Below are 72089 nucleotides of genomic sequence, written 5' to 3'. Positions count from 1 at the left end.
TGTTTGGTGTCAGTCACCACACCGGTGTGGATACTGCACTTCGAAATCAGAGATTCTTTGTCTTGGAAGTATGACCAAAATAAGAATTTTCACCAGAAAATGTCATCTGAACAAGTAACATGTCTGCCACTTTTGTTCTGACCAACTGAGGAAAAAAGCATTAGGCCTACAATAAAATGTGCTGCCAATGGTGAATAAATCTAATGATCACTTAGCTCGGAAACCATGCAAATTATTATTACTGTTATACTTTGTTCTCAAATTGTTAATGTTAACAGCATCAGCATTGTGTGACTATGTGCATTTAGTGTGTATTAGCGTTACCTGTAGATTTCAATTTCTGTAGCCACTCCACAGTCCGACGTCTTTTGCTTTTGACTATGGGTTAATCTCCAGTTGTCACTGATGATTGTCATTTGGATCTTTCTGGATAACAATACGCCATCAAATTGATAAGTTTAATTATTTCAGCTGCTGTGAGAAAAGGCTATAAATGATCTGCTACCAGCAGCATCCTCATGATATATAGCTACTAGCTAGGACTCCTTCCTTTCTGTTTATAGACGTGACGTAATGACGCAAAGACGAACTGCTGCATGCTCGAATTTCCTGCGGAAACCCACCAGTACCACTCTTATTATAAAACACTATTACAAGCTTACTGTTGTGAATCAAGCTAAGGTAAGGAGATACAGGTCCATCTCAATAAATTAGAATGTCGTGGAAAAGTTCATTTATTTCAGTAATTCAACTCAAATTGTGGAACTCGTGTATTAAATAAATTCAATGCACACAGACTGAAGTACCTTAAGTCTTTGGTTCTTTTAATTGTGATGATTTTGGCTCACATTTAACAAAAACCCACCAATTCACTATCTCAATAAATTAGAATACTTTATAAGATCAATAAAAAAAGGATATTTTAAACAGGGTTCTGAAAAGTATGTTCATTTCTATGCACTCAATACTTGGTTGGGCCTCCTTTTGCATGAATTACTGCATCAATGCGGCGTGGCATGGAGGCGATCAGTCTGTGGCACTGCTCAGGTGCAATGGAAGCCCAGGTTCCTTTGATAGCGGCCTTCAGGTCATCTGCATTGTTGGGTCTGGTGTCTCTCATCTTCCTCTTGACAATACCCCATAGATTCTCTATGGGGTTCAGGTCAGGCAAGTTTGCTGGCCAATCAAGCACAGTAACACCATGGTCATTGAACCAGCTTTGGTACCTTTGACAGTGTGGGCAGGTGCCAAACCCTGCTGGAAAATGAAATCAGCATCTCCATAAAGCTTGTCAGCAGAAGGAAGTATGAAGTGCTCTAAAATTTCCTGGTAGATGGCTGCGTTGACTGTGGACTTCAGAAAACACAGTGGACCAACATGGCAGCCCAAATCATCACTGACTGTGGAAACTTCACACTGGACTTCAAGCAACATGGTTTCTGTGCCTCTCCACTCTTCCTCCAGACTCTGGGACCTTGATTTCCAAATGAAATGCAAAATTTACTTTCATCTGAAAAGAGGACTTTGGACCACTGAGCAACAGTCCAGTTCTTTTTCTCCTTAACCCAGGTAAGACGCTTCTGACGTTGTCTTTGGTTCAGAAGTGGCTTGGTACGTGGAATGTGACAGTTGTAGGCCATTTCCTGAAGATGTCTGTGTACGGTGGCTCTTGATGCACTGACTCCAGCTTCAGTCCACTCATTTTGAAGCTCTCCTAAGTTCTTAAATCGGCTTCGCCTGACAATCTTCTCAAGCCTGCGGTCATTCCTTTCACTTGTACACCTTTTACCACACTTTTTCCTTCCAGTCAACTTTCCATGAATATGCTTTAGCACAGCACTCTGCGAACAGTCAGCTCTATCAGCAATGACCCTCTGTGGCTTACCCTCATTGTAGAGGGTCTTGATGATCGTCTTCTGGACAACTGTCAAGTCAAGCTGTAATCATCAAAATGAAAACAAAAAAGTCTGGAAATATTTTACTTTATGTCTAATAAATCTAGAATATATTCAAGTTTTACTTTTTGAATTAAATTTTTTCATTTAAACTTTCATCTAAACACTTTTTCATGATATCCTAATTTAATGAGATGCACCTGTATTTTTGAACAATGGCTGGTTATGTACATGCTCAAAAAAAGTTACTGACTGCAGCTTTAACTGGTTTTTGATAAATGAGGCAGGAAAAACCTTCTGCACAATGATAAACAATTCTTCTAACCTGCAGTTCTCATAATTCATGAAGACTTTGAGGCTCCTCATTATAGAAGAGCTCTTGTGACTATCATTTATCTTATTTCTGATTTATGCCTTGACAAACATTGAGTTTCTCTCAAAGCATATTTTAGGCATGTTTGGCCCTGGCCTTCTTTGTCTTGTTATATAATCTGGGTGTAGAGATATTAAAGACCAGATGTTCCAATCTCTCTTCCGATTTTTTTCTTTCTTTCATAATAAGCTGAATGGTTGTCAAAAGAATAAATTCTTAAGGTTAACTATTTGAAAAGAACTCTTCTTTTTGAAAAATTATTCATTTTAAATGACTTAATGAACCTTATTAAGAACATAAAGTGACTTTTTTCAGGCCCTTGGCTAAAAAGCTCTGAGATGGCATCAGATTAATAAATGAGTCACCAGTGAAAACTAGTTTTGTCAAGCTCATTCAAGCTCTCACACTTAGTAAGAGGTAAGATGCCACTCCCATGACAGACCTACTATCAACACAGCTGTTCTGCCTCACAGACAAACCAAAATGATCTGTGCAGTGATGGAATTTTCTCATAGTCCTCAAAGATCATTCAGTTCAGAATGGTAATCAGTCATTTTGTTTCTGTCTATAAATCATTTGCTTATGTAGTAGGTCATAGACAACAGAATAAATGGTATAAATACTGTATTATTTATATATATTCGAGCTCTCACACTTAGTAAGAGGTAAGGTGCCACACCCACCACTATAGTGGCCAAAAGTGATGTCCGGCCTAGAAAAATTGACATCTTCACCCTTTATTCAAATATTATTAAAACTGTAAAGACTTTGTATGCACATTACGTAGTTGTGCTTGGAGTCAATTGTTTTATTTGTGAAGATGCAATGAAACATGGAAACTTTTTGGCCACGCTGTCATACAAAGAAATTACGAACACATGCAAAAACAAGAGAGAACCAACGAAACATTAATAATTGATTATGTTGTACTCAATGTATGCTTTTTCCTGCATAGTAAAATAAGACCTGTATAGCTGTAGACTCAAATAATTTAGTCAGATAAATACCTTTTCTTTATTTAATCATGCTGAAAATTTCATTTTATTTAATTTAATAATTATCAACTTTTTTGTGCCCAGAAAACTGAAAACGTAAAAATTTTAATAAACTTGCTACAGATTATCTACTCTTTAATAATGCACCTGAACAGTTAATCCTCTCAACAACAGATTGAAGAATCCACCCATGATTCTAGCATGAATTGTGTTTGCTCTGCATGACAGGTCAAATCCTTGACAAAGCATGTTCAGATCATGAGAAATGAAAAAATCTGAGACCAATTATCACAGAAGGTTTATAATATCATGTCTTTATATTAAATTTGACATAAGATTATGTGGACACCCCCTTCTAATTGGTTAGGCTCTTAATTCAGGTGAGGACAAATCTTAATGCTAGTAGCTAAATACAATGTCATTCTGTGCTTCCAACTGTCAACGTTTTGTTTCACAAAGCAATATCCCTAAAGTCAAGAAGAACTTGTCAGGCCTGCATAAAGCCCACACCTGAACTCCACTGATCACCTTTGGGATGAAATGGAACACTGATTGCGAGCTGACACAAAAACCAATACCTGACCTCTTTTAGATCTAAATGGGAGCAAATCCCTACATCCATGTTCCAACATCTAGTGTTAAGCCTTCCCAGAAGAGAAAAAACTGTTAGGGAGGAGCAACTCCCTGCAATGCCCATGTTGTGAAATCAAATGTTCAGAAAGCAGATAAGGGTGTGGACCATGTGGTGATCAGGTATCCGCTTACTTCTCACTTACCCATTTAAGGGTAAAAATGTAATTGATGTTCAACAAATAAAAAACAGATGTAGCTAGAAAGGGATCTAATCCCTTTCTGTTTAAATCTAGACTAAAAACACATCTCTTTAACCTGGCATACACATAACACATTATTAATTTATATGTTCACATCTGTTCGGATTGTTAGGCTGCATAAATTAGGTCAACTGGAAAGGGAACACTTCCTATAACACCCTTGTTACATCAAGAAGAATGGCATCTATGCTAATATTAGTCTCTCTGTTTATCCAGAGGTTTACAGTAGTCAACCAGATCTGGGCCGTATCCAGATCAGATCGAGGACCTGCGCATAAACACGACCACAACACATTTCTAAAGTGTCAGCAGAGATTGGGTCAACTAGACCAGTGGTTTTCAAACTGGGGTACGCGTACCCCTGGGGGTACATGAGGTGACAAAAGGGGGTACATGAACAAAATGCTGAGTAGTTCATTTAACTCTACCATACCTTAAAATAATATTAAAACCGAGCATGTATTTCTAACTGGCAAAATGCCGTAAATCCATTACATTTAATAAAATTAACACATCTTTTGCAGTCAAAAATGACATCTTTTGCAGTCATCCACAGAAGCAGCATACATATGATAGATTGCGTGCAGTCTGCTGCTTTAAATTGCGCTAAATTACTGCCATTGTCGACAATGCCAAAAGTCGGGATTTAGCGCTTACTCGCATGAAGAACAAATATAGACACAGAAAGTTGATTGATATCGATTTAAGACTCAAACTTTCTTCTATACAAAAACATACCTTGTGTGAGTTCTTGTATTTAATGTTGATAACGAGCAAGAATGCAGTTGTTCCCAAATATCCACGACTGCAAACGTGACAATAACAGATCAAAAAACAAAACGTACATTTTAAACACAGTACTGTCAGTATTTACTCTATTTTGCAAAGAAAAAATATTTCTAACGAAAACCACACCAGAACTACAACACACGAATGCGGCTGATTCATTCACAGCCACTTGCTTCGTTACTGAATGAATGACTCGATGACTCACTCATAAAAACAGTGACTTGCTGCCACCTACTGGCAGTTTTAGTTTAATATTTAAAAGTATCACTTCGTTTCACCATCATTGCATATTTCTCAATTGAACATTTTTTATTTAAAACATTATTTATTTTATAAAGTTATTCATAAAGGTAAAAATACACACCGGAAAATCAATTTAGGGGGCGAATATTGTCCCTTAATGGAAAAGGTGTGACTGCAGTCTAAGTGGAAGAGAAGGATGGTAATCTCTTCAGGGGGTACTCCACTCTAAAACGTTTGAGAACCACTGAACTAGACCGTCCCCTGTGAAGGCCAGTGGCACAGATCCTCAACAAACCCATCTAGATACCAGCATGATGAATCCACTCTTCAACCAGATGGAACCGGATTAAATATTTTGAATATTCCAATCCCAATCTGACTTCTGACCTGAAATGCTGCCTAAATCATAAATTATGCACTCTTCGTTTGTTGGCCAGAGAAGAACTGGCCCCCCAACTGAGCCTGGTTTCTCCCAAGCCTTCCTTTTCTCCTGGATCTGCACACTGATTTGTCAGGTTCGTGGAGACATCCATACTCTGCTTATGTGGCTCAATCAACTTATTCAAATGTGGAGGGGTTGTATGAGCAGGAATATGGGAGGATGTCTCAGACAGAAGGAAAGCTATCTCTCCCCAGGGACATCCTCATTGCTGAAGGCTCCCTTTTTGCCCTTAAGCCTTGTCAAACAAAATCTAGTCTTGTGGGCAAAGCATATGTGGCTGGTCAGGTTGATCCCACAGTTGCCTCAGACACCAGGTTCCACGAAGACATGTCCCCAAAGTGTCAGCAACTGACGCCGAGTCTTGTTACCTTCTCAGGGAACAAGGGTTACATACAGTACATAACCCTAAGAAATTTTGTTTCCAGAACCTTTAAGTTCCTAGAGAAACTTGTTCCCTGAGAAAAATGTTCTCCCATCATATATTTTTTTTTCCATCACCATGTTTCCTTAGGTCCAAATATGATGACACCAATGTTCTTCAATCATTATATGTGTCTGAATTAGTAATGTCTTATATTTACAGATGAACAGTAACATTGTGATGCCCTCATGCACTGTGACAAAGTACTTTTACAGTATAAGATGATTATACTCTTCAAGCCATACCCAATAACCACCATTTATGTGTATGATTCAACCTTCAAGATCTCAATGCCTTTGAGCCAGATTTCGATTTGAAATGAATTTGCACAGATGTTTGCCAGTGCTGCAGAGAACGAGTATTGGCATGAACTTTGTTGGGTGAACAAAACAGGAAGTCTGAGTCTGCGGTGAGTCATGGATACATCCTGCAGGCGATGGGTGGATACCTCAACAAAAAGAATAGCTGTCATTCAAACCACAGAATCTTAGAAAGGTGTAATTCTAGGCACCAGTGCTTCATTCAGGGCAGGACAGAGAGAGTCATATTATTTGCTATACTCTTTAAAGAAATATTTGAACTGTTCAAAGACTTTTAAACCTGTTTTCTGACCTGAATCTAAGCTCAACTCAGAGTATTGCAAAGTATCTCCTCTTCTCTATTGCAAATTTGGAAAAATTCTTATTCTTGTTCTCATTCATTCAGTAGTAAACTTTTAAGTACACAACTAGTACACAGCTATGTTTCTCTTTTGTACTGCATCTGTACTACAAGTGAACATATATGTATACTAGTAGTTTACTATTTTAATACTAGTAGTACAGTTTTTAGTATCTGAAAGTACACTTTGAAGTATACTCTCAATAAACTACTAGTTTAGTGCAAGTATACTTGTAAGTTTTCTTTAAACAACATCACACTTATAGATTACTTTTTATATATTATTTTTGCACTTTAAGTGCAAAACTTCTATGTTCTTATTTAGGTATTATTTTTTATACTTGAAATACCTTTAACTGTATTTTAACTCTTTCCATTTTAAAAAACATTTTATTCTAGCTTCATGAATGCTTTTTTTATCAACACTTAAATGTGGGTAAGTTTCATTTTTTTAAAAAAAGGCAACGTTTTAAACAAAAAGCTGAAAAAATTGCAATTTTGTCAGAGACTATTTCCGGATGGGATTCAGAACGATGATCAAACACAGATGGAGTAGATCGAGTCCATAAACACCCCCAAAGCTTCATAGTCCTCATACAGTATAGCATTTGGCAGTTTTGATTTATATGCTGTTTAATGTTTGATGATTGCTTTATTTACATTTGTGTGAGTAATCTTCTATCGCTTGTTTCAGCTTCTTTTTTACCTGTGTTTTGATCCAGAGATTCTGTACTCTTTCAGAAGATGTGTAACAGCGCCCCTGTCGTATAGCCTGAAAATTCAGTCAATGGTGAGGAAAGAGTAAAGTACTAGCCTACATAAGAATTCAGATACTCAGAATTAGGAATATATTTGTTTTCTTTATAAATCAATATTTTCAAACAATGTACTTTTATGCTATTCTTTCATAAATATACTTTTAAGTACATCTTGATCAAAAGACTGAGTCCAAGTATAGGTCAAATATACTTAGACTTTTCTGTCAGTATAAGTCAAGTATACTTAAGTGCAATTTTAAGTATATTTCTCATAAGTACATAAAGTATATTTCTGAGAAGTGTATAAAAAGTAGACTAAAAGTACACTTTATTATTTTTAGTTTAAAAGAAGTATACTAATAGCACACTTGAATAAACTTATTTTTCGTAAGGGTTTTCACAAGTGTATAAACATCTAAATTACCTATGTGAAACAGGAAAATTAAACAAATTAATTATTTTTACAGTATTAGATTTGTCTATGGTAAACACAACTGTTTGCTATTTACACACAAGATCTGTGTAAGTGTTTGCAATTTTCAGCATATAGCAGGATAGACTTAAAAGACATGCCGACACGAGAGGTCAGAGGGGTGAGCATGTAAAAGGTGCATATTAAAATATATTGTTCTTTTATGGAGTCTCTGCACTCATTCTTCTTCTTTTTTTTTTTTTTTTACTATAAATTGATGAATACTACAAGACAAGAAAAACCAGTTTGATTGTCTAAAGTTTGAGTTTCAGTTGAATCCCTCTATGTGTAATGACAGTGTTTTCATTGTCTGCTTTGACTTATGTAAGTTTTAGCATCCCATACTGTACACTATATAAACCAAAGAGAATGTATTACTTTCCTCAATTTAGATACAAAACACCTGATGTAACATTGGTTTTGACTGACACTATGAAGTATTATTTTAGTTTCAATACTAAAACGCTGTTAAATTAGTCCAATACAGTCTATTTTGCGATTGCGATTACAGACTCGACATAAGAAAAATGGAAAAGAATATAAAGACTTATGTATATATATACTCATATATCTTATATAAAGATTTATGAGTGTGCCACACCCCGCAAAAAGAAACACACTGAGCTTCTGAAACACATTCAGTAAGCGGCAGAGATAACAGAAGAACACTGTTACAGGCCCTCTTTACACCTGGTATTAAGATTTTTGTATGGGTTTTTTCAGATCTTTCAATGTAATGGAAAAAATATGCTCACGCAATTTACATATGAATGCGCCCAGAGATGGCGGAAAAACACACAGAGCAGCAACTTTCATTTCTGCTCTCGACAGCCGTAAGACCTCACCGAATGTGGTGAGTGCGTATTAGAAATCAGGAATGGTGAGAGAACATTGTGCTTGGTACATTTTTCCTCTTCAAACCAAATTTGGGTCTTTAGCCAACAATGTTTATATCCCGTCTAGCTAGCGCGCTTCCCATAATGTTTAAGTGAGGTCATAGGTGGAGAGTAGGCGGTCTTTTGTGGCTGTTCGAACTGAAGGGTTGGATTCTGGAATTCACTGCCACTTCGATATATACCTTTTGAGTGATTTATAATCAAGTTATTAATCAAGAATTATCTTTCTAAATATTAAATTATTTGACTGACTTCTTCAACTTATGTTAAAGCATTTATTTTCCTTTTCATCTTCAAACACTAGAGAATGATAATGAATATTGTCTGTACCTCTCACTGAGAGAAAAGAACATGTTATTAGTGTGTTTTGAGAAACTTTCCTGTTTATAGTTGGAGCCTGGACCAATGTCAACCTTGAAGTGGCTGTGTATCTTGTGTATCTGTGTATGTGCCATAGTGTTCTGTGCAGGTCCTTTAGTGGTACTGATGGACAACTGGCATTCTACTAAAGACCTGTCAGCGCCTTTTCATGACTTAACAGATCACCCTGTGCCTAAATCCAGGCAGGGGCGTAGCCATCATTTCAGAGGGGGACAGAAATGTTGGGTGTAATACCAGTTTTTATCTGACCTTTGTCTAATTGATAAGATTTTTTTTTTTTTATCTCTTTTATGCTTTTAATTTGAAATCAATTTGCTTTTAATGAGAAATCAAATACACTGCTGAACAATAACCAATATCTAATATTTTTCCCTATATTTTATGACAATTTTATGATTAGTTTATGTACTACAAACACTTGTGCATTAAGTCCTTATGGATTTTATACAATGTAAAAAAAAAAAAAAAGATCACAGAATAAAGCAGAAAATACAGTTCCTATCAAAAGGAAACATTACAATTGTAACTGTGCAAGTTGAAATAGGCCTATGTCTCTTCTGCTCAACAAGGCTGGATTTATTTAAACAAAAATGCAGTAAAAACAGTAATATTGTGAAATATTATTACAATTTAAAATAACTGTTTTCTTTGTGAATATATAGTAATCTGTAATTTATTCCTGTGATCAAAGCTGAATTTTCAGCATCACTACTCCAGTCTTCAGTGTCACATGATCCTTCAGAAATCATTCTAATATTTGATGCTCAAGAAACATTTCTGATTATTAACAATGTTGAAAACAGTTGTGCTGCTTAATATTTTTTGTGGCAACCATGATACCATTCAAACATTTGTGGTACGATTAAAAAAAAGATATATTAATACTTTTATTCATTAAGGATGCATTAAATTTAGTGACAGTGATAATAAATTCACTGAACTTTCTATTCATCAAAGAATCAAGAAAAAAATAAAATAAAATGTATCATGGTTTCCACAAGCAAATCATCAAATCATGCTAAAAATTCAGCTTTGATCACAGGAATAAATTAAATTTGAAAGTATATTCACACAGAAAACAGCAATTTTAATTTGTAATAATATTTCATAATATTACTGTTTTTACTGTATTTTTTTTATTAATAGCCTAAATGCAGTCTTGGCGAGGATAAGAGACTTCTTTCAAAAACATTAAAAAAAGTTGTCAATTAGCACTGCATTATTCATATACTTTATTGTAAATAAATACGCTTCTGACTCTCAGTCCATGTGTGGAAAATTACTAATTATGTCTACTTTTCTTAGCCAGTCAGAATCAGTTAACCTGAAGTAATGACGTAGTTAGAAGACTCTGTTAGAGTAGCCTATAATTGCTGTGGAAATGTAAATGTACGCAGAGCGGCCTACAAACTCCTTGTGAGACTTGAAGCTGGCTTCTGCTGATGAAACTGCAAACTATTCATCAGTAAAATTTTCTTCAATTTATTTTTTTAAACTCTGAAACCGGGTCTTCATTCATCATATCTTGTCTTTTGGGTTTTTAACAGTAAAATTACCTTTCAGAACACGTTCGACCACATGAGTGTTGTGAAAGGAATCCGGTCGAATGTTTTCAACCACCTCTGGAAGTGGTAGAAAGTGGACAAGCTCAAAACGTTTTTAGACCCCTTTACCACCTGTATTTAGCTTCGTCCACTTGTGATCCGATTGACCAAAATTCATTTTAATACCAGGTGTAATCAGGGTCTAAAACGTTTTGAGCTTTTTGAGTCCACTTTCGACCACTTCCAGAGGTTGTTGAAAATGCATTAAAGCAGATTGCTTTTGCGGTGTAAACGCTCATGTGATCGAACGTGTTTGAACAGCCACAAAAGACCACCTACTCTTCGCCTACTGTCTTAATGCATTAACCATTATAGGAAGCGTGATACACAGACGGGATTTAAACTTTGTCGGCTGAAGACCCAAGTTTGATTTGAAGACGAAAAACGTACCAAGCTCACCGAGCCCACGTGGCCTTGCGGCTCCAAGTTAATTTTATTAAAGGGTTAGTTCACCCAAAAATGAAAATTATGTCATTAATTACTCACCCTCATGTCGTTCTACACCCGTAAGACCTTCGTTCATCTTCGGAAAACAAATTATGATATTTTTGATAAAATCCGATGGCTCAGTGAGGCCTGCATTGCCAATAAGACAATTAACACTTTCAGTGCCCAGAAAGCTACTAAAGACATATTTAAAACAGTTCATGTGACTACAGTGGTTCAACCTTAATGTTATGAAGCAATGAGAATACTTTTTGTGTGCCAAAAACACAAATAATGACTTTATTCAACAATATCTAGTGATGAGCGATTTCAAAACACTGCTTCATGAAGCTTGAAGCTTTACGAATCTTTTGTTTTGAATCAGTGGTTTGGAGAGTGTATCAAACTGCCATAGCCAGTAAACGAGGCTTCATTACGTCATAAGTGTTTCGAAATTTCAATGGTTCACCACTGGGGGACGTGACTTTAGCAGTTTTTTATTCAAGCTCCGAACCACTGATTCGAAACAAAAGATTCGTTAAGCTTCGAAGCTTCATGAAGCAGTGTTTTGAAATCGCTAGATATTGTTGAATAAAGTCATTATTTTGTTTTTTTGGTATTCTCATCACTTGATAACATTAAGGTTGAACCACTGTAGTCACATGAACTGTTTTAAATGCGTCTTTAGTAGCTTTCTGGGCATTGGAAGTGTCAATTGTCTTACTGGCAATGCAGGCCTCACTGAGCCATCGGATTTTATCAAAAATATCTTAATTTGTTTTCTGAAGATGAACGAAGGTCTTACGGGTGTGGAACGCCATGAGGGTGAGTAATTAATGACAGAATTTTCATTTTTGGGTGAACTAACCCTTTAAGTATACTTTAGCAAAGTTCAGTATATTTTTAAGTATACTTTATGTAGTGAGTATACTAATATCAATGTACTAGTAGTATACTTGTAAGTATACTAGTGCACTACAAGTACTACAAGTGCACTTATAGGTATACTGATAGTTTACTAGTTAAATACTTGTAGCACATTTTTTAATTTATGAAAGTACACTTTGAAGTATACTCTCAGTAAACTACTAGTTTAGTAGTTTTATACTGCAAATATACTTGTAAGATATCTTTAAGTGAACTTAACATCATACTTATAGTTTTTATGTTATTTTATATATTACTTATAGTTACTATATATATACTATTTTTGCACTTTAAGTATACTACTATAGGTATAAATTTTTATACTCGAAATATACCTTCAACTGTACTTTAAGTAGATTTGAAGTAAATTCCACACTCCCAGTGGACTACACAAAAATTCACATACTCACATAATCCTTTTCCTATTTTGCTTGATGTTTTGTAAAGAGATTTAAAATGTTACCTTCTGGTAATGGCTTAGAAGCCAGTATGAATCAAGTCTGTTACAAAATTGTTACACCTCGGAAGAACTGTCAATAAAAAAATGCAAAATTTTTATCTGTTTCTATGTAGGTTATTATCACTGTGTACAAAGAAGATCAGGTTCAGTCCCATACATTTTATTTTCTCTAAGCTATTTCACCCCAAAGCTGACTTGTTACTCTATAAACTTGAACATGTAGGTTTATAAGACAGTATGTAAAACTATGTGAAAAAAAGTATTTAATAGGTTACTCAATCAAAAGCGTAAACACAACTACAATCCAAATACTTAGAATACTTAATTATACTTTTAAGTATATCTTGATCAAAATACTGAGTACAAGTACAGGCCAAATATAGTTAGACTTTTCTGTCAGTATAAGTCAAATATACTTAAGTGTAATTTAAGTATATTTCTGAGAAGTATGTAAAAAGTACACTGAAATTATACTTTCTTATTTTTTAGTTTAAAAGAAGTTAAGTTTAAAAGTTACACACTTGAATAAACTTCTTTTTTGTAAGGGTTGCCGCTTTTATCAGTAGTAAATTCCCACAGTGAAAGTCAGGCTGACTGAGTCATTAAAAGACTAACTCCTGCTTGGCAAGATCACAAAAGCGTGCTCATAAATATGTCCTTTAAATAAAAAAGCTAGCAGTCTAGGTGATCGTTTAATCCGGGTAAGACATTTTTTTGAATTTGTGATTCAGAAAATAAGCTTGCCAGTAAGCAGGTAAGAGCTTGTTTGGAACCAGCAGATGGATCAGATTCATCTTGTCATTCAGTATCTCATGAAATTCACATCATTCTACACCTTATAACCGCAGGCGCATTAATCACTCAGTTAAAATCGATAAATCACTTCATCCATACACTAGATCCATTTTCAGTAATCCTAGCCCCATTGTTTTCAGTTGATTGTGTAATGACAACTACACAATAGGGGAGCAGTAGGGAAGCGCGGGGCACAAACTAACGTGGGATTGGTTGTAACACACATGGTTTAAATACTTTCACACACGCTAGCATGAAGAAACTTAGCGTATTTACTAGTTGCCATATCGACAATATATAGAGAAAAAATTGTGCCAAAATTCAAAATCTTTGAAGATTTTTATTTAAAATTAGACAGATCTGATATTATTTTAATTTTCAATCTGTTTAGCAGTTTGGTTAGTTCTTTAATGCTTCACTAGCTAGCAGAAGACACTAACCAGGTTTAAATTCCAGTTGTGCAGATAGGGTTCGTTGTAACACTGCGTTACAATGTGCCCCGCTATTAGAACTATGCAATTCTATAGTTACGATATAACTGGCATAATCAACTTTTATGAATTTCTGTTGATAAACTATGGGGAAAAAAAGTGAATAAAGACTGAGAGGAAGAACCTGAACATCCAAAAAATATTATTTCAAGAAATGTTCAGCAATTGTACTGGCTCGTCTATTTATCTCGTATTCTGTGAGAGCTGTGAGTGGAGGGAGAGTAGTGTTTTTGTTCAGCTCTGTGTTTTTCTGAATGTCTGAATATGTTTCTTCATCTGTTTGGGTATATTGTTTTGACCAGTGCTGTATAGCTGTGTTTTGCAGAGTGTTCATTGTCAAACTACAAAATTTGAATTTCTAAAAAAAATGCTATTATTTTATATAAAAAAAATAATTATTGTCTTTTATTGACAAAATATTTTAGTTTGTCATGTATATTTTTTTAATTAAATCAGATAACATTTTTAGCTGCCATATGGTCATGTTACAACGTGCCCCATCACATGTTACAATGTGCCCCACCTATGGGGCATGTTGTCACATTTCACTTCCCTTCTTTCGGGGTAAATAAAGAAAAAAGTATACACTGTATTAATGAAACAAAGCCACATATTTGTACCAGACATGTGTGAAATTAATGTGGAACAAAAGAAATTCCCTGAACCCTAAGTAGATTTACACAAATTGAGAAAGTCAAAAAGCTTTAGGTTGTGCCCCGCTCTCCCCTACTTTCTCATGTCACAGCCTTTTTGAACGATGCTTCATTAACTGCAGATAAAAAATGAATCAGTTGAATTGCGTGGTCATGCTATTCAAAGCAAAGGTTCAGCCCTCAATTGAAAGTTTCTTATAGCCATATGAGAATTTTCTGAGATAAAAGTACAGCCTTCTGGAGTGGTGTATCTGACTCACGGTTAAAGCTCTCTGAAAAAGACTGTTACGCAAGACTAGCGGCACCATGCTAGCACGTCTCCAGATGGCTCTTGTGCAATTTAAAAGTTCACTTTGGAAAATGTTTCTCTCTCGCTCTCTATTTTTTTTGTTCTTTTCATGTTTGAAAAGACAAAGGGAGGTCTGTTCTGGGGAAGCTGGCAGCATTCCACGTGCAAGAGACCATTTCACTGTGTGGTTTCAGCTTGCTGTTTATAAGTGTTTATCACATCCAGCACTCCGTTGTCCTGGAAACCCCGCTGGCAGGCGCAGGTCATCCTGTCAGCAAACATGTTATGAATCCTGTAACACAGACCGTATGGCAGTAACATGAGACTATTCAGACATGCATGGGAAAATCTCATCCCTCACATCAAAACAATCACGTCCTGTGAAAAAATGTTGTCAAGTTATATATGCATGCATATTTTGAGATAAGATGTGCATATGTCTTATCATCATTTACTCATAGCCCTGGGCTGTGGGCTCTCAGAGATCATTCCAACAGTTCATGTCATTTCACCTGCCAGATCCTCTGCCTTCAGGCATGTGCTGGGCGGAGAGTGAAGTTTTGAGTTCATATTCTCCCCTCACCCCCTCCTCCATCTGTACCTCCACCCACCCCTTACCTCATCCCACAAACATATAAAAATCAATCAGCCTCGTCTGTGCACCACATTCCCTCTCCTTCCAGCAAAAAGACTCTCTCCTCTGCACCCCAGCAATGACGTCCTTCAGCAGCCGTAGTTTTGTGTCTTCTGGAGGAGGCTTCGGTGGAAGCTCCCTGCGGGGTGCTTCTCTAGGAAGCATGTCTCGGTCTTCACTGATGGGCGTCGGAGGCGGTGGACGCGCCAGCGCCATGCATGGTGGGAGCGTGTATGGGGGTGCAGGAGGCCACGGAGTCCGTATCTCCACTGTGTCAAGTACCTTTGCAGCTGGTGGTGGTGGTGGTGGAGCAGGTTATGGCTTTGGAGGAGGCGCTGGTGGTGGAGCAGGCTTTGGATTTGGTAGTGGCGCTGGAGGAGGCAATATGGACCTCAACGTGTCTGTCAATGAGAAAGCAACGATGCAGAACCTGAACGACCGTCTGGCAACTTACCTGGAGAAGGTTCGCACTTTGGAGAAGGCCAATGCAGATCTCGAACTGAAGATCAGACAGTTTCTGGAGAGCAAAACCTCGCCTGCTGCAAGAGATTATTCTGCTTACCAGGCCACAATCAGCGACCTGCAGGATAAGGTACTGCTACTGAAAAACCTTACAACATCTCTTGCACAGGAAATGTATTGTTTTCATAGCTGCAGGATTATGGGTGTGGTCATGTCCTCATTGAGTTTTCTGCATGTCAAAATGAGACAAAGCTATTAGAGTACATTGTACAGTTGTGTATGTCATGGTTGCTTCACTAAAATTTAGCACAAAAGTGCACAATCACATGGATGTATCAGACAATATTTGCATTTCGTGTCTTAATAATGCATATTTGGAAGCTAAATGTGATGTGCATTTGCAAAAACATCATTGTTTGAATCCTCTCTTGTCTCTGACAGATCCAAGATGCCACCCGTGTCAATGGAGGAGTCTACCTGGCCATTGATAACGCAAAATTAGCCGCTGATGACTTCAAGACCAAGTAAATCCAAACCTACAGTGTATGAAACTTCTTTTGCTCTTACTTTGGTGAAAGTTGCTAATAAACTGCTCTGGTTTGAACCATTCAGGTATGAGAATGAGTTGGGCATGCGTCAATCTGTGGAAGCAGATATTGCTGGGCTGAAGAGACTCCTGGATGAGCTCACATTGGCAAGATCTGACCTGGAAATGCAGATTGAGGGCTTAAAGGAGGAACTTATCTTCCTCAAGAAGAACCATGAGGAGGTAAACCACTAAAAAACCTGTCCAAATCAATCATGAGAAGATATTACAGTTTGATTGACAAACAAGATCTTTTGATCTTGCCAAAACAGACAAGTTCCTCTGACCTTCCCATTAGATGAACTAACAAAACAGTCAAATGTGGGGCTGAAAAGCACTGTAAATCTGTGGAACGTGCCTCAGGGGCCATAAATCATCTCAAATTCTTCTTCTCTTTCTAGGAACTGGCAGCCATGCGCTCTCAAATGACTGGTTCAGTGAACGTGGAGGTGGATGCGGCTCCTCAGGAAGATCTGAGCCGTGTGATGGCTGAGATTCGTGAGCAGTATGAGGCCGTCGCTGCCAAAAACCAACGTGAACTAGAGGCCTGGTTCAAAACCAAGGTAGAAGAGGGCAAATAAACCTGTTTCATTAACTAGCCATAACTAGAACAATCAAGTTTTGTTCTTTACAGATGCTTGACTAAACTCTGAATGTTATTTATCTGCAGTCAGAGACACTGACTAAAGAGGTTGTGGCCAGTACAGAGACCATACAAATGTCCAAGTCTGAAATGACAGAGCTTCGACGCACCCTTCAGGGCCTAGAGATCGAGTTACAATCTGAACTCAGTAAAGTAAGTGTGTGTGACTGTGTTGGGATACTTCTATAGCAAGATGGTAATGGCTTCTGAAATAAACATTTTAAACCATTCTAAGCAGGTTTGCAGGTTAGCCCAATGGTTTAAGCTAGTCTGGCCAAGCTAGTGTTCTGTTTGTTTAGTAGGCAGCCAGGTCAACAAGTGCCCCAAAACCCCTTTGAAACCCGCAAATCAGATAATCCTAAGGGGAGAATGGCAATTCCATCTAAGGCTGGTTTAAACTGTTTTTTGGTTGAACGTCTACCATTTTTACCCAACAAATATACTTCTTATTCCACTCTGCACTAATAAATACTCAGCAACTCCACTCTGTTTTACAGAAAGGGTCTCTTGAGGCAACTCTTAGGGACACAGAAGCGCGGTACTCCATGCAGCTGTCTCAACTGCAGGCTCACGTAACAAGTCTGGAGGAGCAGATTATTCAGCTCCGAGCCGACATGGACAGGCAGTCTCAGGAGTACAAAATCCTGCTGGACATCAAGACCCGGCTGGAGATGGAAATCGCTGAGTACAGGAGACTGCTGGATGGAGAATCAAGCAGGTAGGAGGTGGTGGAAGATGGTTTTACCATTTCTGAGGAATACACATTAACATTTTCTCTCTTTGTCACCATTAAAAGTTTTAGTGTAGGAGGAGGAGGAGGAGTGAGCTCTACCAAAACCGTCAAGGTGAAGACCATTGTTGAAGACATTGTTGATGGAGAAGTGGTGTCAACTACTACAAAATAAACACCATCAAAGACCGCCCATCCATACCTATCACACAAGTCTTCAGGCCTTGTGCTGCACTATTGTTAAGAATAAAATCAGTGATGGCGCAGAAACACGACTGTGATTGATTTGTCTGTTTTAAGTCAATATGAAAGCATTGTTTCTTTATCCCTATTTTGTTTCTGAAAGAATGATGATACATTTTGAGATTTGTACATGCTTGCAGTACATCAGGTATACATGATTGTCATTCAACACTGGGAAACAGAGAGCTGAAAGAGTTTGCAAAGAAAAAAAAACTAAATTACATTCATTTAATCATGTTCATAATATAAGGTAAACTTCCAATTTTTCATTAACTGTTCAATTTTGCATTACAGAGATCTTGAACAGAAGGCATTAGTAAGAGATGTGAAGTCATCCGCTGAAGTGAAGTTTTTGAGCAGATTAGTCATTTTGCTCATTAACATCCACAGTTTCGCTGCTCTCCACAACCTTCCCATTCACAATGGTTTCCTCCACTGTGATTGTTTTGGTGACAACTTCTAAAAACAGACAATGAGAGATGGTTTTTAGTAGTTTTTAGAGTTACCAGTATACTACAAAGCTTTATCAGGATGTAATATATTTATACAAAACAAAAAAAACTATTGTAAAATAGTCACTTACTGTGGGAATGTCTGTAAAAACAAGAGGGAGAGAGCTGGTGTCAGTAAAGTCATTTTTTTCTAACTTCTAAATCAGCATCCACATGATCACAAGATATCAAAATTAAGAAATGAAATCACCAAGCATCACCTTTCATCTCCATCCAGTAGTCTCCTGTACTCGGCGATCTCACGCTCCAGTCTGGTCTTTACGTCCAGCAGAGTTTCGTAGTCTTGTTTGTTGTTGCTAATGTTAGCATGAAATTGACTAAGCTGGTCCTCCAGGCTTGTGACAGTGGCCTGAAGCCTAGCCAACTGGTCACTGTAACGGGCCTGTGTGCCGTCCAGTTCACCGTCAAGGGCTGACTTCTGTGAATAGACATAATATATTTCAACATAATTAAATACATAATATATTTTCATTATTTATTATAATCTACAATTTTATAAATAATTTAATTACAATTATTTTGCTGTTTACACACAGTGATTGTTAAATGTTATTGGGTGCATTAGGGCAGAATTACATATAAACATTACTAATGACCCACACTTTGGAGACACTTCTACTTAAACAGTCTATCTCTTGTTCTTCTAAATGTGTAAGCATAGGAAATTACAGCACATTTCCCCTCACTGCTCTTAAAGTCTTAAAGCTGGCAGAGAGCTGGTTGGTGAACTAGAGGGGGAGAGGCTGGAGCTCACAGACAGAAAAAAAAAAAAAAAAAAAGGAGCCTGGCACTCATGTTCTGCCTAGACATGTTGCTACAGACTTGGAAATTATGCTGCATTGCTTCTTCACTTTAAACTACAACTCTATTTTTTGCTATAAAAATAAATATGTTTGTAAGGGTGTGTAGGGGTACCATGCTCTGTTGGGTCTGACGTTCAATTTGTAGTCTTTGTAAGGTGCTTGTCAACTCCTTCAGCTCTGTTCTGCTGTTCTGAAGATCTTCATTATGTGTGACCACCTCCTGTTGCACTGTGGCAATCTGCAGTTAACACCAACAACAAAAAAAAAAAAACTATAACATCACATGCATCCTAGTGTCCCACTATAAAACAATATTTAATTCTGTTAATCACAGATGAGTGACTAAGCACCAAATCAGTTATTTTCAGACATTTAAGACCTTATACTGAAGTAAAATATTGGGTATTGTGTCAAAATTTCTAATAAGAAGTCATTTAAAGTCCTGGCAAATATGTACTATGTAAATATGTATGTTATTAAAAATTTATATTATTTCCTTGGAATTGTTTAAATAAAAGTTTAAGTATTCGTTTTCAGTAAGCACAGTAAAATTCCCCCAAAATAATAATTAATCATAATAGTTAAGTTACTCAAATACAAATGCATTTGTGGTTTTAACTTCACCTTGCTTTCATACCAGGACTCCAGCTCTTGACGGTTTTTCTCAGTCATGGTCTCATAGTGTTGTCTGATCTCGGTGATGGCCTGGTTCAGGTCCATAGAGGGCGCTGCATCCACACAAACGTTCACCTGACCTCCAACCTCAGCACTAACCAGGGCCATCTCCTGTGAAAACACACATCAGAAAGTTGTGTGATTTGGCACAGAGACAGAGATGGATTGATGATGCAGACATGGTATTCATTTTCTATCTGTAGATTTAATAGGAATAAAAAAGAAGTGGGAGTGGTGGGATGAGCCAATAGCCTTTTAATCCCAAACATGTCTGAACGATTTCAGGATTTAAAGAGAAAGTGTAGTTTTCCCTGGTTGATTTTTTTTTTAATTAAAAATGATTTTATCATTTGGGATTTTTTTTTTTAAGAGTTTTTAAGGTTTATGTGTGCACCTAGTTGTGTTTATACTACATGAATGATGACCCAAGAAGTCTAGTAATATTACTGTTTAGTTTAAAATGATGTAATGGGACGGAAAATCCCCAGCAGAGCTGGCAGCGGAAGAACAAGGGGATAAAGGAAAAATTGAAGGAAGGAAGTAAGGAAGGAACACTCTTAATGACCCTGTGTGTTTTTCTGGTGTGGAAACTGCTAACTTTGAAATGGCCGCTTTACAGTAACCTAACCTCTCATTTTCAGAATTGGTCTTTCAATTGTTTTTAAGCAGAAAATATGAAAAATAAAAGACTTTAAATAACTTTCTTTCTATCTAGATTAAGGTTAGGAAATGTACTTGATAGGTTGAAAAATTTGGGATCACTATGATTTTTTTTTTTAAGAAATTAAAGAAGTAAAGACATTTTTATAATGTTACAAAAATATTTCTATTTGAAATAAATGCTGTTCTTTAAATTTTATGTTCATCAAAAATCCTAATAAAATAAAATAAAATAAAATAAAATAAAATAAAATAAAATAAAATAAAATAAAATAAAATAAAATAAAATTAAATTAAATTAAATTAAAGTAGACACTATCATGGTTTCCACAAGCACCACAACCACTTTCAATTGTGATAATAATAATAAAAGTTTCTTGAGTACCAAAAAACATATCTGCTGAAAATTCAGCTTTGCCATTATACAGGGGAAAAAATTAAATAAAATAGAAACCAGTAATATTTCACAATTTACTGTATTTGTGATAAAAAAAGCAGCATTGGTGAGCATGGGAAACAAACTTCGTTCAAAACATTAATAATCTTGCAAACTTATCACTCTTTATATATATTTGCTGTATGGTATGCACAAAAACTGAAACTACAGGATTTGAAGTTCGCGTGTCACTTTTCAATATAAGATAATCTTATATTTGGATATCAGTTACAGGCCTATATATTCCACAGGTTTTAGCTGTCCTGTGTTCAGTGTGTACCAGGGTGTGTGCCTGTCTGTCTGTGGGAAGGTTGGAATGTGAGGAGTGGTGGAATCTCACACTGAGAGAAGATCCATGTCTTTACTTTTGAATCAAATGGGCCTTTCAGAAAGTATGAACCTGAAACAGAATCCTTATGTTTCCATAATGACTTACAAATCACAGAGCAGCACAATGGTCTTTACAATGGTCCTGCAGAAACTGTGTTGTCTATGGCATGTTCACACACTTTCAAAGCTGTGCAATATTGGTAGCAGTTCAAAATGCATCGCTTTATGCAATATCTTCTTCTAGATATGTGAAATATAGCTACTAGTAGTAATTAGGATAAATAATGGCAGTGAAGTATAGTGTAACTTGCATATATGCTAAGCCAGCAGGTTAATCAGCTAGCAGTATGCAAAGGTAGTAGGCTAACTGGTGAGCTTGCATACAAACGGAAATAAATATATGAGAAATGCTTTATTTGAACAGTGGTTACCGGCCATGAGTCTTAATCATACCACATCACTATGGTGATATTTACTGTATACAGTTCAGTGGAAATGTTTCCAACTTACTTGGGCTTACATAACAGCTTTGTGTAAAGCAGCAATCAATTTGTGGGTGGAATATTTGAATGGTCAGTCTCATGGGCAATGCCCTAAATAGAAATCCTGTCATGGTAATATCATTGCTGTTTACAAGCCAGAATTTGCACTTTTAGAATATGTAATAATACAGTATGGAACTGAACACCAATCGACTGAGTTCTGTCTATTTTAATGAAATAAAATAAGAGTTTTTACAAAGTTAAGAGAAACAACAGGCATAACCCCACTGAAGATTCTTCAATGAGACAGGTTAAGATGGGAAATGTGTGTCATATATCTTACCTCCTTGTGGCTTCTCTTCAGCATGATGAGCTCCTCGTTCAGAGACTCAATCTGCATCTCCAGATCTGACCGACTCAAGCTAAACTCATCCAGAATTTTCCTCAGATTGGCGATGTCAACATCAATGGCCCTACGCATACCCAGCTCATTCTCATACCTGAAGAGATGGTTAAAAAAAAAATGTTTTGCCAATAAATGACCAATTAAATCAATCACAAGACGTCAATATTTTACAATATTTTGTTTCTCACTTCATTTTGAAGTCATCAGCAGCCAATTTGGCATTGTCCACAGCCAGGACGATTGTGGCATTATCTAGGGAAATTGATTGGATCTGCCAGTAAAAAAAAAATAAAAATCAATACAAGAAAATGTCCTATTATACAGATGATTACACAAACAGCAGGTGGCAAAGATATCAGTCTTTTTAGAAGGTTACAGAATATACACCCCCAGAGCACTGAATTCCAAATGAGAAGAAAAAAAGCAGATTAGTCTATTGCACAATGGCACCTGGAGTCATTTTATTTTTAGAACTGGTTTTTGGTATCTGTGGAATTCAATACAACCACAGAATGTGGAACAAAAGCCAAATCCAAACAAAACTTGTTCAGTCTGTGTCTAAGCATATTTTTCTATAGATCCCATCACAGACTAGTCAATTAGTGTTATTAATTAATGTTTTTAATAATTGTAACAACAACAATAATAATTTTTATATAGAGAGAGAGAGAGAGAGAGAGAAAGAGAGAGATTAATACAGTACAGAGAAGAACAGTCATTTCTGCATACAGTATCTTCCACTCTGTCTGAAGACCCTGAGATCCCTACTCCACTCTGAACTCACTTCTTTTCTCAGGTCCTTGATGGTGTCCTGCAAGTCGGTGTGGTCGTGTGTGACTTCAGTGCGATTGTCATACCATTCCCTTATGTTGCGCTCCAGCTCAGCATTGGCCTTCTCCAGTGAGCGCACCTTCTCTAGGTAAGAGGCCAGGCGGTTATTCAGATTCTGCATGGTGGCCTTCTCGTCAGCGGACGGGTCTAAAGCATCACCCAGGTTGAAGCCCCTTGGAGAAGAATGAAGAAACCCAGTGGGGGATGAGGATATCCGGGTTCCTCGACCACCAGCTCCTCCATAAACACTGGGGGTTCTGGAATTATAGGGGAAAGACATAGTGTCGTCCTAGAAAAGATCTCAAAAGTTAAAATGGGAGACAAGACACAAAAGCAAATGCTTGGCTGTGACTTTGTCAGATTCAAAAAATCTTTAAATACTTGCCCAGGCTGGGGGAGGGGAGAGGCTTTCCAGTGAACAGGTGGGTATTTACGTTGCCCTCTAGAACCTGAATATCAACATTTTTTTGTGCTGCTGTTTAAGGTCAAATTTCCTGTCCTGGACCGAATTATCAAGACTTCTTATCATAACATTTCCATTAAACTGAAAACCAAACGTGTATCTAAAAATAAAAAAAAATAAAAACACACCCAGTTATAGGAAAGAAGATTATAGAACTGGAAGGTCAATAAGCAAATTTTACCCAGCCTGTATTTAAATATTTATGGGTACTTTAAAATTACAAGAATAATAAGAATAATGTATAATATTTAATAACTGTGCTCATTGACTTGAGTTGACAAAACACCATTCCTCTTAACACTAAAAAAACAAACACTTTTTTGAGGGTTAATTTTTCCCCCACATATTTAGCAGGCCATTTAGGCATAAGTTTATTCAAAAACCATCCTCAGATCATATTATGACTACAAACTACAAGGTCAAGGTTTTTTTTTTTTTCAGTGCAGAAGAATATAAAATACAATATAGTAATAAATATATATAAATATAAATAAGAAAAATATATAATAGATTTATGAATGTATAGACATGTTATTTACAAGTGTACAGTTTGAGATTTTATTTACAGATATACAATTCTGACATATGTTTTGGGGGAAAAAGTACAGTTATGAGAGACAATGTACAGTTATGAGAGTTTTAAATGTTCAGACTGAATATAGCCTAAAGGAAGAAGCTGTTCTTGTGACTCTGTTCTGGCGCTCAGTGCTCTGTAACGCCGGCCAGAGAGCAACATATAAGAGAAAGTGGGCTGGGTGTGTGGGGTCCAAAGTGATTTTCTTAGCCCTTTTTCTTACTCTGGAGGTGTAAAGATCTTGAAGATTGGGCAGGGGGCACCAAAAATTCTCTCAGCCTCAATCCTGGGCCAACACCAGTCTCTCAAACTAAATAAATATCTGAACATCTGATTGTGTGTGGCAACAGCCATGTTTTTTTTTTAATGAGGTGGTTGTATGGAATGTGTGGTTTCATACCAGAAGTTCATGATGTTCGAGCTGATAACAACTTCTCCTCATGTAACTGAACCTGTTGGTTCACTCTTATCTCCTTCTTTACTTTTATAAAGTAAAAAAAAAAAAAAGTCACTAAATGGACATCTTTTTCTCTTAAGATAAATATGAACATTATCATTTATACATTACATAAATGTATAAATATACTGTTGTTATCCAGCTTACATGCTAAAAGCTCATGAGTATATATGACACAACATAAATTTATAAATCACAGTTAAAAAAGATTTTAAAACAGCAACAACAACAAAACAATGATTATCATTCCCTTTTAAATGCATCTGGAGGGGAAAAAACATACAAGGGTTATAATTTAGAATGCTGCTTTACCAGATATATATCTTCTCATCTTGACGTATCTTATGTTACGAGGGCCCAGGTACATTCCTATGACAGCATAAAGAGATACTGTAAGATTTAGATGACTGAAACGATACTTAAAAGAGGTGGAGTACCTTTTGACATAACCTGCGCTAGACACTGTCTACTGTATAGGATTATAGATTTCTTAAAATCTATGTTGTACTGTTCCCCACTTCACCCAGTATTGTTTGCATGCATAATGAGAATTTTAGAGTGGTTTCCCATAACCTGTGAGCAAGAACATTTTAAATTTAACTTCAGTTTAAGAAATACTGTCAATAATTTTGTAATGACATTGTTGGCTATTAAAATGAAAATGCTGTCAACCTCATGTCATTCCAAACTTGTATGATTGTTTTTCTTCTGTGGAAAAAGGAGAAATGCTGGCACTGGCCACTATTTGATATGCAGTCATCTGTAACATGATTTTATGCAGGTCAGCCCTGAAACTGCATTTGATTAGATGTGTACAGGAGGGGGCAAAATTTTAGTGAATAACAACTTAAAGTTTGTTCATCACGCAAAACTATGACTTCAGAGGACTTTTAAAAAGTGTCCATGTGCAAACTATCTTTTACAGTCCCAAAACCAAAACTAAATAGATTAAAACAACACAAGGCATTTTAAATGTACATAGGCCAATGATAATGAAATTCTAAAACTTTTTCTGGTACGATCTTATTAAAGACATATTATGTCTTGATTTTGTTTTTGGGATCTACTAAAACAGGTTTTCATGCTTGAATCTTTAAAAAACACACTATTTTTCACATATTTTGCATTGTTGCAGCACTAATGCTCTGTTTAGTTCCAGTCTCTATGAAGCCCCTCCTTCCAGAAAGCACAATTTGCTCAGTTTGGTCAGGTGGGCCGGTGTGTTGTGATTGAGCAATCGTGTTTCGATCATGATCGTGTGACTGCGTCACGCCCCTTACCATAACCAGCGTCTCTTGGACGTGGCGACAGCACTACTAACACAACTCAATCAGGCCTCGCCTCTTTTTTGTGTATGACTTGGGCCTGAATTATTTAAAAGAGGAATATTGTGACGTGCTTACTGATAGAGAAAATAACTCCCTTTGGAGTGACTTTGTGCTTTGTAACTTTGCAGATCTTTTTAATGCTCAAACAGCAACATTACACACTAACAAAATTTGAAAAGCATAATAAGTCCTTTTTAAAGGGATAGTTCACTCAAAAATGAAAATTATCCCATGATTTACTCACCCTCAAGCCATCCTAGGTGTATGTGACTATCTTCTTTCAGACAAACACAATCGGAGATATATTAAAAAATATCCTTGCTCTCCAAAGATTTATAATGGTAGTGAATGGGGGGCCTGTTTTGAAGCTAATAATAAATGCATCCATCCATCATAAACTATAATCCATACGGCTCCAGGGGTACTAAAGTGAGGCGATGGGTTTTTGTAAGAAAAATATTTAAAACTTTATAATACTAAAACAACTAGCTTCCGCCAGACGACAAGAGTTCACTCTTCCGCTGCAAATCGATGCGTATTATGGTCGTCTGCCGGAAGGTAGTTATTTTACTTTATAAAGTTTTAAATATGGATATTTTTCTTGCAAAAACCCATCGTTCTGTTTCAGAAGGCCTTTTTAACCCCCTGGAGCCGTATGGATTATTTTTTATGATGGATGGATGCATTTATTTTGGGCTTCATGCTCCCCCATTATAAATCTTTGGAGAGCCAGGATATTTTTAAATATATCTCCGATTGTGAAAGAAGATACACCTAAGATGGCTAGAGGTTTCATTCATTAGCATTTCCCATATAGGTTTGAGTAAATGATGACAAAATCATTTTTATGTGAACTATTCCTTTAAATAGGTGTCAACAGAAGAAAACATGACACATTTGGTTCAGTGAGAACAGGTCATAGACAGTCAAAAATCATTGATCATAGACCAGTGTGAACTTGAGATGTCGCAGTGATTCATTGTTGGATTTAAGGTGGTTGTCACTCAATGGGTGTGTTTGGATTTTTTTTTTAAAAACACTTCCTCAGTACACTACGATCAAACAACTACTTAGACATGAATAATGAGAAACAAACAAATGAACGGAACTGAAAATCAATCTCAAGTCTAAGGACAGAAGAAGAATAAAGAGAATAAAGACCACACGGAATATAGTATAAAATGTTTGTGAATCAGAGGGGGTGTGTTGCAGTAGCCGTGTATATGGGTGTGCCTGATGCCACAAAGGTGTTTAGCCACCAGGTGATGCTATGTGACAGTCTTTCATTTTGTGTCTTTTGGAGCAGGTTAAATTGAAGCACTGACCTGATGAAGTGTGTCTCTGCTGGAAAATCCATTTTCCATTGTTGTCAGAGTACATTGCCATCAATGAAGAAAGATGCTTTTTGGGTTCAGCTGGTGTGGTGGTTATGTGTATACCAGATGGGCAAACTGGAACATGCTATGCAGTAAAACTTTTACCCCTCGGTTCCAAATCGGTAAATCACTTTGACGCATTAAAAAACCATTTACATCAGCTGGTTCAATCGGCTTCAGGTGGTCAAGCTGATTGCTGTAATATTGCGGGTTGTCGAACAGCTAACAAGCTACCATTTTCAAAACACTACTGCCAGTTTAAGATTAATATTCTGGCAGAGGTGAATGGACTGGTTTGTCTTTAATTTGGTATGCTGTGCTATTGTATATAGAGAGACGTACATCCTAAGGGTTACAGTTTCCTTTATAATGGCAGACGCTGCAGTTTTACACACAATTAAATAAGGAAGGGCCAGTGCAACTGTGGTTCTCTTTTGAGGGAACTCGCGCTGCGTTAAAGACGACACTTTGGGGAGCACCTCCAGCATGATAGCGTCTAAAGCACGTGTGGAACTATTCCAATCTCAATTTGTGTTGCGTCATGAGGTCACATGTGACGGCATACACGGAAGCTACAAAGAGGAACCAGCACACAACGATGTTAGCTTCTGCTCTTCAGCAAGCATTCTGTGTGACTGTCAGTCCTATTTGTTGTTGTTTGTCCTGTTGCATAAGTATTATATTACAAATATTATGGCATGTGAGAGCAATATAAGCTGTGTGCGTCTCCATGTCCTAGATATATCACGGATGGGGACGCACACTCACTCTGTGTGATGTGCCTTGGACCGAAGCATACACGGGCAGTACTCAAGGGTGCGTCGGATCTGAGGACTGTCATTCAGATAAGGAGGGCTTCAGAAAAGAGGTTCTGATGCTTTGCGCAGGCCTCTGAGGCTGGTCTCCACTGTGGTGGAGTGACAGCATCTCGCTCCTCCACAGAGCCCTCAGGAAATCGATGTTTGCTTCCAGCTGCCTGGTGAGCTTGGGATGCATCGGTTTCCAGCGAACAGAAATTGAAGTGTCCGCCCGAAGTCGTTGTGACCCTGTTGAGTTCACTCCCTCACATGAGGCATTTCCCCTTATCGCTCTACTCCTGGGAGTTCTAGAGAAGGTCCACTGTGACAGGGTCAGTTTCACAAGTTCACACTTACAAATAATCAGATAGTAAATAGTATGAGTAGTAGTATGCGTATTTGCCGTGCTGTCCGAGGAGAGGGCTCCGAGCTCAGTATTTTGGCCCGAACCCAGAGTACTCCCCCAAAAATTGCAAACCAATGCAGGACAGCAGCCGGAAACGTTACTGATGACCCCCAGAAATTGCATTGCGTAGGCTGAATGTGCTGTTTGGAGGGTTAGGTTGAATGGCCGGGAGAGTTCTCTTCATATGGATGAAGACATTACTGCTGCGGCAGTGGAGAGTATAGCCAGAGGAACTGAGCTCCTGCGGGAGCCGAGGCGACATCATTGCTGCGGCAGTGGAGAGAATAGCCAGAGGAACTGAGCTCCTGCGGGAGCCGAGGCGACATCCCTGCTGCGGCACTGGAGAGAATAGCCAGAGGAACTGAGCTCCTGCGGGAGCCGAGACGACATCCCTGCTGCGGCAGTGGAGAGAATAGCCAGAGGAACTGAGCTCCTGCGGGAGCCAAGGCGACATCACTGCTGTGGCAGTGGAGAAACTGGCCAGAAGAACTGAGCTCCTGCGGGAGCCAAGGCGACAGCACTGCTGTGACAGTGGAGAAATTAGCCAGAGAATCTGAGCTCCTGCGGGAGTCGAGGGAACATCACTGCTGAGGCAGTGGAGATATTAGCCAGAATAACCGAGCTCCTGCGGGAGCCGAGGCACATCACTGCTGCGGCAATGATAGAAAAATTCCATTGTATTGGAATGGTATTAGTTGAGTTGGATATGGTGGCTTGCAGGTATGTGTGAGAGAACGAGCTGGAGCTGAAATTAGCTGATAGGTTCGTTGGGATTCATTAATATGGAAGCGATTAGATCGGATGTAGTTCTTAAAAGCTTCTGATGACCAGCAACCAAATGTTTGAATCTGATGCTGGGAGAGGCCTTTTTTGGCTGAGCTTGCTCCACTAGCAGAGGCATCCTCACATTAGGAGGGAAGGCATTCACCAAGAGGGGCAGGCATTGTTGGATGGGGTGCGGCGCCGGTGAAAGCCATGGTGTGTGGCTAAGCGGAGGGAGGAGGAAAGTGGGGAATCTGGGGCACGGCCCAGGCTTGCTGCTGCTGTGGCCTGATGCTTGTTTCTAGCGCATGAATTGAAGATACAAGAGTGAAGAGAAGCAAGATAAAAGAGTGGCCTTGTGGAATTACTCGCATCATGAAGTTTAAGTAGCTGAGCGAAGATAGTAATTCCTGTTTAGAACAGTTTGGACTGTTTAGGAAGGTGGAAGCAAACATAAATATCCTATTGATTCCTTATGCCGTGAGGCCTGGAAATGAACTGTATTCGAGTTAAAGCCCAGAAATTCAATGGACGTGGCTGGACCCATCATTTTATCCGGGGCGATTGGAAACCTGAGCTCAGCAAAACTGTGCAGGGCCGAGAGATAGATTATTAAACTTTGTACATATTCTTATTTTCTCGGAAGCAGCCTGAAATCCTTTAAACCTGCATATATTCACCTCTGACACGATGGTTTATTACTGTAAATGACAGTACTGTTTGTACTGTCATTGTTTGATGTTGAATGATCATCAAACAGCAAAGTACAATATGATTTAGATGATCGTTTTTAACTGTTGCTGGTTTGAGTCACAAGCACCTTCATATAGTAAAGATCAAAAGAGACTCATTTGTAAAAGACAGAGCTTTGCATAATAAAAATGTGCACCTTGAATTTATTAAATTGTGTTCAACAATCACTAAATTTTTTTACCATGAACACGCTGCTTGTATAATATTGTTTATTTATATTTATGTTGGTTTCTTTTCTATCCTGGAAATTACTCAAATTCCATACTTTTCCAAGCTGCGTAAGAACCATCAACGTAATAGTTTATTCATTGGTTATCTGTCTAGATTTATGCTCGTTATAAAACAGATACAGATGAAAAGGGAACGGTAAGATTTATTTAAATGCATCAAAATAACGATTTGAAAAGAAATTTGTCTTACCAGTCTCTGTGTCTCTTTACCAATAGTGACGCTGTGGTTAAAGTTACTTATTATGACTTAAGTTTCTAAGCGATTTTGTTGATAAATCGCAGGACAGCGATGACAATAAGTTTCGAGTTTCAATGATTCTGTCTGCGACCATGCGTGCAATCTGAACGTCATATATGAGCATAACAGCTGTTTGCGTGTTTAAACCACAAGCGGCACGTTAATTTAGAACGGCAAACTTTAACAGAAACAGTTTAAAACGTGAATTCCCCCGAACAACATTGATACAGATGGCATAACTGTGGAAATTAATTCAGGAGCAGAAAACGAGAAGGATTCTGCTTTTGCGGGGTTGAGCCGATGGGGTGGAAAGTGTGAGTTGGCTAGGACTGAATCTGCGCTGCGGCGTGGTTAGGGCTTGCTAAAGGCCTGCTGCGGTGGCCTGATGCTGGAGGAAGGCCCGTTCCTTCATGGGAAGAGGCGGTATTGCCCGAGACTCGAGCTTGGTGCTCGACTGCCTTGTTGTCCATTTCTTTATGGCAGGAATGATAGAATGGGCAGGACTAGGAAAATACATGGAAGGAGATCGCGGATGTTTCAACCGCAGTGACGAGAGTAGGCCTCGGCGTCTTGGCATGCAGGGACCCATTTGTTTGGGCAGACGCCCCCCGAGATGGATCGGCGGCAGTGTTAGGCAGTGTAATTGCTCCTAGTAAGGCCAGAGGATTGTGGCAAAGATTCCTTGAGGACGAAAGATTCTTCATCGGACACAAAGAGATTAATTTCGGACATGGTGGGAACTTAGTGCAGGTCAGATGCTGTAAAACTGTTGAGGAATATGGGTGAGTCGACTGTGTCTATATATATATATGCTTTCACTCATGCTGATTGGGTAGATATGTTGATTACTGATTGCTAACAGCTGGCTGAAATTACGTGATGATTAGTCAGATTATTTGAACGTTGCTCCTCCCGAATTTTGTTAATAAAACATCATTTATTCCTAGTAGCCCCATTCTGGCCGGCTCAAGTTTGGTTTTCAGACATCATAGCACTCCTAGCAGGCACCCCATGGGAGATCCCCATTAGGCTGGACCTGCTGTCGGAAGCCGGAGGCCTAATTCATCACCCCTGGATGGAGCTGTGGATGCTATGGGTCTGGCCCCTGAGGGGGGCCAGCTTCTGAGCACTGGTCTGTCAACCAAGGTTATTGAGACCATTTTAAACTCTAAAGCTGAGGCTCTTTCTGTAGGCTCTTTCTGTTGCTCCCTCCTGCCTCGAGCTCACTCCTGGGAGGGTTAAGGCCATTCTTCACCCTAGGCCGGGCTACGTGCCCAAAGTGCCATCTAATGTGCCATGGTCTGTTATCCAGCAGGCCTTTCATCCTCCACCACGTGTTGGCTGGTCAAGAGAGGCTACATCTATTATGTCCTGTCAGAGCCTTGGAGGCCTACATACGTAGGTCCTCGGATTAGAGGAAGTCGAACCAGCTACTTTGTGCTTTGGGTCACTTAATAAGGCTTCCCCTGTCTCTAAGCAGATGAATGAGGCACGCGGTTTGCCTTCGCCTCTCCTGATAAAAGCCCACTCGACTAGAGGAGTGGCATCCTCTAAAGCCCTGTAATCAGGGGTTTCCCTTCAAATGGCCTGTGATGCAGCTGGCTGGGCCTCCCTGCACACCTTCATAAGATACTGGATCTGCCCTCCACGCTGGGTTCTCAAGTCCTCACGTCCTGAGTTGTACCTGACAAGCTTCACAACAGGACAGGCACTAGTCAGTGTGGCGCAGTGGGTATTTCGTTCCCCAAAGTGATGTCTTTGACACAGCGTGAATTCCCTCGAAAGGTATTGTCTCGGGTTATGACTGTAACCCTTGGTCCCTGAGAAGGGAATGAGATGCCGCGTCCCTTTGCCACACCTCCTGAATGCCTGAGTATGCCGGCTCCCCTTCGTAGCTTCTATGTACGCCCTCACATGTGACGTCATGACGCAACACCAATTGAGATTGGACTAGTTCCACACGTGCTTCAGACGCTATCACGCTGGAGGCATTCTCCAAAGTGTTGTCTTTAGCGCAGAGTCTCGTTCCCTTCCCTTACAGTCATAGATTTTATCTGTGACTGTATAGTACAAACTATAGTAAATGTATGTGTAACATCCCTTTTTCAGGATACTGTATTTTAAAGATAATTTAAAATCTAAATAAGCTTTACAGATTCTTATTGAAAAGGGTTTAAACAATGATTTTCATACAGTGGAACAGCCTTTAAGACACCAACAGTCTGGCACCTTACAGGCAGTAGACAATGAATGCCACAGTTACAATATGTTAGGACACTAAAGAGACCATTCTACTGACTCTGAAAAACACCAGGAGAAACATGAACATGCCATAATCCTGCTGCAAGGAGGCATGAGGACTGTAGATGTGGCCAGAGCAATAAACTCTAATGTCCGTAATGTAAGATGCCTAAGACAGTCTGTTACTCAGTCCATAAGGAAGAGATGCACTGTAGTTCTGTTTATTTCCTGTTCACACTCGTCGTGTTTAGGGTCAGTACAACAATTGTAATTGGGGTCATATTGACCCCAAACGACGAGTGTGACCTTTTTTTTTTTTTTTACACATCTTCAGAACAACCAAATCAAGCCCAAGTTATTTTGTGTGTATAAATAGATAATATAGAAAAGTCACGTTCAGGGACTCATTATTCCATTTATATTCATCAAATGTCTGTGAAATTTGTTCGGTTTATGTCTTAGTTGTTAAAATTTTATATGTTCATAGCCATACAAATACAAACCCGATTCCAAAAAAGTTGGGACACTGTACAAATTGTGAATAAAAAAGGAATGTAAAAATTTACAAATCTCATAAACTTATATTTTATTCACAATAGAATATAGATAACATATCAAATGTTGAAAGTGAGACATTTTGAAATGTCATGCCAAATATTGGCTCATTTTGGATTTCATGAGAGCTACACATTCCAAAAAAAGTTGGGACAGGTAGCAATAAGAGGCTGGAAAAGTTAAATGTACATATAAGGAACAGCTGGAGGACCAATTTGCAACTTATTAGGTCAGTTGGCAACATGATTAGGTATAAAAAGAGCCTCTCAGAGTGGCAGTGTCTCTCAGAAGTCAAGATGGGCAGAGGATGACTAATTCCCCCAATGCTGCGGCGAAAAATAGTGGAGCAATATCAGAAAGGAGTTTCTCAGAGAAAAATTGCAAAGAGTTTGAAGTTATCATCTACAGTGCATAATATCATTCAAAGATTCAGAGAATCTGGAACAATCTCTGTGCGTAAGGGTCAAGGCCAGAAAACCATACTGGATGCTTGTGATCTTCGGGCCCTTAGATGGCACTGCATCACATACAGGAATGCTACTGTAATGGAAATCGCAACATGGTCTCAGGAATACTTCCAGAAAACATTGTCGGTGAACACAATCCACTGTGCCATTCGCCGTTGCCGGCTAAAACTCTATAGGTCAAAAAAGAAGCCATATCTAAACATGATCCAGAAGCGCAGGCGTTTTCTCTGGGCCAAGGCTCATTTAAAATGGACTGTGGCAAACTGAAATGGCCAGCCTGCAGTCCAGATCTTTCACCCATAGAAAACATTTGGTGCATCATAAAGAAGAAGATGCGACAAAGAAGACTTAAGACAGTTGAGCAACTAGAAGCCTGTATTAGACAAGAATTCCTATTCCTAAACTTGAGCAACTTGTCTCCTCAGTCCCCAGACGTTTGCAGACTGTTATAAAAAGAAGAGGGGATGCCACACAGTGGTAAACATGGCCTTGTCCCAACTTTTTTGAGATGTGTTGATGCCATGAAATTTAAAATCAACTTATTTTTACTTAAAATAATACATTTTCTCAGTTTAAACATTTGATATGTCATCTATGTTGTATTCTGAATAAAATATTGAAATTTGAAACTTCCACATCATTGCATTCCTTTTTTATTCACAATTTGTACAGTGTCCCAACTTTTTTGGAATCGGGTTTGTATTTACACGTTAAGATATTTGCTGGAAATAAAATATGTTGAAAGTGAGAAGACATTTTTCTTTGTTGCTGAGTTTATATGAGTTATTAAGTTTTCAGTTATTAAGTTTGATTTGATTTTTCTGTTCCAGAATTTAGAAATGAACAATCCCCAAAACAGAACTATTGTATTTACATACATACATGCATACATATACTGTATAAAGAAAATATTCAGTGCTGTTTTGGGGATAGTTCAAAAAAATCAAATCAAGCTTAATAACTGCAGCCAATATAGAGAGACACTACAAGGTAACTGTCTGTCCCTCAGGGACATCCTAGTTGTCACCCAAAAGAATATAGCTATAAAAAGTCTCTCTCTCTCTCTCTCAAAAAAAAAAAAAAAAAAAACCCACTGCAGGTTTACTCAAAGCACATGTATTACTACAGTGAGAGCTGCCAGATAGAGAACAAGACCTTCCTTTGTCTCACTCTCCCATCAGTAGTCACACCTTTCACTACAGGTGATAACATGGTTGTAGGAGAAAGTCATCAGACGTTTGACATCGTGAGAAAGGTACACAGTATGTCTGCATGCCAGACAACCCTGATGCAATTTGACTTATGATAGTAACCTGTCAAGCCAGGAATCTGATATATCCTGAACTAAACAATTGTAGGGGTCTGTTGCATAGAGGACAGAGATAGATAGAGAGACATCAGGAAGTACACACCTAGCAAAACATCCACTAGCAAATGTTTACACTTTACCTTGTTGTCATGGCATTAGTGCATGAATGGGAGATGATTACATGGACAAGTTCAAGCCACAGTTTTTGAGGACTACATGGGTGTTAACATTCACCTCATGACTGTTATTCATTCAGGTGATGCTCACACAAGCACTGAGGGTGTTACACAGTGAGGTAATGTCAATGGAGGGAGTTCTCTAAAACTTTACACTGTAGAAAAGCAATGTAAGATGAGCCAGTGGGTAAGTTGAGTCACCCCAATCTGTTTTTCAGGGTTTCTGTTTTTCAAAAATTTTCCATAATATATATAGCTTTCTGTGATTGGAAGTACATGACAATGTGCCAAATAGGTTTATATGTCAAAATATTTTTGCATGTCAAAATAAATTTTCTGTATAGCAGTAAGTGGCCATTTTGTCAATTCAAGTTTAGCTGGATCAAAAATATATTCAACAAAAAAATAGTGTACACAATTTAGCAACAGTGGCTCATTATTTGAATACTCTATCATTAAAACTATTTCCATGCACTACATCATAACTGCTTAACTTTTAACTAAACAACAACTAAATTAAAATTTATCAACAAAACTATCAGTGAAAAATTCTTCAGACGTTAAGAAACCCACTTTTTGTTTCAAGGAAATTTGTTTTTCATGATCTTCATTTACAATATGTTCCAGAGATGAAGCTGCCTTAAAAAGCTGAGGTAACAGAAATGAGGGAGTACTTCATATTTCCTGGCATTCAGTGGCGCCTTGTGCTGTCGATTGTTCAGGCCAGTAATAGATCTTTTGTGTATTTTTTTCTTTTCCAAAAATATTTAACAATAGAGATTGTGTCTGTTGTGTCTTACATTTAAATAATAAACATACAAAATAAGAATAAATACAACTAAAAGCAACAATACACTTTTCACCCTGTGCATGTTCTGAGATTCTTCTAAGGTGCTGAGGTACTCTACCAAACAAATGACTTTGAACACAAAAAGAACAACCCAGGAGACCAAAAAAACAAAACAAAAAAAAAGTCAAGCTGCCAGCATAAGAGATGAATCAGAGTTTGATCAAACATAACAATAAGAAAGTAATGTTCTCATGGGCTACCAGAAAGAAAAATACCTAAACCTTATAATCTACTGTAGATGTAAAACTATCATTAAAAGGGATTTAAGGCTTTTCTGTGTAAAACTTACCTACCCATTAAACGGGCATTTCTTCCGAGGAGGCGAGGGATAGTATTCAACATGCAAAACAACAACAAAAATATTATAAAATTAAATAATGTTAAGTGCTCATTTTTCTAAATGACACTGTCCAAGAATGACACAAAATGGACTAATAATTATTAAGTAAACAACTCACTTGACATCACCACTTTTGATCACATCAGAATCAATTATTTTATTGCAAGTTTTATTCAACTTAGAAATCTAATCTAAAAATGTTCTAATATATAGTACATTGTCACTGTTTTCAAAATTAACAAAATTTAAAGTCAATACCTCATCAATCCTTTCAAAGCATGTTTTTGTCTGTATCAGAATTTTATAACGTAATATATTTTCTGTCTCACTCTGTGTTAATAAGCAACAGAAACTATTTCAAACATGACTCACATGTATAGGCTATTTAGTGATTCTGGAGCAAAACATGATTTTAATCTCATAAATTGCCGTGTTTGACGCTATGAGCAAACATACTACTGGCTATTCCTGTTGCCAAGAGTGATTGTTTTATTACTAATTTTGAAAAATAAGTCCACGTCAGATCATTTGAATGTTTTTTATGAAGGGCAAAAGAAAACAAGGGTAAGTGAGAGGTTTGATCAAAGAAATGAGGGATTAAAACAGTATGAATAGAAAAGTGCCAGTGAAAAAAATAAAGTGGTGTACGGTTTAACATGTTAAATAAAATGCTCTTTTTTTGTTATGGCGAAAATGTGCGAGAGCCCACTGTTACTATAGTAACTAACTACACTTTTACATGCATCTGATAAACCATGCTCTCTTATTTCACTGTTGTTGCTAATGTTAAGGTTATTTCAGCTTCATACAAAGTTTGCTTCGTACATTTAGTTTAACTGTATTGTTAAAGAGGGCAAGCTTTACCATTCAACTGAACTGTGTGCATGCATTTTAGACACTTACATTGTTCTTGCTCCGTCCATGCAATAATTGCATCCTTGTATGAGCCAAGTTTTCAATTTACTTCTACTGCTTAGTGCTCTGGTAATATCAATGGTATGACCCATTTAAAGAGCTGCCAAAATTACAATTTAAAATCAGAATATGAGCATAGCTCACTTACATTCACTAAAATATTGAAATGTTAGCATGCTAATTCAGAATATGAATGCCAGTGATTGAATGTCAAAGCTCGGTTTAAACGCCCCGCCCCCAGCTGAACTGGAAGTTTGATTGGTTTTGCACCTGAGTCAGACCTGTCTGTTATTGGCTACCAAATAGCAATCAAATCATTATCTACATAGCGCAGCTGATTGTTTGCTGTTGTATCAGCGGCAAATGATCTTGCTCAACATTCAAATACTTGCCATTGTTTGTTGCAAGCAGTCTGCAGCGTGAATTCAGAAACCCTCCACCTTCCCCAGATCCACCTGCATATATATACACCGATCAGGCATAACATTATGACCACGGACAGGTGAAGGGAATAACACTATCTCTTCATCACGGCACCTGTTAGTGGGTGGGATATATTAGGCAGCAGGTGAACATTTTGTCCTCAAAGTGGATGTGTTAGAAGCAGGAAAAATGGGCAAGCGTAAGGATTTGAGCGAGTTTGACAAGCCAAATTGTGATGGCTAGACGACTGGGTCAGGGCATCTCCAAAACTGCAGCTCTTGTGGGGTGTTCCCGGTCTGCAGTGGTCAGTATCTACCAAAAGTGGTCCAAGGAAGGAACAGTGGTGAACCGGTGACAGGTTCTTGGGCGGCCAAGGCTCATTGATACACGTGGGGAGCGAAGGCTGGCCTGTGTGGCCCAATCCAACAGACGAGATACTGTAGCTCAAATTGCTCATGAAGTTAATGCTGGTTCTGATAGAAAGGTGTCAGAATACACAGTGCATCGCAGTTTGTTGCATGTAGGGCTGCATAGCTGCAGATCAGTCAGGGTGCCCATGCTGACCCCTGTCCACCGCCGAAAGCGGCAACAGCGGGCATGTGAGCATCAGAACTGGACCACGGAGCAATAGGAGAAGGTGGCCTGGTCTGATGAATCATGTTTTCTTTTACATCACGTGGATGGCTGGGTGCGTGTGCGTCGCTTACCTGGGGAACACATGGCACCAGGATGCACTATGGGAAGAAGGCAAGCCGGCGGAGGCAGTGTGATGCTTTGGGCAATGTTCTGCTGGGAAACCTTGGGTCCTGCTATCCATGTGGATGTTACTTTGACACGTACCACCTACCTAAGCATTGTTGCAGACCATGTACACTCTTTCATGGAAATGGTATTCCCTGGTGGCTGTGGCCTCTTTCAGCAGGATAATGCGCCCTGCCACAAAGCAAAAATGGTTCAGGAATGGTTTGAGGAGCACAACAACGAGTTTGAGGTGTTGACTTGGTCTCCAAATTCCCCAGATTTCAATCTTCTTTTTCTGACCCCAAGAGTTAACTATTTTCTGCAATTCTCCAGCTGTGATCCTTGGAGAGACCACTCAAACTATCCTCCTCACCTTGCATTAAGACAATATAGACACATGTCCTCTTCCAAGCAGATTCATAAAATTTTCTGTTGATTGGAAATTCTTAATTATTGCCCTTGATGGTTGAAATGGAAATTTTCATGCTACTTATTTAAAAAAAAAAAAAAAAAAAAAAAAAGGTTACTTTTTATTTTGTGTTATTTTCTTGACTTTCTAACTTGTGAAGCTCAACACTCTTTTGCTGCCCATCAGAACTATATTCTTTGGTTTTACTCATTGTAATGGATCATGGATGATTCATTTATTTCATAATGTGATTAGGCTAGTAATTTTTGTTGTGGTATAAAAAATGTCTGTTTGCATACACACACAGATTTAGTAAATGAGACACAATTCTCTATCTGACACCCATCTGTACCTCTATCTATTTGGCACTTATCTAGATTATATCACCATTAACTCAACCTAAATTGATCTAGATAGAATTGATTAAGCTAGAATAGTGACATTGAGAGCATTTTACTGTATCTACATAAGGCCATTTTTACAGAGCATCCATTTTTTATTTAAATTTTATTGAATACAGGTATTATAGTGCAGTTAATAAACTTGTGCTATGACTTTTGGGTGTATTTTCTTTTTTTTCTCTTTTGTAAATGAAAGGATAACATTAAAAATCCCTTTAGACATGTTTTTTTTTTTTTTTTTTGTCTGAAGTATTAAGGTGGCATTAGTGTTTCCAGAATTAGCACCCTGATTCACTATAATTAGCACTTGCACTATATTGTAAACTATTACAGGTAAATAAAACATTAATAGATTAATCAAAATTAAAATGAGAAAATACTAAAAAAAAAAGGCAAGGTTACAATAATTGTCTCTGCCTTGTGGCATGAGGTCTTGACCATACCTGAGTTAAAGCTGCTCGCCTGAACAGAACAGCCAATTTCATTCATTTTTATGAGTAATTATAGTTATCAGCTCTCCCATGAGCTCTTTGAGGACAGCTCATACAGCAGAGAGAGAGAGGTGGGGTGGAGTTCTGTTTATACAGTGAGTCATGAATGAGAGTCACCGAGACTAAAGCCTTCACAACAGAGACAGACTTGAGCACAAAAAAAAAAAAGATCAAGCAGATCTGAAGTCATGCAGATGCATGCGCGCGAAAGCTCTGAAAATATATTTTATTTTTTTTCATGAACTGACACTTTCTTATTGCATTATCGCATTGCAGCTTGAGGTGGAATATTTTAATTTTTACCTAGCATTATGCAATACTTGATTCTGATAACTGTGATATTTCTGTATAATGACCCTGAAGGTGAATAATTGTCTTAGAAAACTAATTTCATACTGCTAGTTGCATGTCTCTTGTATTACTCTGCAGTCATTTTCTTCTGAAATAATAAAATAATTTTAGTGCCAGTCAATTTTTCATGTCAATTTATTTACATTTTCCCTTTGGTTTCAGGGTTCTGGTAACAATCTCAGGGTTTATTTTATGATAATAACTCATAAACATGCAATTTGCAGGAACAAAGTTTCATAATATTGCCCCACCCCCTTAATTATCTATTGTTGATCAGTTAGGTATCCAAGTTCATGCAAAGTTCCAGATGTGAATTGTTAAGAGGGTGGTGGTGAAATAGTCAGATGATGTCACATCCCCCCCCCAGGGAACCCACAATCAAGGCAAATCCATCAACAGACACAAAACACATGCTTACACACTTAAACCTTACAAGTGTCACCACCCTTAACATCAAGTGCATGTTTAAAAAAGCTGCTGAATTACAAACCTTAAAACATGCATGATGTAATTTTGCACACAAAATTTTGCTCCTGGCCTGTTACAAATGAAACCACTCCATTCATTACTGCTGCTTGCTTAGACAAACATAGCAATAAACAAACAAAAAACAATTGGAACACCCTAACAACTGCATAGCAACACCCTGGCAACCAACCCCAATATCATATCTTTGTCGGAAAGAACACTGAACGTGACAAATAAGCTTGACCTGATCCTTGCTCAAATAAACAGACATTTTTTCTATGAAAAGACTGAATGAACTTTATACAGACATTAGTATGATGGTGAATGACATGATGCTAGATTTTTTGACAATGTATTCATATTCAAAAATATATCAAATATACAATTCATGGTTACACTTAATTTCTATAGTCAACTTTAGACATTCTGCTAAGTAACTTTGCAACTACATGTCAAACTAACTCATTTATTTATCAGCTAACTGTTATTAAAGTATTAGTTAATTAAAGTTCATTTTGATATTTTTGGTGGGCAAAAAGTCAAAAATGTTAGGGTGATAATGAAGTAAAAGACTTTATCCGTTAGAAGAGTAAAAATCTTAAAAAGAAAACCTTAGGGCTTGTTCACACAGAACGCGTTTTTGCTTTGAAAAACACGAGACGCGAGCAGTGGAATGGGAAAAAATGCAAGGTCTCAAGACACGTTTTTTCAGACTAGAAGTTATTCAACTGATTTTAACTTGAGCGCCGCGTTTTTAGAACACCATGTAATGCATGAGACACTGCAAAAGACGCAAGACACGAGTGCAACGGTTATACACATCCATCTAGCGTGTGTTTACATAGAAAAACTGGAATGGAATGGAAAAGTTCTATGTGAACGGCCCCTAACGTAGTATTGCACCATTTTAATTTTATTGTAACTCGATCTGCTTATTAATATTTGAAAAACATCTTTTGTCCACAACATGACATCCAGTCATCCAGTACAACCAACAATGCAATGTGGTGCGACAAACATGCAGAAGAAAAAAGAATGAAACTAATATTGATACAAAGAGATTTTTTTCTAATCATAGACACTTTTATTTGTCACTGACCCATGAGTCTTTATGAGCAAACAGGACACAGCACCAGTCCCTTTTGGTTTCAAATTATGACTATCCTTCTCACAGCAGCAGCCTGAGAACAAACATTTGAACTCTGAAACTCTGACGTTTGGTTGCTTTCAGGTTTATATTTTCTTACTGCTTGATCAAAAAGAAATACTTAGTTTAAAACTACTTGGTATCCTCACATTACTGATTAAGTGTCTTTGTTCTGTTTCAAACTGACAGAGAAAGAAAAACTGGCACAAAACACTTGCGCGCACACACACACACACACACACACACATGAACACACATGTATGTCAAAGTGCTCATAACCTTATTGCACTCCCTTCATTGAAACCTCAAGGGTGAGAACATTGCAGTAGATCATACAGACACAGAGACATTCCTTTGCAGTTTCCTCACTAGGGTGGAAACTGAACTCTGGTCCTTGAGTTTCAGCATTGCTGGAGGTTGCAGAAGGGTCTGGCACACACCCTCCTTCCCCCCTCCCGTCCACAAAGTGCAGGACCCGCCCTCGAGCTCCATCTCTATAAGAGGACCGAGCTGAGCTCGAAGGCACCAATCCTCTTCAGGACAACTCTAGCAGTTTCCTGTTGTGTCCTCTCTGCATTCTTCTCATCTCTGCATCCATCCACCATGTCGGTCTCTATCCACAAGACATCCTCCAGGTCCCAAGGTCCCAAGACCGTGACCTCAAAGTCCATAATCACCAAGAGTCATGGCAGTTCGACAATCTTTCCACAAAAAGCCTACAGCGTGTATGGAGGTGGTTATGGTGGAAGCACCCGTATCTCTTCCTCTAGAATTTCAAGCGGTGGAGGATATGGTGGATACGGAGGATACGCTGGAGGATACGGTGGAGGATATGGTGGAGGATTTGGTGGAGGTCACGGTGGAGGACTCAGCGCTGGATTCGTGATTTCAGGGGACACTGACTACATGCAGCTGAATGAGAAGGCCACCATGCAGAACCTGAATGACCGTCTGGCATCCTACCTCGACAAGGTGCGCTCCCTGGAGGCTGCCAATGCCACTCTGGAGAGGCAGATCCGCGAGTACTATGAGAAGAAGGGGCCGATTGCACAGAGGGACTACAGTGCCTACTGGAACACCATCAAGGACCTGAAGGACAAGGTACAGTGATCTTTGCATTGAATATGACACAAGACCAGCAAATTCTAGTGCACTAATCTAGTTGCTAAACAACAGACTGCAGATTGTAGACCCATTGAGAATCCTTGAAACACAATGCATACTCTTCTCATATAACAGTTACAAAGTCTGACACATTTGGCATGCAACACTGCAGTTCTCTGATGATATTTTGCCCCATATTTAGGAAATTCTTTTATATCAATGCTTTTTATTACAGATTAAAAATGCTACCATCAACAACGCCAACATCCTCCTGCAGATCGACAACTCTAAACTGGCTGCTGATGACTTCAGAATAAAGTGAGTTCTCTCAAATAATATTTCTCTGTATCCATAGTTTGGTAGCTTTAGCATCTTAAAAGTTCATTTTGGTCATTTTTAAAACATTATTGGTGAGTTTATTCCCCATTCTCACTCTCCACCGATCAGATATGAGCATGAGTTAGTAATGCGGCAGTCTGTGGAGGCTGACATCGCCAACCTGCGTCGCTTGCTGGACCAGACGACCTTGGTAAAGGCCGACCTGGAGATGCAGATCGAGACTCTGCAGGATGAGTTGGCGTTTATGAAGAAGAACCACCAGGAGGTTTGTAGTGGCTTGCATGTAGATGTTTTTGGAACTTGTGAATCCAATCAGTGACCTGATGCTTGAGCTTTGTGGGTTTACAGGACTTGGCTGCACTGAGGTCTCAGCTGACAGGCACAGTGAACGTAGAGGTTGATGCTGCTCCTCAGCAAGACCTGAACAAGGTTCTGGACGAGATTCGTTCTCATTACGAAAACATCATACAGAAACACCGCAGAGAACAGGAAGACTGGTTTAAAAACCAGGTAAGACCTCGTCTGTCTCCTTGAATGCTTTGGTTGTGAATTCTGATTTACCATTATACATACAGCAAAACTGACTTCACTGAATAATAAACCACATATTCCAGCAGGTATCTTATAGTAGTGGTACTATGGTAAAACAATACAGCTTAGATTACGATATACAGTACTTGAATTCATGTTGTGTGTTTCTGTCTCTCTTTTAGACGGCAGGCTTGAACAAAGAAGTGGCCCAGAGCACAGAGATCATACAAACAACCAAGACACAGATCACAGATCTGCGACGCACTTTGCAGGGCTTGGAGATCGAGCTACAGTCTCAACTCAGCATGGTGAGACACAAGTGGAATGCAGGAACTGTAGGGGGGAGAGAGAGAGAAAGATTTCATTATCTGAACCAAAGGCAGGAAAACTTTACGTAAGAGGTTAGGGAAGCAGGCCAAGTCGAGGACACAGAAAGGGAGGCAAAGATGTATGAAAAACAGAGAGAAAGGAGGGTGAGTGTGAGATATGTCAAAAATGCTTTATTTATGAAGTCCTACAAATCCCAGATAGTAAGTGAGGTACAATGAAAGGAATGAGGAGAAGCCATTTGTAACGTTTGGAGTCCTTTTGTGGACTTGCGCACTGGTGTTTTCTGATACCAAGCATGTGTAAAAAGGGATAGTTTACCCATGACAATTTTGTCATAATTTACTCCCTCTCATTTCATTCCAACCCATTTGACTCACAGACCAGAAAAATACATATTTTTCATATAACTGCAGTTTATACTGACCTATTTCTGCACGTTCTCTTTACTCAAACAGAAAGCAGCACTGGAGAACTCACTGGCAGACACAGAGGCTAGGTACAGTGCTATGCTAGCAGGCTACCAGAACCAAATCAACATGTTGGAAGCCGAGTTGGGTCAAATGCGAGCTAGCATTGAGCAACAGGGACAGGGATTACATCATGTTGCTGGACATCAAGAGCCGTCTGGAGCAGGAGATCGCCACCTACAGAAGCCTCCTGGAAAACCAGGACATTAAGTAAGTTCATTTCGATAATGGAGTAATTGTGTGCTCATGGATCATGTTCCATAATCTTTGTTCTTCACTAATGCATCTATTCTTTTTTTTCTTCCAGGACTCAGATACCAGGTAAATGAAATCTCTCTTTGCATATTGTTGTTGGATGGTCAGTTTCAAGTATACTGCAGTCAGTGCATGCTATGCATTACTGACTCTCTTTCTCTCTGCCTTCAGGTGGAACTATCACCGTCACCACAGGTGGAACAACTATCAAGCAGACACAGCATACCTTCAACTAAATGCAGAGCACACTGCTTTATGAGACACCATCTGGACACACACATACATTTGGTTTTGAATGTGTATTGAAAGTGTAATTGAGAACAAGGAAACAAGTGTTATTCGTATTTGTATTTTTGTGTGTGATAAAACCTGTCTCTGAAAATAAAGCTGCTGTCAAGAATGACATCATTGTTTTTCTTTTCTGAACACACAGACTATATTTTAAATATAAGATGAGCCAAATACTCATCAAAACAAAATGAGATCACATTCCTGATATCACATTTAGACTGTGATTTATGTACCACATAGTTCACAATCATATATTTACTGAAAATCACTTGAAAAGAGTCTATGAGGGAAATGAACTGGGTCTCAGTCTTCCCAGTGTTACTCATGGGTTCCTTCCATAACAGGCTCACAACAATATTGTTTAAGTTGCCTGGCAACAGATACATCACAAAAGTGGTGAAGTGAAGGTCAAAAAAGCTGGCTGGCTGGCCACTGACTTCCCCTTTATCAGCAAAAACCTTTGACCCTCATAAACAATTGCAATTGTGTAAACTGGATAAAAGAAGTTATTCTGTATACAGAGGAATATGCACAAAACATATGCACAGGAAGAGATGCAATTTGGAATGTACTTCACTGTATATTGGCTTCATTTGGCTACGATTAACCACAATTTGCTCTACACTTACATTTATGAGATATGCAGGATGTAACAGGTCATGTAATGACCATTAATCTTCATAAAGAGACAAGAACAAAAGAGTTAGTGAAATGTAGAGAAAAAATAGTTCAAAACTCACTTTTGGAACTGTCTATACATGAAAAGCAGACATAGGTGTGGTATTATTTTTGCTCAGATGCTGACTGATGGGACGCGCTGAGTTCATTTGCTCCAGTTCTGTTGATTTAAAATAAAACAAGTTGTTGCAATCAGACTTAGAGTTTGTAGACTGGGTGTGGTACAGCACTTTCACCAAAAAATCTGAAGTGGTGGTGTAGTATTGAGCAATGTTTTCTGTGATTTTGGTAAATCACCTGAATACTTACAGTAAACGTCATCACTAACATAAATATAATGAAATCTTACATCTGAAAACTTAAACTTGAAAAACCAATGGTTTTCACTGTTTCTGTTCTCTTTCAGTCTTCACTGTTTTAGTTCGTTTGCTGCAAAGAGTTTGTAAAAAGAACTATCTGTTACCTTTATCTCTGTAGAAATTCTGTTTACACGTGTTAATGTGGCATAATGCATTTATACTAGAATCACAATCACAGGAAACACTGTATCACACTTGAAAGTTGATTCTCATGCCCAGATGGCAGGGAAACAAGAGATATGCTTACTGACAACTGAAAATTTTGTAGACTGCATGATTTAAACTTTTTGAAAGACAGACATTCAAAAATGCAATCTTAAGATAATGCTATAAAACATTAAACTGTTCGCAAATAAATGTAGTATCATCACAGCTATTAAATCTACTGCTCACAGTGCATTCTAGTGTATAGATATACTGACGACCTTTCAAAAGTAGTGGTGTGTTCTGACAATTTTTTTTTAAATAATACACTAGGCAATGTATTTTAATAATCATACACTGGGACAGAGTGAGTATTGGAGATAGTGTGGAATAAGGATTGTACACTACTGTGCACATTTCTCTAAGTATTGTTTTTATAAGCTAAATAGTGTAAAAGAGCAGAGCTGTACATGCTCACAAAACCATATAGGCCTGAGTATAACATTTATTGGTCAGAGGTTAAGTGTGCTCCTAACACCAGGTTGCTAAAATCTGTCCTTATACAGGCCTTTTTTTGCCTGATCTGTTAGTTGCCACATGTTGAAACATATGAAAGTAGTAATTCAGCCCTCTTTCATAAATGAAACGTAGGCTACTGAAAACCTGAAATCACTTTTCCAGGCTATTTTAAAAGTTCATCATCATCATTAAATGCTGCGGCCTAACATATATCTTTCCTATTATATACTAAGTATCATTTTAATTTAGAGTAAACTAACGCAGTAAGAATGATACGTTTACATTAAAACAAAATGGTAATTTTGCCCACAAAAGTCTGAGTCTCGCTGTATCGCTCAGGCTGCACTGCAGTGTCTATTCACAGGCGCGATCCCACTACTGATCGGCACGGGGGCTTTGACCTGCTCCGTCTCCGACCTGGGCCGGTTCACCCCTCGTTAGACGACCTGGTGGTCCCGGGCTCCCCTAGGAGCACCATATCGATACCGAACTTAGTGCGGACACCCGATCGACATAGTCCACTGCAGCCCAGAACCCCTGAGCTCAAGTGATCCTCCAGCCTCAGCCTCCCAATAGCTTGGATTACAGGCGCGCGCCACTGCACCCAGCAAGAGCTGCGAGAATCAGAGCATCTACTGAATCTAGTGCGCTCACAGCGACCTCTAGTGTATGAAAACAGATGTTTAGGTTACAATTAAGCAGCTTGTGGAGACTTTTTCACAAGTGGTACATTTTTAATGCTGTTAGTAGGCCTACGAATCTTCAAACAGATAATCAAAAATTCAGTTTTTCAACATTTTTAAGCATACTGTCTATTGACTAAGTAGCTAGGCTACAATAGGCCTACACAAAATCACGCTTTTTCATCACACCTAAAAAGTTTCATTTAAAGACACTTTTCATTTAAAGCAACTTTCTTTCATAATTCAGTCACATAAGAATTTTAATTTTTCATCTGTTCTCATTCATTTTAATATAACTGACTGTTTTAATACAATTAATTACAGTAATAATGGTTAATCGATTAATGATTTCAACTGGTTTGATTATTAAACGTCTGCATTACATGTTTGTTTGTAAAGTATCAAAATATGAATAACGTGTGAAACAGGACAACCAAACATAATGAATTCCCCTTGCAACTGACGTGGTTTAGCCTGTACAACCAGTAAATATTGGACAACTTAATTTACTATATCAACAATGATTTGTTTTATGTTCAGCTTATAAAGCTCGCTGAATAAATTTACACACAAAAGTCTGAGTCTCGCTGTATCGCTCAGGCTGCACTGCAGTGTCTATTCACAGGCGCGATCCCACTACTGATCGGCACGGGGGCTTTGACCTGCTCCGTCTCCGACCTGGGCCGGTTCACCCCTCCTTAGACGACCTGGTCTTCCCGGGCTCCCCCAGGAGCACCATATCGATACCGAACTTAGTGCGGACACCCGATCGATATGGTCCACTGCAGCCCAGAACCCCTGAGCTCAAGTGATCCTCCAGCCTCAGCCTCACAGTAGCTTGGATTACAGGCGCGCGCCACTGCACCCGGCGAGAGGGGCGAGAATCAGCGCTGCAACTGAATCTAGTGCGCTCACAGCGACCTCTAGTATGTCTAGAATAATATTCTCTCTCTCTCTCTCTCTCTCTCTCTCTCTCTCTCTCTCTCTATTTATCTCTGAGATTCAGATGTAGAATAAAGAAGCTTTATTACTAAGGAAACTAAGAAAATGTAAAAAAAAATTTTACTCAAAATTTAATGTAGACATTTAATGCACCCTTTCTTCTAAGAAAAAAAAAACAACTTTGTGATTCTTCCTTGTAAGAAAAGATTTCTCATTATTCCCCACCACAGTTTTTACCTACAGCATTGTTTAATTATAACCAATGCTCAAGACAGACAAACATGCACACGCAGATTATGTCTAAAGAAATAAACTTTACAAAAAATGAAATAAAAGAATAAAAGAATAAAATAAAATACCCATACTGGGCACCCAAGTTCTCAAGCTGATTCGTATGACCAGTAAAAGGGTGGTGAAACTGTCTCAGATGATCTCACATCGCCTCAGGGAGTTACCTGTCAGCCAAATCCTTCTTAAATGATAAATTTATAAAATCTCTATCCTCACATGACCGGCTCAGCCTCCTTTTTCTGCCTCTAACTATCAAAGGGATTTCCTCCACTGGCACACTTGCAAACACAATCGTAAACACACACACACACACACACACACACATACACACACACATGCATACAACTTGTATACACACAGTGTGTGTCAAAAGCCTATTGCACTCCCTCCATTGTAGTCAGAAGGGTGAGTACATCTCAGGAGTACAAAATTCCTTTGCAGTTTCCTCACTAGGGTGGAACACTGGTCTTTAAGTTTTAACTCTGCTGGTGGTGACAGCTGGGTCTGGCACTCACACACTCTCTCACACACACCCTACCTCCCTCACCCACCCACAAAGTACAGGAGCCGCCCTGGATCTCCATCTCTATAAGAGGTCAGAGCCGGGCTCAAATGTGCCATCCTCGTCAGGACAACTCTAACGGTTTCCTGCAGTGTCCTCTCTGGGTTCATCTCATCTCCGTATCCATCCACCATGTCGCTCTCTGTTCGCACTACGTCCTCCAGGTCCCAAGGTCCCAAGACCGTGACCTCAAAGTCCATAATCACCAAGAGTCGTGGCTGTTCGACAGTCTTTCCGCAAAAGGCCTACAGCGTGTATGGAGGTTGTTATGGTGGAAACACCCGCATCTCTTCCTCCTTGCTGCATTCCAGAATTGGAGGCGGTGGAGCATATGGTGGAGCATATGGTGGAGGATATGGTGGAGGATATGGTGGAGGATATGGTGGAGGATACGGTTTTGGTGGAGGATACGGTGGAGGATATGGCATATTGCCTGGAGGCTGCGTTGTAACTGACTTCCAGCTGAATGAGAAGGCCACCATGCAGAACCTGAACGACCGTCTGGCGTCCTACCTTGACAAGGTGCGCTCCCTGGAGGCTGCCAATGCCATTCTGGAGAGGCAGATCCGCGAGTACTATGAGAAGAAGGGGCCGATTGCACAGAGGGACTACAGTGCCTACTGGAACACCATCAGTGACCTGAAGGACAAGGTACAGTGATCTCTGAATGAATATGACACAAGACCAGCAAATTCTAGAAAAAATTAATTTCATTGGATATAGCAGCTGAAAAACAGACTGCATATAATCACTTCAGGGTCTGATAATCTTATGTACTAAATTTATATATCAATTTTCTACCTTTCAGATTAAAAATGCTACCATCCACAACGCCAACGTCCTCCTGCAGATCGACAACTCTAGACTGGCTGCTGATGACTTCAGGGTGAAGTAAGTTAAACAGTGATGACCACTAACTTAGACCTAACTTAGGTTGATGCCTAAAATGCAGTAGCTTTACATTGCTTATATATGCCATTCAAAAGTTTGGAGTCATAAAGAGCAAACTCAGCAAAGATGCATTAAATTGATCGAAAGTAAAGACATTTGTAATGTTAAAAAAGATTCCTATTTTAAATTAATACTGTTCTCTGAGCTTTCTATTCCTGAAAAAAAATGTATTATGATTTCCACAAAAATATTACACCATTGATGATAATAATAAGAATATTTCTTGAGCACCAAATCATGTGAGCACTGCATGTGACACTGAAGACTGGATTAATGGTGCTGAAAATTCAGCTTTGCCACCACAGGAATAAACTGCATTTTAAAATATATTAAAATAGAAAAGAGTCATTTTCATTTGTAATAATATTTTACATTACACTGTTTTACTGTATTTTTGATCAAATAAATGCAGCATTAGGAAGCATAAGAGACTTTCAAAAACATTTAACATTAAAAATCTTACCGACCCCAAACTTTTGAACAGTAGTATGTGTATATATATGATACTCATCATGTTTAATCATTAACCGTTGAGTTTAATTCCCTGTGTGACCTTTCTACCAATCAGATATGAGCATGAGGTGGTGATGCGTCAGTCTGTGGAGGCTGACATCGCTAACCTGCGTCGCTTGCTGGACCAGACGAACCTGGCAAAGGCCGACCTGGAGATGCAGATCAAGAGTCTGCAGGAAGAGCTGGCATTTATGAAGAAGAACCACCAGGAGGTTTGTAGTAGTTTTCTGACAGAATCATCTATGTATGACTGATACTGAAAGTTTGGACCATTATATTATATTATATGTTATATTGGGGGCAGTTGTGGCCTAATGTTTAGAAAGTCGAACTTGTAACCTGAAGGTCGCAGATGAGTCTCAGTACCGGCAAGAAAGTAGGTGGGGGGAGTGAATGAACAGTGCTCTTTTTCACTCTCATTATCCACAATTGAGGTACCTCCAATCACTCCTTCCCGGGAGCTGCAACAAAACAAAATGGCTGCCCACTCCTCCGGGTGTGTGTGTTCAATGCTCACTCACAGAGCACAAATGGGGCACCATACTTGACTACATGTGATATTTACATATTATATTATATTATATTATATTATATTGTGACATTTCAGGAGCTGGCTGCACTGAGGTCTCAGCTGACAGGCACAGTGAACGTAGAGGTTGATGCTGCTCCTCAGCAAGACCTGAACAAGATTCTGGAGGAGATTCGTGCTCATTACGAAAACATCATACAGAAACACCGCAGGGAACAGGAAACCTGGTTTAAAAACCAGGTAAGACCTCGTCTGTCTCCTTGTACCCTTTGGTTGTGAATTATACTTTGCCATTAAAACCCCTCATTTCACTGAACAATAAACCACACATTCCAGCATGTCACTTGAAGTAGTGCCTGGATTGTGATGTACAGTGTTTTTGTCTCTCTTTTAGACTGAACCCTTGACCAAAGAGGTGGCCCACAGCACAGAGATCATACAAACGTCCAGGTCACAGATCACAGAGCTGCGAAACACCTTGCAGAGTCTGGAGATCGAGCTGCAGTCTCAACTCAGCATGGTGAGACACAAGTGGAATGTAGAGACTAGAGAGAGAGACATTAGACACATTACCTGAACTAAAGGAAGAAAAACAGTAACATAAGACTTTAAAAAGCAGACCAATTGTGATTTATTAAGATCTTTCTGCATGTTCTCATTACTCAAACAGAAAGCAGCACTGGAGAACTCACTAGCAGAAACAGAGGCTAGGTACAGTGCTATGCTAGCAGGCTACCAGAACCAAATCAACATACTGGAAGCTGAGCTGTGTCAAATGCGGGCTAGCATTGAGCAACAGGGACGAGACTACGCCTTGTTGCTGGACATCAAGAGCCGTCTGGAGCAGGAGATCGCCACCTACAGGAACCTTTTGGAAAATCAGGACTTTAAGTAAGGTTAAAAATAAATTGGGGTAAAATCAGTGGAGCATGGATCATGTTACATTATCATGTCTTGGAATGGCTTCACTAATTATTTTTTTTCCTTCCTCCTACTCTTCCAGGACCCAAATACCAGGTAATTGAAATTTAAGTTGCATATAGTGGCATGGTCAGTTTCAGGCATGTTTTACATTAAGCATTACTGACTCTTTCTCTTTTGCCTTTCAGGTGGAGCTATCATTATCTCAGGCGGATCTCACTCTGTCTCCTCAGGTGGATCTCACACTGTCTCATCGGGTGGATCTCACTCTGTTTCCTCAGGTGGTTCCCACACAGTCTCAACTGGTGGACCAACTATCCAAATAAAGCAAACCACCACCACTTCACACCGTACTTACTAAAGACAGAGCATGCTGCTTTGTAAGACAGTATTCAACACATGCACACATTTAATTTAAAATGAGTGTTAATACACATCATTTGCGATATGACGAAGAACAAGGAAACAAGTGTTATTTTTAAAAGCATTGAAAGACACTTACTGTTGTGTTTTTGTGTGAAAGAATAAAAACTGTCTCTGAAAATAAAAGCGCTGTCAACAATTATTTCTTACGTGTGTGTGTTTTTTTTTTTTTTTTTTGCATAACACTATGGACTAAAATTTAAAATGATGCAAAACACATAGGAGTCACATTCTCAACGTTTTAATTTATTTTACAGAGCAATCACACTATAACGTGTACTTTTACATATGCATTTTGCAGTCTCTTTGGTTGCTAAAAGTATGTGGTAAATTTTCTCCTAAAAATGCATTTTTTTTCCAAATCCATGCTTCAAGTTCATTTAGTACAGTGGTTCCCAAACTTTTTAGAGTAGAGTACCCCCTGAGGCATTTACCATCCTTCTGCGTACCCCCTCTATTTCACTTAGACTGCATCTTTTCCATTAAAGGACAATATTTACCCCCTAAATTGACTTTCCAGTGCATTTTTTATCTATATAAATACCTTTACAACATTAATAATGTTTTAAATAATAAAAACATCTTTAGAGAAATATGCAATGATAAAAACGTGAAAAGTGATTCTTTTAAATACTAAAACCGCCAGTAGGTGGCGGTAACTCACTGTCTTAATGCGTGAGTCGAGTCATTCATTCCACTACATAGTGCGCAGTGCACACGCCGAACGCGTCTTTCTGCAGCCAAATACTTTCAAAGGCTCGCACGCGCGTCTGTGCGCGAGACAGAGACTCTTGTTTTGTATCAAGAGTTTGAATCTTAAATTGATCTCTATGCACTTTCTCTGCCAGGCTATTTTTGTTCTTCATGCTAGTAAGTGCTAAATCTACATGGTTTAGTAGGCTACGATTAGCTATGCTACTATATTATAATATAATTTAATAATTTATTTTTTAATCTATCTGATCTTAAAGGTGCTGTAAGTAGAACTTTAACTATGCTATTGGACATTGTTGATATTTGAAATCAACCCAAACAAACCTACCCCTCTCTTCATTGCTCCGCCTCCAAAACTCACACTCCAATCCTAACCACCTTGCTCTGAGTCGGTCTCGAACCCGGAACGATCGCTGCTGGCAGGCGAGAGAAAGACACTACCAACGACGCTAAGCACCGAATTGTCTAGCGATTGTCAGTGTGCAGTGGTTTAACAGCACAACTCTCACTATCTGACCACTGTCACACACGCATTGCGAGTGGACGTCTGTTTATCACAGCTGACACGCAACAAAATGCTTAACGAAAAATAAAGCGCAGTTGATGAACGAACGACAAGGAAGCACAAAAAAAGAACATACAGTACACAAGAGTAAATACAAAGTGTTCGTTGTTAGTCGCAAACATATGGAGCTAGAAATATGACAAAATTATCTGAATTTGAATTGTGTAAATTTGAATCGGGGCGCCTGCAGGATTTTATCTCAGGGTACGCACAGAATTTATTGTTTTTGTTGATCCATTTCATTTCTTGCTAAACTTTAATATGTGAATTATATTATTGAAATAAACACATTTAGCGTCGTCAGGCTTTTTGTGCATAATGGATAAAACAATGGAATTGCGCACTCAGGTTTATGGCTGCTGTAAATTTTTCCTGCCACAAGATGGCGCTGTTTTCGACACTCTTGATGCTTTGAAACCTTTCCCGAAACATTTACAGAAAAGCTTCAAAGATTTAAGAGGCTTCATTTCTCCATCCCTACTCAATAATTTCAGGCCTTTTTGCAATGTTTCAGTCGAATTTAGCTGTTTTAGAGAGCGTTTACTCATTTTGAGCCTGTTTTTAAACATTAACTATCTGTAACGTAATTTTTCATGTGTGGAAAAAATTACGAAACTAAACTAGCCAATCAGATTTCTTTTCACCCATATCTCCCACGCCTACCCATGGACGCACATACACACATTTGACTTTACAACAAACAAACGCAAACCTTTATTCACATTCTCTCTTCCTCTCTTAATATGTCATGAGTGTACGCAGATAGATTTTAATAATCAATTTAAAAATTACATAAAAAGTAAAAACTGCATTAATTAGCGCCCTCTCATGGTACGCACAGTGCGTACAGCCGTACGGCTGCAGGCGCCACTGATTTGAATTATTGACGTGTCATTTAACAGAATTGAATATTAAGAGCCATTTTATATAGATTTGAATTTAAATTTTTTAAACTTGAATCCTGGACATTTGATATTTAACAAAATTGATTTTTTTAATGGCATAATTTTCTACATATGTAGAAAGTGTATTACAGCATATTTTTTGCAGCGTACAGCGTAATACAGCGTATTTTTTGTTCTGAATTTTTAGACTGCAAATATTCACTTCTTAAAAATACAACTTCAAGTTTTCAACATGAATAACAAATTCAAAACACCAAATTCAATATTCTAAAATTCAAAACAAAGAAATTCAGATCGTACTGAAAGTAGGTCAGAGGTCCAACTTCCGGGTTCCACAGGGAAGAGTAGAGGATCTCGGAAAAGTCGAACGCCACATTTTGGCCAATTACAGAGCAGCAATATTTCTCAGCATGCAAGACATTTATCTCTGGGGCTCTCTGCTATGCCTATTTGTTTTAGTATAAAGTATATTTAGTATGGAAGTGATTAGCATGCGTAACAGTCACACATATCTCTATAATTACTATATTTCTGTTGCATTCTGTTATCGAAGTTAGATGTTAGGCTATTTCACTCGCTGGCATTTTCAGCTCAAGAACGTCACAAATGATCATTCAGATATGTGTAACATAGCAGGCGCGATTACATGATTTATTTCTGCTCAATATCATGCAAATAGTAGGCTTATTAAGGCATTTAAAGGCTAATTCACACTCCAAACTCCAACAAACACAATTGGATGACTGTCATGTTCACGCAGACAGTGCCATGCCCCGCTAAATAAATAAATAAAAATAACTTCAAAAGCAGTGAGCCATTGAACCAACAATGACCCGTTTTAAGACTGCACAAGGTAAAATTATTTGCTTTACTTGTGGAGTTGTCAGATCAGCCAGGCTCTACTCACTTCAGACAGGGCAGCTGGTCCCATCAGGATAATGTCAGGTTTTTATGTAGCCTGTATTTTTTTTAGGATAACTTAACATCATTCGTATTGTGGGATGACCACAGGCCCAGACTGGCCATCGGAAACTCCAGGAGAAATCCCGCTGGTCAGGAGACTGATTTGGTCCGCTGCCCAGCTCACTTTCATTTATTTAGCCTATTTAGAATCTTTGTTATTAATTTTATTATTACTATTATTATTACCTGCTCGATGTGCACAAGTGATTTCTGAATTTGGCATTCAATCATCTCTGGCGAACGACTTCTGCATGCAAAAGAAAGACTGTATATGAAGATGCAGTGAATGGGTGGCGTTTCTTGATGGATCTTTGCTCTAAAGATGTGCGTCTCTGTGTCAGATAAATTACATTTTAGACAATTATGTTCCTTCTCCGTCCATGCGATATATGCACATATTGAATGAGTAACGTTTTTCTAGCATACTTTGTTGTGGCAAATTCAGTGTCTCTGTGTCCCTTCAGTTCTGGTCTCAAAGAAAAACTCTCAGAGTCGAATCTCCAGGTCCCAGGAATTTAACTTTATTGACAAGCAACAAAGTGAGATGCCAGCTCCACATCTGAATCTCTGTAGCCAGGGCACAGTTTTTATACATTTTTCTTATCTTTTACAGTGTGAGATCCACACCTACAGTTATTTTCCATGATCTCATTTACAGGTGCTTTTCTCCTCTTCTCTTCCTGGAGTCTGCCAAGTACTCCCCAACATTTTCACCACAGTCACTTCACCAATTAAACTTAAGGTGTTGCTTATGCAAGAGATAATTCTCTTTGTAAGGGTGGCCGACTGCCAAATAGTCTACAGCTTTTGACTTAATCTCTCATGGTGGAATTCTGCCAATTGATGATTAACACTTTTCCCATAGGCAAAATTAAACATTGTATCAAAAACAGTCAACACTCCCCGGAGGCAAGAAGCCTTCACGTGACACCTTTAATAATGATCTTATTCATTTCACAGCCACCTGTTGTCTGGTGGAAAATTACAAGCAAATATGCTTGCCAAGCTAACTTCTCAGATACATCTGATCCTTGTAATCACAGTCACATAGGCCAAGAGGCCTCAAAACACTTCTGGCTTTTATAGTAAGCAAACTAATTCTACAATTGTTTTCTATAGGATAGATAAAATACTCCATCAACTTGAACTTCGCTAGTAGGCTATACGATTTAACCTATTTCAGAAGCGGCAAAAAATAGAATTTAAAATGGACTGAGTAAAGCTTTCTTGATTGCAACCTCTATCATTGTGTAAACACATTATGGCCCATAACTTTTGATATAATGTTAAAAAATCTTATTTGGGCTATTTTAGTTGCCATTTGCTATATAGGCTATAGGCCTATAAAGAGCGAGTAGGCCTAAATATAGAAAAAAAAAATAGTCCTATACAATTATAGTAATAGGCTATAAAAATGTATATAGGCTAAAATTGTAAAATAAAACACTAATATAGCGGCATTATAAACAACATATAGCCTAAATGCAAAATCAATTTATTTAAAAGTGAAACAAACTGCATTGGGCTTTCTCTCATTCAGCACTAATCCAAATGTGTCCATATTATTCAAGATGTAGGCTAACATTTGGTTGCTAAACTTTTACTTAGTAAACAAGTTTTTGTACTTCACTCTTGTTCAGTGTCCTCGTAAAATAGCATTCTTCACGTGAGCAAAAATGTGCTTGGAATAACACCACAGTGAGGCGGTGGTCACGCTGAACTCGAGCAGTGTAATTTTCATAAGCTATATTCGGTCGACTGCATTTTATTTTGATGAACAGGCTGTAATGTCAATTTAACAATCCAACTGATAGCCTGTTGTGTGTACTCTTCTGTACACACGTGAGGCGCCGGCTTGGATTTTTTCCTTAAACAGCAGTAGGCTATAATACTCCGTCATTTATGGTTATAGATAACACATCATCATTGGAAACTTTAAAGCGTGTTTACGTTTATTTGTTAACACTTACACTTGGTTTAGACCTATTCCTTTTAAAGGCTATGATTTAGTCTGTTTTTCTCCGTTCACAGAAGCGCAACAGGTGCAATGTGACATGAACAGGCTACCATGGTATTTTTAATAGGTCACAGACACATCCCTTCAGATTTAATTTAATAAGCCTACAATTTGCATGGTATTGAGTGGAAATAAATCATGTAATCGCGCCTGCTATGTTACACATATCTGAATGATCATTTGTGACGTTCTTGAGCTGAAAACGCCAGCGAGTGAAATAGCCTAACATCCAACTTCGATAACAGAATGCAGCAGAAAAATAGTAATTACAGAGTTATGTGTGACTGTTACGCATGCTTATCACTTCCATACTAAATATACTTTATACTAAAACAAATAGGCGTAGCAGAGACCCCCAGAGATAAATGCTTCGCATGCTGAGAAATATTGCTGCTCTGTAATTGGCCAAAATGCAACGTTCGACTTTTCCGAGATCCTTTACTCTTCCCTGTGGAACCCGGAAGTTGGACCTCTGACCTACTTTCGGTACGATCTGAATTTCTGCGTTTTGAATTTTAGAATATTGAATTTGGTGTTTTGAATTTGTTATTCATGTTGAAAACTTGAAGCTGTATTTTTAAGAAGTGAATATTTGCAGTCTAAGAATTCAGAACAAAAAATATGCTGTTTGAAAATACATATGTAGAAAATTATGCCATAAAAAAAATTTCAATTTCAAATGTCCAGGATTCAAGTTTAAAAAATTAAAATTCAAATCTATATAAAATGGCACTTAATATTCAATTCTGTTAAATGACACTTGTCAATAATTCAAATTTACACAATTCAAATTCAGATCATTATGTCATATTTCTAGCTCCAAACAGCACAGCAGCTCCAGACAATCAAAACCCAGTGTACTCACATGAATAGTGGGATCAAAGCAGCCTCTGCATCTGTTTTCAGGCCTTCCCACTTAGCTCTCTCCAGCGCTGGAACTCTTTTCTAATATAAACACGGGTCCTAAAGTGTTTTGCCCAAGCATAAACCTTCATTCCAGTGATATTCTTTTGAGTTCTTTAGTATCGTGTCCCATTTCTTGTTCTGCAGTTTATTATTATTATTATTATTATATTTAAATTTAAATCCCCCTCTTGCTCGTTCTCTCTCCTCGACCTTCATACGCCCCCTAATGTTGATTGGTTAGACGTTTGTTGTTGGTATTGGCCTGACTAACTTCCAAACAGAGTATTTGAAATACTACTGAGTCCCCCTTTAATTGCTAATCTTTGAGTGATTAGCTATTTCTATATATATTTGCAGCTGGTTATATGCTTATCATGTTTGCAAAGTATTGACATCTAAATTACATTTGTGAAACACTATAATTAAAAATAATGAATTGTGGTCATTTATTTTACAAAGTAGTCACAGTATATCATTAATCAAACTTAAATTGGACTGTGGAGCTTCATTTTACTGCTTATATACCCAATAACTGCACACAAAAGACTTGAGTCTCGCTGTATCGCTCAGGCTGCACTGCAGTGTCTATTCACAGGAGCGATCCCACTACTGATCGGCACAGGGGTTTTGACCTGCTCCGTCAACGATCTGGGCCGGTTCACCCCTCCTTAGACGACCTGGCGGTCTCGGGCTCCCCCAGGAGCACCATGTCGATATCGAACTTAGTGCGGACACCCGATCGACATAGTCCACTGCAGTCCAGAACCCCTGATCTCAAGTGATCCTCCAGCCTCAGCCTCCTAGTAGTTTGGATTACAGGCACGCGCCACTGCACCCGGCGAGAGCTGTGAGAATCAGCGCTGCAACTGAAGCTAGTGCGCTCACAGCGACCTCTAGTGTATGAAAATAGGTTACATTTAGGCAGTCTGAGCGATAGCTTGTGGAGGCTAATATTTTCACAAGTGGTATATTTTCAATACTGTTAGTACAAATCTCTAAACAGATAGGCTAATCAAAAACTCAGTTTTTCAACACTTTTAAGCAAACTGTCATTTGACTAAGTACAATAGGCCTACATAAGCAAACTTTTTCACCACACCTAAAATTTTCATTTAGACACTTTTCATTTAAAGTAATGTAACTGTCTTTCATAATGCCATTACATAGGAGTTTAAATTTTTCATCTGTTCTCATTCATTTGAATATATCTGACAATTTTAATACAATGAATTAAGAATGGTTAATCAATTGATTATTTCAACTGGTTTGATTATTAAACGTTTGTATTAGCTACATGTTTGTTTGTAAAGTATCAACATATGATTTAAATGTGTGAAACAGGATAACCAAACATAATGAATTCCCCTGGTTCAGCCTAAACAATCAGTAAATATATGACCACTTAATTTACAACCAACAATGCTTGGTTTTATGTTCAGTTTATAAAGCTCACATAATTGTGCACACAAAAGTCTGAGTCTCGCTGTATCGCTCAGGCTGCACTGCAGTGTCTATTCACAGGTGCGATTCCACTACTGATCGGCACGGGGGTTTTGACCTGCTCCGTCTCCGACCTGGGCCGGTTCACACCTCCTTAGACGACCTGGTGGTCCCGGGCTCCCCCAGGAGCACCATATCGATACCGAACTTAGTGCGGACACCCGATCGACATAGTCCACTGCAGCCCAGAACCCCTGAACTCAAGCGATCCTCCAGCCTCAGCCTCCCAGTAACTTGGATTACAGGCGCGCGCCACTGCACCCGGCGAGAGCTGTGAGAATCAGCGCTGCTACTGAATCTAGTGCGCTCACAGCGACCTCTAGTGTGACATAAAATCGTTTTGCAATTGGTTGCTATCATGTGGTAAGCTACATTTTCTTCCAAAAATGCTTCTTTCTTTCTTTCTTTTTTTTTTTTTTTTTAAATCATGCAAGTTGATTTAGCACAATACACAAAATCACGCAATAACTGTCTAACCACATATAGTCTTAATTTGCATCTAGAAATAACTTTTATCTAATGCCTTTCATAATGCACACCAAGAGTATTTCATTCATCTCAATAAATCTGACAATTTTTAATCCATCTGATCTTAATGTTAACCTTTGAATCATTCACTATTTCTATATATATTTGCAGTTTGTTATGCTTATTATGTTTGCAAAGTATTGACATCTTTACATTCGTGAAACACTATAATTAAAAACAATGTTATAATTGTTGTAATTTATTTTACAGAGTTAGTCACAGTATACAATTTATTAAACTTAAATTGGACAATAGACCTTTCTTTTTTTGCTTCTTTATGTTGCTGCTGAAAAGTCTGAGTCTCGCTGTATCGCTCAGGCTGCACTGCAGTGTCTATTCACAGGCGCGATCCCACTACTGATCGGCACGGGGGCTTTGACCTGCTCCGTCTCCGACCTGGGCCGGTTCACCCCTCCTTAGACGACCTGGTGGTCCCGGGCTCCCCCAGGAGCACCATATCGATACCGAACTTAGCGCGGACACCCGATCGACATAGTCCACTGCAGCCCAGAACCCCTGAACTCAAGCGATCCTCCAGCCTCAGCCTCCCATTAACTTGGATTACAGGCGCGCGCCACTGCACCCGGCGAGAGCTGCGAGAATCAGCGCTGCTACTGAATCTAGTGCGCTCACAGCGACCGCTAGTGTGACATAAAATCGTTTTGCAATTGGTTGCTATCATGTGGTAAGCTACATTTTCTTCCAAAAATGCTTCTTTCTTTCTTTCTTTTTTTCTTTTTTTAAGTCATGCAAGTTGATTTAGCACAATACACAAAATCACGCAATAACTGTCTAACCACATATAGTCTTAATTTGCATCTAGAAATAACTTTTATCTAATGCCTTTCATAATGCACACCCAGAGTATTTCATTCATCTCAATAAATCTGACAATTTTTAATCCATCTGATCTTAATGTTAACCTTTGAATCATTCACTATTTCTATATATATATTTGCAGTTTGTTATGCTTATTATGTTTGCAAAGTATTGACATCTTTACATTCGTGAAACACTATAATTAAAAACAATGTTATAATTGTTGTAATTTATTTTACAGAGTTAGTCACAGTATACAATTTATTAAACTTAAATTGGACAATAGACCTTTCTTTTTTTGCTTCTTTATGTTGCTGCTGAAAAGACTGGGTCTCGCTGTATCGCTCAGGCTGCACTGCAGTGTCTATTCACAGGCGCGATCCCACTACTGATCGGCACGGGGGCTTTGACCTGCTCCGTCTCCGACCTGGGCCGGTTCACCCCTCCTTAGACGACCTGGTGGTCCCGGGCTCCCCCAGGAGCACCATATCGATACCGAACTTAGCGCGGACACCCGATCGACATAGTCCACTGCAGCCCAGAACCCCTGAGCTCAAGTGATCCTCCAGCCTCAGCCTCCCATTAACTTGGATTACAGGCGCGCGCCACTGCACCCGGCGAGAGCTGTGAGAATCAGCGCTGCTACTGAATCTAGTGCTCTCACAGCGACCTCTAGTGTGACATAAAATCGTTTTGCAATTGGTTGCTATCATGTGGTAAGCTACATTTTCTTCCAAAAATGCTTTTCTTTCTTTCTTTCTTTTTTTTTTTTTAAATCATGCAAGTTGATTTAGCACAATACACAAAATCACGCAATAACTGTCTAACCACATATAGTCTTAATTTGCATCTAGAAATAACTTTTATCTAATGCCTTTCATAATGCACACCAAGAGTATTTCATTCATCTCAATAAATCTGACAATTTTTAATCCATCTGATCTTAATGTTAACCTTTGAATCATTCACTATTTCTATATATATTTGCAGTTTGTTATGCTTATTATGTTTGCAAAGTATTGACATCTTTACATTCGTGAAACACTATAATTAAAAACAATGTTATAATTGTTGTAATTTATTTTACAGAGTTAGTCACAGTATACAATTTATTAAACTTAAATTGGACAATAGACCTTTCTTTTGTGCTTCTTTATGTTGCTGCTGAAAAGACTGGGTCTCGCTGTATCGCTCAGGCTGCACTGCAGTGTCTATTCACAGGCGCGATCCCACTACTGATCGGCACGGGGGCTTTGACCTGCTCCGTCTCCGACCTGGGCCGGTTCACCCCTCCTTAGACGACCTGGTGGTCCCGGGCTCCCCCAGGAGCACCATATCGATACCGAACTTAGCGCGGACACCCGATCGACATAGTCCACTGCAGCCCAGAACCCCTGAACTCAAGCGATCCTCCAGCCTCAGCCTCCCATTAACTTGGATTACAGGCGCGCGCCACTGCACCCGGCGAGAGCTGCGAGAATCAGCGCTGCTACCGAATCTAGTGCTCTCACAGCGACCTCTAGTGTGACATAAAATCGTTTTGCAATTGGTTGCTATCATGTGGTAAGCTACATTTTCTTCCAAAAATGCTTTTCTTTCTTTCTTTTTTTTTTTTTAAATCATGCAAGTTGATTTAGCACAATACACAAAATCACGCAATAACTGTCTAACCACATATAGTCTTAATTTGCATCTAGAAATAACTTTTATCTAATGCCTTTCATAATGCACACCCAGAGTATTTCATTCATCTCAATAAATCTGACAATTTTTAATCCATCTGATCTTAATGTTAACCTTTGAATCATTCACTATTTCTATATATATTTGCAGTTTGTTATGTTTATTATGTTTGCAAAGTATTGACATCTTTACATTCGTGAAACACTATAATTAAAAACAATGTTATAATTGTTGTAATTTATTTTACAGAGTTAGTCACAGTATACAATTTATTAAACTTAAATTGGACAATAGACCTTTCTTTTTTTGCTTCTTTATGTTGCTGCTGAAAAGACTGGGTCTCGCTGTATCGCTCAGGCTGCACTGCAGTGTCTATTCACAGGCGCGATCCCACTACTGATCGGCACGGGGGCTTTGACCTGCTCCGTCTCCGACCTGGGCCGGTTCACCCCTCCTTAGACGACCTGGTGGTCCCGGGCTCCCCCAGGAGCACCATATCGATACCGAACTTAGCGCGGACACCCGATCGACATAGTCCACTGCAGCCCAGAACCCCTGAACTCAAGCGATCCTCCAGCCTCAGCCTCTCATTAACTTGGATTACAGGCGCGCGCCACTGCACCCGGCGAGAGCTGCGAGAATCAGCGCTGCTACTGAATCTAGTGCTCTCACAGCGACCTCTAGTGTGACATAAAATCGTTTTGCAATTGGTTGCTATCATGTGGTAAGCTACATTTTCTTCCAAAAATGCTTTTCTTTCTTTCTTTTTTTTTTTTAAATCATGCAAGTTGATTTAGCACAATACACAAAATCACGCAATAACTGTCTAACCACATATAGTCTTAATTTGCATCTAGAAATAACTTTTATCTAATGCCTTTCATAATGCACACCAAGAGTATTTCATTCATCTCAATAAATCTGACAATTTTTAATCCATCTGATCTTAATGTTAACCTTTGAATCATTCACTATTTCTATATATATTTGCAGTTTGTTATGCTTATTATGTTTGCAAAGTATTGACATCTTTACATTCGTGAAACACTATAATTAAAAACAATGTTATAATTGTTGTAATTTATTTTACAGAGTTAGTCACAGTATACAATTTATTAAACTTAAATTGGACAATAGACCTTTCTTTTGTGCTTCTTTATGTTGCTGCTGAAAAGACTGGGTCTCGCTGTATCGCTCAGGCTGCACTGCAGTGTCTATTCACAGGCGCGATCCCACTACTGATCGGCACGGGGGTTTTGACCTGCTCCGTCTCCGACCTGGGCCGGTTCACCCCTCCTTAGACGACCTGGTGGTCCCGGGCTCCCCCAGGAGCACCATATTGATACCGAACTCAGTGCGGACACCCGATCAACATAGTCCACTGCAGCCCAGAACCCCTGAGCTCAAGTGATCCTCCAGCCTCAGCCTCCCATTAACTTGGATTACAGGCGCGCGCCACTGCACCCGGCGAGAGCTGTGAGAATCAGCGCTGCTACTGAATCTAGTGCGCTCACAGCGACCTCTAGTGTGACGTAAAAGGGTTTTGCAATATCTTTACTTTTGTTTACTTTTGTCTGTTTGTTGCTTAGGTTTATTAATATTAACTGTAACCCCTGTTCTATTCCTCTATGCATCATGGATACCTGTGCTCATGTTTGTTGTTCTTCAATAAAACAAACAATAAACAGATTTAACATGGGTTTTCTTGTTCTAAAAGTTTTTTTTAATACTATACAGTCTAAAAGTTAATATAAAGGGTAATTTGTTATAGATTTAGTAGATTTTAATTTGCTTTTTGGAAAAAAAGACAGATGGTTTGTCACTGTAACACAAGATATGGTATGAATTAGTTTTTGTCAGGATATTTCTAATTTGTAAAATCAGTTGTTTATTTTGATATGGGTGTGTGTAGGCTAACTTTTAAAACTTTTTTAAAAACACTTGTGATCTATAACATGTTCTCTGGATATATGTCAACAACTTTTTTTATGAAAAAAAGACATGAGAATGATTTTTGTTCTTTAATTTTGCTGTATCATCAGTAAATGTTAAAGTGTATAATATGTGTTTGAGGTGAAGTGCTTTCATGTATGAAATTGCAATGTTTTCTCTCACAACATTTATTTATGATGCACTGAAAAAAGGCCCTATATACAGTCTCAAACTGCTATTTTGATCAAAATAAAAAAACTTGTCATCTTTTACAACCGTCTGTCTCCCAGTGGTTTAGCATTAAGTGATACATTTACAACAAAACAAAAGAAAATATAATGACTTTATCTCCGAAATAATTTTTGTCTTGCATTACATAATGAAATTGGATGAGCTAATCAGTGCTGATTCATTTTCTGCTAATTCTTTTTCGTAAATCGGAACTGAAATAGCTTACCCCCAACACTGCACATTTTTGATGTCTCTCTCTTATCTAACACACATTTGAGGTCCTGGGGTGCTTCTCATTTCTTATTTGTGCATCCTCGTTTCCTTTCCTTGCTCCCTTTCCTTGCGTCTCAGCTTCACTCCCCGTAGGATGTGAGGGTAGGATGCAAGGAAAGAAAACAAGTACAGAAGAATCAAAAGAAATGTTATTGGAATGTTTTTGATCCCTTGATCGTCACTTTACAGCATCTTCAGCTGCGCTCGAGGGATCTGCCCTTATGTTGTTAAAGTTTGGTTATTTACAGCTTTTTTCAACTGCTTACACACAAAATCCTTACTTGTCGCACAATTTCTGAAACCTGAAGCTCAAACACCAGAACCACACACCAGATCTGCAAAACCATACACTAATTCTTGGCCTTTGACTCAGTTTTCAATTTCATAAAACACTTTTTGCAAAACACAACACACAATTTTCTAAGTAACACACAAAAATCTAACAGGAAGTATCTTGATTTCCTTTTTCAAACACAACCATTGTTTCTGTCCAACAAGGGTTGATGTATTTCTTTTGTTTCGCATTGTGTAATATTGCTTTCACAACCAATGCTTACAGTAAAAAATAAATTGTTTGGTTTAAATCTTGCTTTCGTGTTTACTGTGATTTTTTCAACATCTCTCTGCCAATTACTTTCAATCTTGTACAGAAATGTACATAGAAGCTCATGAAAGAAGAGCTTTTGGTTTTAAATAACTGTGTGTATGATATATGCAAAAATAGAATATTATGGCAAAGGTGTTTGCAACGTAAGACAAATGTTTGCTTTTGAGATGTGTTTATTTTAAATGCAGTGCTTCATTTTGCAAGAGATGTGAGGCATTTTGCATTTTGTGTGTGCAATTCTTGGGTTTGTGTGTAAAGTTTTGAAAATGTGTGTAAGCAGTTGAAAAAAAAACTAAATGAAAAGTCTAACTGAAAATTTTAGGTGTGGTGAAAAAGTGTGCTTGTGTAGCCTATCTGTTTGGAGATTTGTACTAACAGTATTGAAAATGTACCACTTGTGAAAATATTAGCCTCCACAAGCTATCGTTCACCCAGCCTAATTGTAACCTAAATATTTTCATACACTAGAGGTCGCTGTGAGCGCACTAGATTCAGTAGCAGCGCTGATTTGCGCAGCTTTTGCCGGGTGCAGTGGCGCGCGCCTGTAATCCAAGCTACTGGGAGGCTGAGGCTGGAGGATCACTTGAGTTCAGGGGTTCTGGGCTGCAGTGGACTATGTCGATCGGGTGTCTGCACTAAGTTCGGTATCGATATGGTGCTCCTGGGGGAGCTTGGGACCACCAGGTCGTCTAACGGAGGGGTGAACCGGCCCAGGTCGGAGACGGAGCAGGTCAAAACCCCCGTGCCGATCAGTAGTGGGATCGTGCCTGTGAATAGACACTGCAGTGCAGCCTGAGCGATACAGCGAGACTCAGTCTTTTGTGTGCACAGTTATGTGAGCTTTATAAACTGAACATAAAACCAAGCATTGTTGGTTGTAAATTAAGCGGTCATATACAGGTGCTGGTCATATAATTAGAATATCATCAAAAAGTTCATTTTTTTATTATAAATTATTTTAAAAAATGAAACTTTCATATATTCTAGATTCCCTACATGTAAAGTAAAACATTTCAAAAGTTTTTTTTTTTTAATTTTGATGATTAGAGCGTACAGCTCATGAAAGTCCAAAATCCAGTATTTCAAAATATTAGAATATTTCCTAAGATCAATCAAAAAATGGATTTGCAAAACAGAAAAGTTCAAGTTCTTTAAAGTATGTTCTTTTGTGCACTCAATACTTGATCGGCAGGACATATTACAGCAAATGACTTGCTCCTAGCACAAATTACAGCATCAGTGAAGTGTGGCATGGAAGTGATCAGCCTGTGGCACTGCTGAGGCACTATTGAGCCTTCAGATCATCTGTATATTGTTGGATCGACTGTTTCTCATCTTTCTCTTGAAAATATCCCATAGATTCAGGTCAGGCATATTGGCTGGCCAATAAAGCACAGTAATATCATGCTCAGCAAACCACTTGGAAGTGGTTTTTGCACTGTGGGCAGGTGCTAAAGTCCTGCTGGAAAAGGAAATCAGCATCTCCATAAAGCTTGTCAGCAGATGGAAGCATAAAGTGCTCCAAAATCTCCTGGAAGATGGCTGCATTGACTTTGCATTTGATAAAACACAATGGACCAACACCAGCAGACGTCACGGCCCCCCCAAATCATTATTGACTTCAGAAACTTCACACTAGACTTCAAGCAGCTTGGATTCTGTGCCTCTCCAGTCTTCCTTCATACTCTGGGACCATGATTTCAACATGAAATGCAAAATTTACTTTTATCTGAAAAGAGGACTTTCGACCACTGTTCACTGTCCAGTTCTTTTTCTCCTTAGCCCAGGTAAGATGCTTCTGACATTGTTTCTGTTTCAGAAGTGGCTTGGTAGTCCTTTTCCTGAAGATGTCTGAGTGTGGTGACTCTTGATGCGCTGACTCCGGCTTCATTCTACTCATTGTGAAGCTCTCCCAAGTGTTTGAATTGGCTTTACTTGACAGTATTCTCAAGCTTGCGGTCATCCCTGTTGCTTGTGCACCTTTGCCTACCCAATTTCTTCCTTCCAGTCAACTTTGCATTTAATATGCTTTGATATACACTCTGTAAACAGCCACCCCATTCAGTAATGACCTTCTGTGACTTACTCTCTTTGTGGAGGGTGTCAATGATTGTCTCCTGGACCATTGCCAAGTCAGCAGTCTTCCCCATTAGTGTGGTTTCAAAGAACAAAAGATACCCGGAATTTATACTGTAGGGATGGTCATTTAATGAAACTCAAATGTAAATATTCTAATATTTTGAGATACTGGATTTTGGACTTTCATGAGCTGTACGCTCTAATCAACAAATTAAAAAAAAAAAAAAAAACTTTTGAAATGTTTTACTTTACATGTAGGGAATCTAGAATATATGAAAGTTTCATTTTTTAAAATAATTTACAATAAAAAAATGAACTTTTTCACGATATTCTAATTATATGACCAGCACCTGTATTTACTGATTGTTTAGGCTAAACCAGGGGAATTCATTATTTTTGGTTATCCTGTTTCACACATTTAATTCATATATTGATACTTTACAAACAAACTTGTAGCTTATACAAACGTTTGATAATCAAACCAGTTGAAATAATCAATTGATTAACCATTCTTAATTCATTGTATTAAAATTGTCAGATATATTCAAATGAATGAGAACAGATGAAAAATTAAAACTCTTATGTAATGGCATTATGAAAGAAGTTACATTACTTTAAATGAAAAGTGTCTAAATGAAAATTTTAGATGTGGTGAAAAAGTGTGCTTATGTAGGCCTATTGTACTTAGTCACATGACAGTTTGCTTAAAAGTGTTGAAAAACTGAATTTTTGATTAGCCTATCTGTTTGGAGACTTGTACTAACAGTATTGAACATGTACCACTTGTGAAAATATTAGCCTCCATAAGCTATCGCTCACACTGCCTAATTGTAACCTAAATATTTTCGTACACTAGAGGTCGCTGTGAGCGCACTAGATTCAGTAGCAGCGCTGATTCGCGCAGCTCTCGCCGGGTGCAGTGGCGCGCTCCTGTAATCCAAGCTACTGGGAGGCTGAGGCTGGAGGATCGCTTGAGTTCAGGGGTTCTGGGCTGCAGTGGACTATGGCGATCGGGTGTCCGCACTAAGTTCGGTATCGATATGGTGCTCCTAGGGGAGCCCGGGGCCACCAGGTCGTCTAAGGAGGGGTGAACCGGCCCAGGTCGGAGACGGAGCAGGTCAAAGCCCCCGTGCCGATCAGTAGTGGGATCGCGCCTGTGAATAGACACTGCAGTGCAGCCTGAGCGATACAGCGAGACTCAGACTTTTGTGTGTAAATTTATTCAACGAGCTTTATAAGCTGAACATAAAACAAAGCATTGTTGATAATAAATTAAAGCTTTTTAGGTGTGGTGAAAAAGCGTGATTTTGTGTAGGCCCATTGTGAGCTACCTAGTCAAATGACAGTAGCCTATGCTTAAAAATGTTGAAAAACTGAATTTTTGATAATCTGTTTGGAGATTCGTACTAACAGTATTGAAAATGTAGCCTACCACTTGTGAAACTGTCGTTCCTAATTATAGCACAATCATCTGTTTTCATACACTAGAGGGCGCTGTGAACGCACTAGATTCAGCAGCAGGGTCATTCTACTGAAACGTCCACTTTTGGTATGGCAAGATTTCTTAAAATGTATTTCTTTTTCTAACATTTAAACTTAGACCACATTATTAGATTACCTTTTGACTTTATGAATACACATAAATGACAGCTTAATGATTTATTTTTTATTTATTTATTTATTTTGTGTGTGCATTTATTTAAAGACCGCATGTGCCCTTTTTTTGTCACTGGTGTTAACTTACTTCTCTGGAAATTTTTAAAGTTTTTATGAAATATTATTTTTAAATTTTTTCACCACATGCAGTCAGAGTTACAGAAAAATAATGATAATGCAAAAAAAAAAGGAGATTACGTGTTATTTTAATCAGGTTTGTTAAAAGTGTGATTGAATAATGTTAGTTAATTTGCGCAACAATGTATTTGCTATAACAATGAAAATATTTGAAAAACAGTTATAAACAAGTAATGATGCAATCCTTTAAATCTTAATTCTTGAGTGTAGCAGAATTCAATGGATTATCATGTCACATATGACACATTTTATTTAATGTGACAGAAAAAAACAGTAACACCAGTGATACAATGAATCACCAGTGACATACATAAGACCAAAGATCCTTATTCTTCAACTATATTTAAGCACATGAGACTAAGTTGTTACGTTTAGTATATAATAAAAGACTTATCATTGACACTAAGTGAAAGCAGTCAGTAAAAGATCATAAACAACATTTAAAAATGTAAAATACACTGTCTGTAAAGTCGCTGCTTCTCAGCTGCACTCAATTTAGCCATTTACCCTCAATTTAGCCATACCTGACCAAAGGAGGATTAACAATGAGAAAGAAAACTTAGAATCACATAATCTTAGTGCTATTTTATGCAAAAGAACTAAATGAATAGCTTTGAATAAAGTTTATCTATAAATGGGAGTCACTGCTGTTACTGATCTTTACTGATGTTACCCATAAAAAGGTGACACCAGTGACAATTTTGATGAAAAATGCATTTTACAAAATGGCTGCTGCAAATGATCAAACCACATGTCATTGTATACTCACTAAATTAAGTAGTTTAATCCATTTGTATTCTATTTTTTTTTTTTTTTTATTCCCTAACAATAAAGTAGGTCATACCAGTGAGTTCAACTAAAAGCTTCATATGAAATTATGATTTTCTGATTAAAATTTCTGATAACTGAAAAGAGACAGTGGACTTGGCGGAGGATTGCAATGGATTCCTCCTGCAGTGTTCACTGGCCCTGGAGATGCAGCCGCGTCTATACACCACCGACCGTGCCAAGATAGCATTTATTATATCCCAGTTGAACGGGCGAGCGCTCCAATGGGCAGAAACCATTTGGTCACATGCCTGACCTGTGACCCAGTCTTTAGATAACTTCATCACCCATTTCAAGGAGGTTTTCGGCAGACCAGCAGGGGATTCATCTGTGGGTGAGCAACTCTATCATCTCCGACAAGGTTCAATGTCTGTTAATGATTATGCCCTCAAGTTTAGAACCCTCACTGCTGCAAGTGGATGGAATGAGCGCTTGCTTCTCACCACCTATCGACAAGGACTGGATCCCAGGGTGCGGCTGCATCTCGCTACATACGAGGACACCATCAGGCTTGAACGCTTCATCCAGTTATCCATCAGATTCGCTTCTCGTATGCAGTCATGTCTGGATGAACACCAGGGCCAGTCGCTATTCTCTCCATCATTCCGCCAGCCAGAGTCCATTAGCCCTTCAGAACCAGACCTCGAACCCATGCAAGTGGAAAACAATAGGCTGTTTGCTGAGTGGCAGAGGCGGCTGACCCAGGGCTTATGTTTATACTGTGGTGCAGCAGGGCATGTCATCTCCACATGCCCTATTCCTTCTCCTCGTTCAATGGTGAGTGCTATCAAACCCTCTATAGTGAATATGAAACCACTCACTACCATTGTAATGCTTACTGCTGCCTATGTCTCTATTTCAGTCAATGCCCTCCTTGATTCCGGGTCAGCCGGTAACTTCATCTCTGGTGCCGTCTGCCGCCAGCTCAAGCTCAAGGCCACCGCCACACTGACCATCTACCAGGTCCAATCAGTAATGGGAAGACCACTCAGCCGTAAACAAGTACGCT

The 72089-nt window shown here is 38.6% G+C and overlaps 4 protein-coding genes and 1 long non-coding RNA gene across 6 annotated transcripts; 4 read left to right on the top strand and 1 right to left on the bottom strand.

The window, feature by feature from the left end:
* Positions 1-15454: 15454 nt before the first annotated feature.
* krt15 (keratin 15) lies at positions 15455-18128 on the top strand. Its single transcript, XM_051911839.1, has 7 exons — positions 15455-16029; positions 16341-16423; positions 16512-16668; positions 16887-17048; positions 17156-17281; positions 17626-17846; positions 17925-18128. Exons 1-7 carry the CDS (start codon positions 15517-15519, stop codon positions 18031-18033), a joined length of 1371 nt encoding a protein of 456 aa, XP_051767799.1. The 5' UTR covers positions 15455-15516; the 3' UTR covers positions 18034-18128.
* Positions 18129-18315: 187 nt separating this feature from the next.
* On the bottom strand, positions 18316-23611 carry krt98 (keratin 98). The gene is made up of 8 exons (XM_051911845.1): positions 23190-23611; positions 22594-22676; positions 22343-22499; positions 20041-20202; positions 19529-19654; positions 18814-19031; positions 18685-18695; positions 18316-18560 (listed from the first exon to the last, which is right to left on the bottom strand). Exons 1-8 carry the CDS (start codon positions 23514-23516, stop codon positions 18463-18465), a joined length of 1182 nt encoding a protein of 393 aa, XP_051767805.1. The 5' UTR covers positions 23517-23611; the 3' UTR covers positions 18316-18462.
* Positions 23612-42417: 18806 nt separating this feature from the next.
* Positions 42418-44889, top strand: LOC127522191 (keratin, type I cytoskeletal 15-like). Its single transcript, XM_051911843.1, is given in 7 exon segments — positions 42418-43005; positions 43244-43326; positions 43456-43612; positions 43696-43857; positions 44061-44186; positions 44664-44798; positions 44800-44889. Coding segments are annotated over 7 exon segments (1251 nt in total). The 5' UTR covers positions 42418-42507.
* A 4571-nt stretch (positions 44890-49460) lies between these two features.
* Positions 49461-52878, top strand: LOC127522185 (keratin, type I cytoskeletal 19-like). Its single transcript, XM_051911837.1, has 8 exons — positions 49461-50050; positions 50208-50290; positions 50919-51075; positions 51471-51632; positions 51787-51912; positions 52063-52283; positions 52396-52409; positions 52502-52878. The coding sequence occupies exons 1-8, from the start codon at positions 49532-49534 to the stop codon at positions 52672-52674; spliced, it is 1455 nt and encodes a 484-aa protein (XP_051767797.1). The 5' UTR covers positions 49461-49531; the 3' UTR covers positions 52675-52878.
* Positions 52879-60654: 7776 nt separating this feature from the next.
* On the top strand, positions 60655-65460 carry LOC127522201 (uncharacterized). Of its 2 annotated transcripts, none has more exons than XR_007932538.1 (5): positions 60655-60669; positions 61979-62369; positions 62826-63216; positions 63670-64060; positions 64512-65061. It is a non-coding gene; the product is annotated as an uncharacterized LOC127522201 (long non-coding RNA). The 2 variants fall into 2 exon arrangements; XR_007932537.1 differs by lacking the exon at positions 60655-60669 and adding an exon at positions 60702-61519 and having other exon boundaries at positions 64512-65460.
* Positions 65461-72089: the final 6629 nt, after the last annotated feature.

The sequence above is a fragment of the Ctenopharyngodon idella genome, chromosome 11 (assembly GCF_019924925.1).
Source record: "Ctenopharyngodon idella isolate HZGC_01 chromosome 11, HZGC01, whole genome shotgun sequence".
In the NCBI taxonomy this organism is placed as follows: domain Eukaryota; kingdom Metazoa; phylum Chordata; class Actinopteri; order Cypriniformes; family Xenocyprididae; genus Ctenopharyngodon; species Ctenopharyngodon idella.
The sequence above is the reverse complement of the archived record's forward strand: the minus strand, read 5'-3'. Positions and strand labels throughout refer to the sequence as shown.

Excerpts from the sequence above, each read along its gene's own strand:
- krt15 (XM_051911839.1), top strand. The coding sequence starts at position 15,517 with ATGACGTCCTTCAGCAGCCGTAGTTTTGTGTCTTCTGGAGGAGGCTTC. Across the intron at positions 17,049-17,155 it reads AGGCCTGGTTCAAAACCAAG|TCAGAGACACTGACTAAAGA; the intron begins GTAGAAGAGGGC and ends ATTTATCTGCAG. Across the intron at positions 17,282-17,625 it reads TACAATCTGAACTCAGTAAA|AAAGGGTCTCTTGAGGCAAC; the intron begins GTAAGTGTGTGT and ends TCTGTTTTACAG.
- krt98 (XM_051911845.1), bottom strand. The coding sequence starts at position 23,516 with ATGTCTTTCCCCTATAATTCCAGAACCCCCAGTGTTTATGGAGGAGCT. Across the intron at positions 20,203-22,342 it reads TGAAGAGAAGCCACAAGGAG|GAGATGGCCCTGGTTAGTGC; the intron begins GTAAGATATATG and ends GTGTTTTCACAG. Across the intron at positions 19,655-20,040 it reads AGTCCTGGTATGAAAGCAAG|ATTGCCACAGTGCAACAGGA; the intron begins GTGAAGTTAAAA and ends TGTTAACTGCAG.
- LOC127522185 (XM_051911837.1), top strand. The coding sequence starts at position 49,532 with ATGTCGCTCTCTGTTCGCACTACGTCCTCCAGGTCCCAAGGTCCCAAG. Across the intron at positions 50,051-50,207 it reads TCAGTGACCTGAAGGACAAG|ATTAAAAATGCTACCATCCA; the intron begins GTACAGTGATCT and ends TCTACCTTTCAG. Across the intron at positions 51,633-51,786 it reads AAACCTGGTTTAAAAACCAG|ACTGAACCCTTGACCAAAGA; the intron begins GTAAGACCTCGT and ends TCTCTCTTTTAG.